Source organism: Malania oleifera, chromosome 2, assembly GCF_029873635.1.
Source record: "Malania oleifera isolate guangnan ecotype guangnan chromosome 2, ASM2987363v1, whole genome shotgun sequence".
In the NCBI taxonomy this organism is placed as follows: domain Eukaryota; kingdom Viridiplantae; phylum Streptophyta; class Magnoliopsida; order Santalales; family Ximeniaceae; genus Malania; species Malania oleifera.
This window is the reverse complement of record NC_080418.1, coordinates 147,041,678-147,113,766: the sequence shown is the minus strand read 5'-3', so window position 1 is coordinate 147,113,766 and position 72,089 is coordinate 147,041,678. Positions and strand designations below refer to the sequence as shown.

The 72,089-nt window shown below is 34.6% G+C and overlaps 4 protein-coding genes and 2 non-coding genes across 7 annotated transcripts; 3 read left to right on the top strand and 3 right to left on the bottom strand.

Moving 5' to 3' along the window:
- Positions 1 to 9,297: 9,297 nt before the first annotated feature.
- LOC131147678 (enoyl-[acyl-carrier-protein] reductase [NADH], chloroplastic-like) lies at positions 9,298 to 20,636 on the top strand. Of its 2 annotated transcripts, none has more exons than XM_058097194.1 (13): positions 9,298 to 9,698; positions 10,752 to 11,065; positions 12,596 to 12,705; positions 12,786 to 12,841; positions 12,927 to 13,011; positions 13,100 to 13,147; positions 14,168 to 14,242; positions 14,320 to 14,431; positions 14,515 to 14,566; positions 14,676 to 14,727; positions 14,846 to 14,903; positions 19,854 to 19,952; positions 20,047 to 20,636. In XM_058097194.1, exons 1-13 carry the CDS (start codon positions 9,505 to 9,507, stop codon positions 20,199 to 20,201), a joined length of 1,410 nt encoding a protein of 469 aa, XP_057953177.1. In that variant the 5' UTR covers positions 9,298 to 9,504; the 3' UTR covers positions 20,202 to 20,636. The 2 variants fall into 2 exon arrangements, with proteins under 2 accessions (XP_057953177.1, XP_057953178.1); XM_058097195.1 differs by having other exon boundaries at positions 9,443 to 9,698; positions 10,773 to 11,065.
- Positions 20,637 to 24,165: 3,529 nt separating this feature from the next.
- On the bottom strand, positions 24,166 to 24,237 carry TRNAD-GUC (transfer RNA aspartic acid (anticodon GUC)). The gene has a single exon. It is a non-coding gene; the product is annotated as a tRNA-Asp (tRNA).
- A 10,142-nt stretch (positions 24,238 to 34,379) lies between these two features.
- On the top strand, positions 34,380 to 35,939 carry LOC131148450 (60 kDa jasmonate-induced protein-like). The gene has a single exon (XM_058098148.1). The coding sequence runs from the start codon at positions 34,380 to 34,382 to the stop codon at positions 35,937 to 35,939; it is 1,560 nt and encodes a 519-aa protein (XP_057954131.1).
- Positions 35,940 to 38,990: 3,051 nt separating this feature from the next.
- On the bottom strand, positions 38,991 to 39,062 carry TRNAD-GUC (transfer RNA aspartic acid (anticodon GUC)). Its single transcript has one exon. It is a non-coding gene; the product is annotated as a tRNA-Asp (tRNA).
- A 2,690-nt stretch (positions 39,063 to 41,752) lies between these two features.
- LOC131147677 (60 kDa jasmonate-induced protein-like) lies at positions 41,753 to 45,420 on the top strand. Its single transcript, XM_058097193.1, has 2 exons — positions 41,753 to 41,821; positions 43,605 to 45,420. Exon 2 carries the CDS (start codon positions 43,655 to 43,657, stop codon positions 45,212 to 45,214), a length of 1,560 nt encoding a protein of 519 aa, XP_057953176.1. The 5' UTR covers positions 41,753 to 41,821; positions 43,605 to 43,654; the 3' UTR covers positions 45,215 to 45,420.
- A 7,397-nt stretch (positions 45,421 to 52,817) lies between these two features.
- On the bottom strand, positions 52,818 to 56,409 carry LOC131148647 (non-structural maintenance of chromosomes element 4 homolog A-like). Its single transcript, XM_058098497.1, has 7 exons — positions 55,816 to 56,409; positions 55,609 to 55,689; positions 55,042 to 55,291; positions 54,837 to 54,927; positions 53,986 to 54,199; positions 53,810 to 53,901; positions 52,818 to 53,390 (listed from the first exon to the last, which is right to left on the bottom strand). Exons 1-7 carry the CDS (start codon positions 56,024 to 56,026, stop codon positions 53,130 to 53,132), a joined length of 1,200 nt encoding a protein of 399 aa, XP_057954480.1. The 5' UTR covers positions 56,027 to 56,409; the 3' UTR covers positions 52,818 to 53,129.
- Between the last annotated feature and the right edge of the window lie 15,680 nt (positions 56,410 to 72,089).

The following is a 72,089-nucleotide window of genomic DNA, read 5'->3' as shown; positions in this document are numbered from 1 at the left end:
ATTAATAATATTAATATATGATATATGTTAAATCTTAAATGTCTAATCTTAAAATATTCCTTTGATAAATAAAGCCTTTTATTAATTAAACTGAAATTGGTAAATTAGAAATAAAATTTGCAATCATATTTTATTTTTATAATTATTTTTAAATTTATTCAGTCAAATTTGGTAAATCAAATTACCCGAAAAGTTGGTTCGGTGGTTCGAGTATAACAACTAATTAGGTCAATTTGATTAGGGATTAGTCTATGTCTACTAACTTTGAACACTGTATTGCATTATAGGATCTTCAACAAACTGTATGAACCATAATTAAGTAAGAATAAGGAAAACAATTTAAGATATACCTTACGACATTTCTCATTGAGACAATTAAATTTCAATATGATTAACCATTCCTTCAATTCCTGTTGATCAAGTCTCTACTTCTCTCCTCTTACTTTTATGTTTGGTTTGGTGATAAAAAATTTATCTAACTTAATTGAGTGGCGAGAGTAACCAAGAGCCTTTTAGATAAAATTTCATAATTGACTCAATTTATCATAATGTCAAAGGTATATGCATGACATTTTCCTTATTCCAAGATGAATGTACCTTTATTAATGTGATAGATTCCTTAATAATATATTATTTAGTGAGATTCATGACTTTGATCAATGCATCTCCGATATGACAATGTATTTTGGGAAACTCTTCCTTATATTAAGGATACATGAATTTGTTAGTAAGAAATTCATGGGTGATCATGATATACATGAGTGAATGTTAACTTGACCCAAAAGCTTAAGTCTGTTGAGTTTTGAGCCCAATTATATATATAAATACTCATCGTCCACTCAATTTTTTTAAGGTAGATAAACTCACAAGTGAAATTCTTAAAAGAATTTGATTATTTTGTCTTTCATAAATATGATACTTGATTTTGATAAGTATACCTTTGTATACTCATAAACTAAGACGTTATTAATTTATTAATTAATTATTTTATGTAAACATACACACATTACCCTTTATGTGAAACCACACATTAAAGGCTCTGGTTCTTTTTCTCGTTTGTTTTTCCCCTTGTTGGCTTATCACTTAAAATATCATTTTTACTAAAAAAAAAAGTGATGTTTGACTTGCACTATAGCTAATACTTATTGCAATAAATACTTTTTCAGAATAATTTTTATGATAACTATTTAAATAAATTTTGATAAACAATCAAAAATGACATTTTAGTCATTTATAAGTGACACTGTTTATAAGTAAGGTCAATTTTATAAATATAAGAAAATTTAGTTATGATTTTTATGATTTTAAAATTGCATTAGAAGATAATCATATATTATTTTTTTTCATGTATTATAATATATATTAATTATTAATAAAACATAATTCAATTTTGAAATGAAGAAGAAAAATCAAAAATTATTTTAAACTAATATTAAAAATTAAAAATACTAATTTAATTAATAATATTATTTAATGTAAATTAATATGATAATCATATGCTATAAGTATAAATTAAGAGTAAGTTTATTTTTAATCAAAAAATAATATTATATTATTTTTACTTGACAAAAATATTTAAATTCTAATTAGAAATAACATTTAGCATAACTATTAATTAAATTTTTAATCAAAAATTAAAAATATATTATTTTACTATGCATTATAACTTATTAATTATTAATAAAATATAATTAAATTCTAGAATGAATAAAAAGAACCATCTACAAATGTATATTAAAATTAAATAAACTACAAATTTTAATTTACTTATTAATATTATATATAACATAAATCATGTGTTATAAATATATATTAATAACAAGATCATAGTTAATTAATAAATAATAATATATTATTTTAATTAATAAAATATTTAAATTTTAATTACAATATTACTATAATTATCATTTAAAATTTTAATTGTATAAATATCAATATTTGTATTTAAAATATACTTAAAATATATTTTAGTTATTATAATTCAATTCTGGATTGAACAAAAACTACTTATTAATTTAATTAACATTAAATAAATTATTATTTTAAATTTAATTAATATTATTTTTTATTATAATTTGATATGATAGTTATATGTTATAAATATACATTAATAATAAGATTATTATTAATTAAAAGTAATAATCTTATATAACTTTTTAACAATAAATATTTACATTTTAATTATAAATAATTAAAATAACAATTAATGAAATTCTTAATTAAAAATATTAATATTTGTAATTTAAAATATATTTTAAAATAATTATATAGTACCATATAATGAAAGTAAATATCCAAGTAACAGCAACAGCAGCAGCAGCAAAACCAAGCCTTAGTCCCACTTAGTGGGGTCGGTTATATGAATCATTTTCCGCCAATTTATGCGATCATGGATCATTTCTTTTGATAGATTCAAGGATATTAAATCCTTACTATTTCCTCTCAAGTTATTTTAGGTCTATCCCTACCCCTTCTACTACCCTCCACAATAATTAAGTCACTCTTCCTCACAGGTACACTATAAGGCCTACGTTACAAGTGTCCATACCATCAGAATCGTCTCTCCCTTATCTTATCTTCTATAAGAGCTACACCTAACTCTCCACGAATATGTTCATTCCTTATTATCTTTCAATGTTATATCGCTCATCCATCTAAGCATTCTCATCTCGACAATTTTTATTTTTTGGATATTATGTTTCTTCATCGTCTAACATTCCGATCTATATAACATAGCTGGTCTTATAACTAGTCTTATAGTTGTCCTATAAAACTTCTCTTTCAATTTTAAGGGTATTCTATGATCTCATAGCACACTTGAAGCACTTCTCCGTTTTAACCATCCTGCTTTAACTCTATGCATTACATCATCTTCAATTTCTCTTTCAGCTTGCATAACAGATCTAAGGTATTGAAATCTATAAGTGTTATTTATTTCTTTATCATCAAGTTTAACTTTGTCTCCAATATTCCCCCTATCATTACTAAAATTACATTTCATATATTCTATTTTATTTCTACTTATCCTAAAGCCTCTAGATTCCAAAGCTTCTCTCCATAATTATAACTCAGCCTCTACTTCGTCCCTAGTTTCGTCAATTAATACAATATCATTTGCAAACAACATACACCATGAAATCTCCTTTTGAATACTCTTAGTCAATTGGTCCATCATTAAGGCAAAAAGATAAGGACTCAAAGCAAATCCTTGATGTACACCTATGGCAATTGGAAATTCTCTAGTTTCTCCATCTATAGTCCTTACACTAGTCATTACTCCATCGTTCATATCCTTAATGACATCGGTATACCTACAACATGCACCCTTTTTTTCTAAAACCTACCATAGAACTTCCCTAGGTATCCTATCATATGCTTTCTCAAGGTCAATAAATATCATATGCAAGTCCCTCTTATTTTCCCTAAACTTTTCCATTAATCTTCTTAAAAGATAAATAGTTTCTGTGGTAGATCTCCCGGGCATAAAATCAAATTGATTTTCTGAGATCTTCGTTTCTAACCTTAATCTTTGTTCAACTACCCATTCCCATAGTTTCATCGTATGACTCATAAGTTTAATTCCACGATAGTTATTACAATTTTAAATATCTCTTTTATTTTTGTATATAGGTATTAAAGTACTTTTCCTCCATTCATCTGACATTTTCCTAGTTTTTACAATTGAATTAAATAAAATAGTTACCCATATAATTATTTTATCACCTAAGCATTTTCAAACTTCAATTGGGATGTTATCTGGTCCCATAGCTTTCTTATTTTTCATCTTTTTTTAGTGCAAACTTAACTTCGTTAACTCTAATTTTACGAATGGATCTTATATTTTTAGTATTTTCCTCATTTGACAATTCTAAGTTTAAGCCTTCTATTTGGTTTTCGTTAAACAACTTACTAAAGTAACTTTGTCATCTTTCTTTAATATCTTTGTCCTTAACCAAGACAATATCATCATCACTTTTTATATATTTTACATTTTCTAAGTCCTTACTCTTCCTTTCTCTAACTTTAACAAGTTTAAATATATATTTTTCCCCTTCTTTTGTACCTAATATATCATAAAAATGATTAAATGATCTATATTTAGCTTCACTAATGACATTTTTTGCATCTTTTCTTGTCTCCTTATATTTTTCAAAGTTATCTCTGTTTCCACATTCTTGCCACGTTTTATATGAAATTCTTTTTGTTTTTATGATTTTTTGTACATCTTTATCCCACACCAACTCTTTTTACTATCCAAGCAACACTTACTTTAAATATTACCAAACATGATTTATAATTTTAAACACTTTTCCAGTTCAATACTTATTATCAACACTTTTTCTGAAAAGTACTTCTACATAAGTGGTTCAAAATGATCTCTTTAAGTCCTCTTCGTTGTATTTTTCTTGCTAATAAATTCATCTTGCCCTCTTCCTATTCTTTTATTTATTTTTGTTTAAAATTTTATTTTAAGTAATAAAAGCTATTAGCAGTTTTTAACTGGTACCTATTATTGCGAACAAGTCAAACTTTACTATGCTCAAACTTATTTATTAAAATTTAATCAACCTTTAGCGCAGCTTGTGTTCAAATACAACTTGAATTTGTTCAAGTTTATTTGTCACAACCCAAAAATTATACTAAAAATAAGCTCTAATACCAATAATAATATCAACAATATCGACTCGAACCCAAGGTGGGGTACCGGGGATTCGCCTGTAACACCCCGACCCCGAGGGGCCTGGGATATTAACTTTTTACTACTAATTTACAGCGAAAGCAAAATAAACTCAATTCTTTTTACACCAGAGCGCTAATTATCCATATTACAATCATTTATTTCAAAAGAAAAAAATTACACAAACATAAATATCTGAAATCATACTAATATTTCTAATCAATCTTTATTTTTCTAATCCCCACCGGCATGCTTGCTAAGCCTGTTTTCCGACATGCCCTTCAGAGTCTGAAATAAAAATATGATTGAAGTGAGACGACGCTCAGTAAGTAAATAAGATTATTATTAATGTGTGGCCAAAATGAGTTTTTTTTTAAAAATTTAGTAAAACAATATTTAATACTAAAACTTCAAATTTTCTTTTAGAATAAATATAAATTTAAAAATTTCTGCATAAAACTTTTGTCATCAATTTCAACAGTAAAATTTTATAATCATATACTATAACTGTTAAATTAAACTTTTAATTTTAAAACTGTAAAAATATTTAATGATAAACATATATATATTTTTCCTTATACGTTTTCCTTAAATCGTCAATTAAGTATCAGAATGATTCTTTTCACGTAAATTTATACTTTTCCTTCAAATCATCAGTAACTTTGTATATGTAATTAAATATGTATGAACATATATTATAAAAACCATCCTTAAGCTCATTTGCCGTAAGTCATGTTTACCCCTATGACTGGGTTGTGCGGTCCGAAAACTGGACTTAACTGGCAGGCCGACCAAACTAAATCAACGTACGTAAACTTTAAGTGAGATTTTCCTTATTAAGTCATAGTTCGAAACCAAGTGTGCACTCAGGAGAAATCCACTAACATAAATAACCACTTTGTAAACAGTGTGGGTACACTCTCATCCGTATAAATTTTAAGCTGCGGTACCGAACATCTGTAACTTTGAACTTTCGTTGCCATAAGGGGTTTTAAAATCATCTTATTATAATTTATGCAATTTAAAATAATATCGTGAAAATCTCATCTTTACTCATATTTTCATAAAAAATGTAACATAAAAATAAACTCATGCCACACAATTTTTGTATTAAAAATATATATCATTTTATTTTTGGATAGAAAGAAATATTGAAAATTTATCCGAGGGGATTAGAACATTTCTTAACCCAAAAATAGATGCAAGTATATTAAAGATAGAACTGATATAATTAAATATGCGTAAAAATAAACTCATGGAAATTTTGTGAAACTAATTAACATAATTGAAATTTACTTATAAAATAAACTCGGGTATGAATTTTAATAAATAAAAAAAAAAACTAACATAATCAAAATTTACTTACCTTCTTCCTTACGAACACTGTAACTATCTCTAAGAAATGAGATCGGAAAGAGTGGGTGATTGAGAACTTACTCAAAAATTCTCTCTCAACCACAATTTCTTTCACTCACTAATTCTTCTCTTCCTTAGAAAATTGATATGAAAAATGAAGGTTGAGAGCTCCCTATTTATAGGAAAATTTTGGGGAAGAAATGAAATTTATAAAAGTGTGAGGAGATGGGTGAAATTATAATTTTTAAAAATTAAAGAATGGGCAAGGTATGGGTTAAGTATGGGATAGGGATGGAGGTCATGTGGGAGTGCTTGCCACCATTCCCATTAAATAAATTTTTAATTAACTACTTACCTAATTAATTAATCAATTAGTTAATTAATTATTTTATTACTTTATTATTTTTCTTAATCATTATTATCATTGTTATTACTTTTAAACTATTTTTAGTATTTATTTATTTTATTATTTATTTTTGAATAAGAATTAAATTTAAATTTTAAAAACTCATGTGGGCCCCACACAATTTCGAGACCCGAATGGATCCTACGTAAGTCAAATAATTCTTATATGATTTTTATGCATTCTACATAACTTTGAGACTCGTGTAAACCTCCATACGGCTTCGAGACTCATGTGGGGCCCACACAGTCTTGTGGGCTCTGCATAGGATACCTATATTATTATTATTTTATCATATATTTCTACAAATTATATCAGTCAAAACATTATTTTATGTACTTATTTACGTATATAAACAATGTCTTGTGGCTCCAGGACTCATGTGGACCCCACATAGTCTTGTGGGCCCCACATATGATAGTTATATTATTATCATCTTATTATATATTTTTACAAATTATGTCTGTCAAAACACCATTTTATGTATATATACTTATTTACGTGTACAAACAGTATCTATCCTGTTTATCTTATGAAATTCCATTTTGACCAGGCCGACCTCCAGGGAGCGATTGAACCGCAATGGTCTCTGAGCACTCGCTTAGACAAGGTCTTTCTTAGGCATCAAATATGGAATTAATGATCCTACAGAAAAATACTTCTGTATTGATATTAACTCAATGATCATTTTTATTATTTTATTATTATTGTGCTTTAATCATGTATATATTTTTGGGTCATCACATCGCCTATCAATAAATACATACTAACAGTGCAACGGAAAATATAATGTACTTGATCCTTATATACAATACCATAATTCTAATGTCTCCATAAATATACATATACCCCCAAAAATCCATAAAATCCCAAGGATTATACAAAACATATCCCTATTTAAAAGCACTTATCCTAACTTTCAGTACCTAAGCCTCCTCTGCCTCGGAGTTCGCTTTACTCAGTTGCCTGAATTTCCTGAAATATTTAAAATTATAAGAGTGAGACACCTCTTAGTAAGAAGGGGTAGATTTTTATCAGTGTGTGACAACATGAGTTTTAGTATTCCAAAACACATATATTAAATAATTAGCCTTAATTGGCAAAATATGTAAATATGAACTCACACTTATGTATATACATATAGTTTAAAACACATATTTCCTTATTTAAAACATGTCGTATCATAACACTTAATTCTCTGCAATAATTAAATCATCAAATATATATATATAAGGAAATTTCCTCTGAATGGACGTTCATACATCATCATGTAATAACCCCACATGATCGGGTTGTATAATCTGAAGGTGCGACTTAGTCATAGCTGGCCCACAACCAGGTAATGTCAAATCTAACACGTCTGTAGTACGATTGGCCCACCGTAGCCTGGTCTGGACCGAGGGGCGATCAACATCTCTTCGCCGGCCCAATCGACTTTCGTTACCAATATTCTCCCCGAGTAGTATGGTTGCGCTAACTATTATCATCATAACTATCGTACCATGCTCTCAATCTGAACCAGTCCATCAGGGTTCTTCTGCCATATAATACATTTTAGATAATATAACTGTAACATAATTTCATTTTCATGATACTGTGTCAAATTTGTCATATTCACAATTTATTTTGTGTAAAATCATATCATATCATATCTTGGCACACAGTCATATGTAATTGACACATGACCATTTGTGTTCGGCACATAACCATCTGTACTCAGCACACAACCATTTATATTCGGCACACAGCCATTTATACTCATGTCATAATTCAAAATTTTAAAAATATTTTCTACAATCAATATATATGTAGACTCATGCCACACAATTTGAGTAATAAATCATAATTTAATAACTGCCTGGAAAATACATATATTTCACTGAAAAATTAAATGGATCATCATCTTATAGGGTTTAATCAATTCAATATAGCCATTTTCTCAAAAATATACTTATAATAATTATAATCCAGAATCCACATTTCCATATACTAGAATATCCAAAAAAGCATATACATTATTTTTGTAACCACATTTTATAATTTAATCGGTTAAATTTATGAAAATATCTAACATGATCTAATCCCCTTACCTTAAGCTTTGAGTGGTGTCTACGACGTCTTAGCGACGAATCCACTCTGATTAAAATGCTCAAGAGCGAAAATAAAACTCAGATATGGTGTTCGTTTTTCAATTCAGTTGAGAAATGAAGAGAAATTGAAGAGAGAGAAAGAGAGACGGTGAGGAGATTGAGAGAGTTTGATAAGAAGAGGGGCTCTCAGGAATTTGTTTCTAGGAACTTACTTATATATGTATAATATATTATATTATAATATAATATAATATTATATTAATTAATAATTATTATTTAAATTAATTAATTAAATTATTATCATTATTATTTTTTATAATCACTACATTATTCATTTATGCTACTAAATGAAATAGAATGGGACTAAGTTATCAAATTGCACTAAGACACTTTTGGAATCTTTTATTATGAGAGGCGAGTGATTATTGTTGGGCAAAAGATAGGAAGGAACTCGTATCAATACCATTTTAGGAGTCCATTTTCCTGAACTTATTAACCTTGGACTTGATCCCATTATTGAATTTAGGGTGTCGAGCTTGAATTGAACAAGCTAATGTCCAAATAGCTTCTACTTATAAACTCAATAGACTCACTATAATATATTGAACTAAATTTTGATATTATTAAATGAGTATAATTCAAGTAGGTCCAACAAAACTTATAACTGAGTTTTTGACAAATTGATATGATTCAAATTCAACTCTATTATTAAACGAACTTTGAATAACGAGTCTTACTCTATCCAAAGCCTTGCAACTTGAAGGCACACTTTTGCAAAGCATTGAGCCTTTCTCTTTTATTTTTATTTTTGTTTTTTATTTTTTTATTTTTTATTTTAACTAAGCAAGTGAACCTTTTCTTTGGAGAATTCTCAATTTCTCAAGTACAGGACTCAGGAGACTAGGTTAACGCTGTTACCCAACAAACGGAACGTCTCTCTCTCTCTCACACACACAAATGACATGAGCTGAAAACGGATGTTGGAGGGTTGGAGTAACGCGCGTACTGGATCTGGTTTTCGACACTTCCAAAGCCTCAAACAACTACTACGGCTGCGAATTCTTTGCTTAGAGCCTCGATTTGATCGAAACCTTCCCCCCAAAACCACTTTCCTCTGCTCTCACAGCGTCGCCATTCATCTCTCCGCATTGGCGTTCTCTCTCCCCCAAAGGTCTCTCTCTCTCTCTCTCTAGAAGTACTTATCATTTTTTTTTCTTTTTTTTCTGCTTTTTTCCTTCTGGGTTCTTGGGAATTTTGTAATATGTGGTTCTGATTATTGATTAGTTTCTTTGAGATGCTTTCTGGGCGTTCATTTTTCTAGATTTCGGTGCACGTTGGATATTTTTAAGTTGCATTTCTAGCTTTTGCAAGCCCGTGCAAGTCCATTTCACATGTTCGTAGTGTGCAAAGTAAAATCACTAGTTACTGATGTGTTCTACTGAATTTTTGTTGCCTTATAGATTGATAATGAGTTTTCAATCATTTTATGAATCGAGACTTGACACTGCAAAGCGGGTGGGGTGTCGTTTGCAAAGTCACAAAGGGTGTTTTGAAAATTTTAGTTGTTCTGCATTTTTTTGGAGGGGGGTGTTGGGTGGGTTTGTGGGGATCAGATGCCTCACAGAGTTGCCTAGCCATTAGAACTCAGATTGGACTCGTATTAAAATGGGCACTTGTAATGAGTAGGTGTTGCTGGGCTATTCTGTTATTCAAAAGGGTATTGTGGGGTGGAAGGGGTATTGTGTTGGACAGATTTTAGTAATTTGGCCTTATGGGTTGACTGAAAAAATTATTATTTGGGAATTGTTCAGAGGACAAATTAGAGTATAAGAAAAGCAAGCCATGTTATGAGAGTGAAGTTGGTGTCATGAACCCCCAGAAGGCATTTTTGACTGCCTTGCAGAAATTAAATGGCTGCACAGTGTTTTTTTGATATTTTTTGCTTAAAAAGATGCCATCATAAATTGTTTTGAGACATTGAAACAATCCTATTTGAGAAATCATTCAGTGATTACAATTTATCAGCCATAGACCAGGCTGCCATTTCATTTAGGCCCATATTCAAATGAAGGAATTATGCCATCTAGTGTTATTGAGCTTCCTGTCGCTGAGTATGCCATCATCCAGTGTGCCTCTCATTGAACTATCAGCTTTCTTGTTGCTGAGGCAGTTTTCTAGAAATTAGTTTAATCTCCTATTTCTTTTTCTTCTTCTTCTTCAACAGATCTTTGTTTTCTTCTGCCAGAGTCCACTTACTAAAAATGGCAGCAACCGCAGCCTCTGGCCTGCAAATGGCAACTGCTAGACCCTGCATTTCTTCTTCTTGCAGAATTTTTCAAGCGAGGACTGCAATTCTTGGTGTCAATACAAAACGAGCATCATGGGCTGAGCTCACAAGTACTTCTCATATATCATGTGTACAGCCTTTCCGTGCGAGTCTTATGCCATATTCTACGAATTCTGGTAAGAGCATCACAAAAGCAATGTCTGAAGCTAGTGGAAACAAGTCCATGGCTGGGTTGCCTATTGATTTAAAAGGTTAGATTCTCAATTTGTGTATGTTTTCTTACTGTTTATGAAAGTTTTAACATCTTATGTTTATGTATGCCTGATATCCCCCACATTATGTGAAAAAAAAAAAAAAAAACAGAAGAAGCAACTTTGTAAATTCTATCTTCTTGGCTTTGAAGCATGGGAATGTATATGAACTAGTTGTGATAGGGGACACAGACAAGTAATAAGACACAGTGAATACTAAAAATATGGGAGACTATATGGCAAGACCGTGGTCAACCTATTTTGCATGATATATATTTAAGTTTTTAAAATTTATATTACATGATATTATGAAAGGAATCCAGTATAAATGCATATGTTTCTTCCTCTTTCTTCTTAATTCGAGAGCAATTTATATATCACATCTTCAGTTGTAAATGTAAAAAAAATTATTTTACTCTGATAAACAGCAACAATAACAAGTTAACAACAACAAAACATGCTTATTCTATATTTATAATTATGATCTTTCATGAATAAATCAAATGACCTTTTGTGTCTACACTCTAAAGCATGTTGAAGAAATGCTGGAAAAATGTCCACAAAGTGTCTGAGGAGTGTTGTAGTGGTATCTAATTTAAATATATTTTAAATTTTGATCTCATTATGAAATTTAGATATGTGTATGAGGAGTCATCTCATTGTCTAACACAAATGTTACACAACCATAGCTATCATATAGAAGTGTCGATGCTGTATAGATCCCTGGGCCTTCCTCCACTTTGGGTGCTTACTAGCGGAGGGTAAGTATTAACAATTAAGTTCAAGAAAGGATCATATATCTTAGGCAAGTATTCTTTTTCAGTTTCATCATTATATAATCTAGTTCTCTTATCAAGTATATCTTGAAAAGGAGATTCTTTGTCTAGAGTCTCAATTCTATTTATAATCTCATTGCTTTATTTGTTCCTTTTCTGTTCATTGGTATAAACCCAATAATTATACAGTTAATTAGAGGAGAAGTTTTCTATTGTGGACAAAGCAAGATATCTTTGTATCATTTCCAAAAATAGTTGACAAACTAGGTGAATGCGTAAAAGATATTTTTTGTTTTCCATCACTAAAACTTGGTTTTACCCCTTGCACTTAATGTATCCTTCTTCAAACTTGTCTGGAAACCCCAAAATTTGATCGATCAACCTCATGAGCAATCTATTCTTGGATGTTTGTTCCTTTGATTTGGATGTTCATTAGAGGCAGGTTTCTAGAACCAATTCTTCTAGCTGTAGTAAATGCTTATCAATGGAGGATTAATGTATCTCCCAAACTGACATTTCCATAGCGCTAGTGGGAGTTATTATATTTTAAATGTGTACAATAATGAGTAATTACTTCTATTAGTTTCACACCATGTCATGCTCAGTGTGATGGTTAGTCTTCTGGGTTTGCAATTTCAATTGTATGATATGAGATTACAAGTTAATGGCTTCTGTCAGTTACTTGGTACCTGGTAACATAGTATATGTAGAAGATTACCCCCGTTTTGACTAAAACTTGGAGTATTACATGTAGGTAAGAGGGCTTTTATTGCTGGTGTAGCTGATGACAATGGCTATGGTTGGGCAATTGCAAAATCTCTTGCTGCCGCTGGTGCTGAAATTCTTGTTGGCACATGGGTTCCTGTAAGTAAAATTGCCCTGATCTTCATGGTTGCATGGTTGTTTTACTCTTGATGAGTTATTACTCAGTGCTTCTTGTTCAGGCTTTAAACATTTTTGAAACCAGTTTACGCCGTGGGAAGTTTGATGAATCACGCACGTGAGATGCTAAACTTTCATCTCTGCAATGTTTGAATCAGTAGTGCCAGATGTGGCCTTTGCTAATAGAAAATATAATGTTACAGGCTGCCAGATGGTTCACTGATGGAGATTACCAAAATATATCCCCTAGATGCAGTTTATGACAAACTTGAGGATGTACCTGAAGATGTAATTGGAGTGTATAACTGTCATTGTAAAATATTTAATGTTCTCCTATGTTGTCAATCACACACCATTTTGATGCGGCTTTATGCAGGTAAAAGCAAATAAGCGCTATGCTGGATCCTCTAATTGGACCGTTCAGGTATATAGCATCATTCATCTATTTCCATGATTCATTTTGAAATATTTTTTGAAGGATTCTTAAAACATATTTTTCTTTTATGAATTTTAAAGTAAGTTTCAAGGGCATATTTGGATAGCCAAATTGAATTCAGTTCTACAAATGTAAATGCCAAAAAATGCAAGTGGTACAAGACATTTAATGCGATGGTGTGATTTAGGAATTAGGGCAGTGTTATTAAGCTTATTGGAGATTTGTCCAATCTCTTCTGGATGGCATCTTTCTGGTCTTTCAAGAAGCATAGGTCTTCTATGTCAAGGAACAACATTTTTATCTTTGGGCAAATCTGATCAAGTTAGTCATTAGTTATGTATTTGTTATATGATTTAACAGTGAGATGTTGGATGTTTAGCTTCATGCCATAAAAAATGTTAAAGCTTGATATACATTGTTGGCCCACAACCTAATGGCTTTAGCTTTTTAGTTAGGGGGCCTCTGCTCTCTTTATGCACAATTGTTGCCCCTCATGGCAGTAGCTCACATTATTTCATGTCATCAAAGCAATAAAACAATTGCTTTTACGTAATCTAATTTTTCAATGACGTAGCTTTTAAGAATCAGTGACTTTATGTTGTTCACATCATTATAGTTTGCACTTGTCTCAGGGTTTCAGTTATGTTGTTTTTCATCTGATTCACCATCCAGCCTGAAAATTTGAAGCCTTACGACAGCATCATTAGTTTTTACCTAAATTAACTCAAAGATAATCTAGCATCAACTACTTAAAATTTTGTTTTTATTTTAAACTTCGTTTTTCCTTTTGTCCTCTCCTTTACACAACAACTTCTCTCATTTGGATTTTAGAAGAGATCTTGGCATTTGGATTGTATTGAACTTTGAAATGATCAAATCGAACCAGCTTGAGGGCATCTAATATTACAAATTAAGTTTCCAGAATACTTACCATGATGGTAATGTAGATACTCATGTTGTCAAGAATCATGCTTTAGATTTCATCATTCTTTCTCAAATTTCTTGTAGGAGGTTGCTGAATCTGTAAAGCAGGACTTTGGTAGCATTGACATTCTTGTACACTCACTTGCTAATGGCCCTGAGGTACAATTTTTTTTTATTGCCGAAATATTTGGACAATATTTTATCTCAGTACTTATGATAAATGCTCTATCAAACAGGTGACTAAACCTCTGTTGGAGACATCTAGAAAAGGATACCTGGCAGCTATATCTGCATCTAGTTATTCTTATGTTTCTTTACTCAAGCATTTCCTTCCCATAATGAATCCAGGTAAATCTTTTCTTTAATATTTTGTTCTGCTTTGTTTTCATATCTTCTTGTTACATGAACATTATTCACTTTGCCTATTACAGGTGGTGCATCGATATCTCTTACATACATTGCTTCTGAGAGAATCATTCCAGGGTACATCTATATCTCACCCTGTTTACTCCTTTATTTCTTTCATAAAGTAATCCTTCATCATGCAGAGACACAATCTTTAATCTCAGATTATCAATTCTATATCACACAGGTATGGTGGGGGCATGAGCTCTGCGAAAGCTGCATTAGAGAGTGACACACGAGTGAGTTTTAGTTTTTGTTCTCCCATGCTATTTATCCTTCTTTTTTTTTTCCAATGTCTAGCTTTTGCCCTTGTTTAAAATGATTGTCGTGTACTTTGTTATTTATTAATTGATTCAGGTGCTTGCTTTTGAAGCTGGAAGGAAGCACAGGATTAGAGTCAACACCATATCTGCTGGTACAACACTTGCCCTTTTCTCCCCTTTTAATTTATCATTTTTTTTTTTTTTTTTGAAAAATGTAAGATACTCATTTTGTTAACCTCAAGTCATCCTTGAACCAGAGGATGTGCTGCCAAGGCTCTGGAATGTGACCATGTGCAAACATCCATCTGTGGGATCTATAAAGATATAACCATCTGCCACACTCAACCATTCTAGAGATGTAATCTTATGCGACATTCTTAATATAGATTATTCCTTATTAAGGTGTTAAAAGTCCTTAGTGTTGAAAATAGGCTGATGCTTATGTAAGATGGTAGATCAAGTACAAAGCCATTAGGGCCTAGTCAATGGATAATGCGAAAAGGACCAGGTGCACGGGCATGCAATTTCAAAAAAAAAGAAAAGGTTGTAGTAGCTTTTAGGATGGATACATATCATCAGTCACCCTCATTAAATATTACATGCCTACATGAGCATTAATAACTATCTAATATTTATGATATATAGTAATATTTCATCTAATACTAGCACGTGCCATGAATGTATTGGGGGCAAAAATTGTTTGAAATATATGGGTGACACAGGACCTTACATCCTTAGTTCCTCAAACAAGGGATAAACCCTAATAACCCAAATTTAAGCATCCTGATGAGCAGAAGAATGCTTTGTTTTGACAATTGGGATGTGTTTTGCTAGTCTAGGGTTGATTGGGGCTTGGGTTTTGACAAATTTCTGTCTAAAAATATTACTATAGTGGATAAGTGGTTATGGCTGTTTTCTTCCAAGTTTATTTCTGTTTGGCATTGGGTGATTGAGAGTAGATTTGGTTTGTAAGAGAATGGCAGGATGCTGATATTGTTATTGGAGAGACCTTGGTGGTTCTTTTCTTTGGCTTTTTCTTTCATCAAATATGAAGTGGTTGATGTTTCTATTATTGGCTTGTGGGAGGGTGCTTGGATGTCAAGAGCCAAGCGTGTTCAAGGAATAATGCTTGCCCGTGACTGCATGCCTTATGCATATTAGGTGGGTAGCATGTAAATACTAGTTTAGGGTTTATTCATTGTGTAGAGTGATGCATTAGGGAAAATGGGGGGTATGACTCCTCAATCATATTGATGTTTCCTTGTGCTAGAGTAGTAATTGCATAAAAAGCTTTTTAGGGGAGGGTGGGTGGTCATCAATCTTGTAAAAGTCAGCTATGCCTCTTTGCTAAACACACACTGGCCACAAAGGTATGATAATATAAAGTGCGTCACTTTATGGTTTACCACTTGAGTCTACTTTACTTTCAAGGTTGCTTATTGTGTCAGCTTTATTTGTATTCGATGCTTGTGAACTTGTTCATGTGGTGAAATTACAATTTGTTCTTGGCAGACTAGTTGCATGCTACAACTAGTGCCGCACGACCCTTCATGAAGTGTGAAATGTGTCACTTGTGACAATTGGTATGAGAGTTTAGTTAATTGCTTCATGATTTGGTTGCCTTTGGATTATGGGATTTTCTGAAGCATCAGTGGGAAAACCATGATGCGCATTAATACTGAAAAAATTGATGCGTTAAAGATGTAGGTTGAGATTGTCAACCATGTGGCTATAGAGGTGGCCCAACGATGTATTGGAGGGATCTGAAAAGTAACAACAAGGTTCCATGATGAATTGGTTGAAAGATTTTGTGGTAAGGTGGAAGTGCTACAACACCAGATGGGTGAGCTTATTGCCAATTTAAACCTTATGGTTCTTGCAGAATGCCATTTCCACAAGGGTAGAATATGGGAGAGCAAGGGCATCGAAACCAAGAGCATACAATGGTGCATGTGATGCCAAGGAATTAGAGAACTTCCTACTTGACATGGAGCAATACTTTCATGTAGTTAGGGCCTGAGGATGTGAAAGTATACATGGCTACTATGTACTTGAGTGGGGATTCTAAGTGTCACGGAGCAGCAGATTTCTAAGGGCACAAGGATTTACCTTTGCCTTAATCTACCTAAAATGTGACGGAGTTACATCCATGCAGTGAGAAGACTACACCAAGTCTTGTCCAACCCTACTCATTCTCATCCATGGAAACACTCCAATATCCAATTCAGTGCTCACATCTCACGACACGAAAACTTTGATTCCAAATGAAATTGCTGCTAAGGAACCATGATTTGAACAATAAGGGTGTTAAAAACTCACATTCCACTAGCATTGAGGGCAACCCTAATCCCCATAGCACAATTTTTGTGTAAGAGCACCCACTTACCACCACCCACTAGAGCTAAGGGAAGTGACACCATACTCTACTTCAGTCTAACATGTGAGAAGACATCGATCGAGGTCAACATCCTTGATCATCCAATTAGGTATGAGAAGACATCGCCTAAGAGTATATCCAAGGGCCAATACGAAGTCTTAACCTTTGGTCCGAGAGTGACATGCGACTTCACTCTTAAGGGTCATCCATGGGGCTCTCATTCTCACATGGAAGCCCAAAACACCCCTCGAGGATATCAAGAGCTTGCCTCGATCCTCTCCTTAGGGTGCTCACTTAGTACTCTGAGGATATTGAGGGAGGTAAGCCACTCACTTGGTGTTTCCCCCAAAAGTAAGTTCCCTGATGCGTTCTTGCTCAAGTATGAGTAATGAACCGTGGGTCTAATGATCATACATGACAACCTGAGAATGACACCATGATGGCTGTCCGAATCCACCATAACGTCATAGTGATGTTTAGAAGGAGTCCAATGACTTCTCCATAATTCAATCCATGTTAACTGTAGTTCTATCAACAACCCAACTAATATGCACATCATAACTATCCAAGGTTGTCGAACAAACCATTTGACATGTGTCATAAATGCAAGAATATAGTACCTTGACATCTTCCCTGCCCATCTATTTTCTGCTGAATTCCCATAAATCCCAAGCCAGAATTCTTGGAACATCCAAGCTCTTGTATTTCATCTCCTTATGGCACATCGAGCTGTCTCCATTACCCATAGTAGATCTGAACCTAGTTCTCATACAAAGACTTTTGTAGAACACGTTCCTAAACCCCACATACTCTTCCCAAATCATATTCAAATTGATATTCAACTTCCTTTGAAAACCACACTTTGATCTCTAATTCCTCAATGAAATCACCATGTCCAATAACATTGCTCAAACCCATTAGTCATCAAGCAGCCTTATTACTACAAGTTCCCAAAGGTAAAAATTAGTCCTTTGAGAACACTGCATCTCTAATCCTTGATATGGATCCATACGTCGTCCTAGTCCTTCAAAACCCAAATTCCCTCACAAGAGTGTTGAAGATGTGCGATTTGTTTTGTCGAAATGAAATCCTTCCCCAAAGTCAACCTCAACTATAGAGTTCAGTCGAGGCCCACATCAATTTTGCCCAAGGAGCTTCATGCCCAAAGTTCCATTCTGGTTGCGAATCGCTCATGACCCACGTCTAACACTCTGATTTGATATCATCTTTGAGTGGTTGATGTAACTTCTTTACAATTATAAGGAGGTCCATTCTGTGATCCTCATTTCCCAGAGTATATTGAGAGCTCCAATTTTTTCCCCTCCCCCTTTTACATCACTTGTAGAGAAGGTTCCTGTTGCAAATACACCATCTAGGCTTATTTCCAACATTTCGTTGTAAGGATGAACCCACTTCTTGATGGCTCTTTATAACAGCCTCATAGATCTGACTACTACCACTCCAAGTACGAAGTCAAGGATCATTTCCATCCTTCCAACTCCAAAGATGAATCCACACTTTGGACTTTGGAGTGTCTTAAAATATGCCCAATCTTACAAATCAAGGGTCCACATCCCCAAACTTCTCAAAGTGTACACAATATTATCATGAACCACATGAAGTTGATCATTCAATCTATTTAACCTCGAGAGATCTACTTGAATTTCACCAGATCCTCAACGACTAAAAGTTCTGCTCCCACCTTGGGTGCCAATGCTTATTGACGTTTTTGGTATTTCATGACCTCAACATTCAAGCCCTAACCCAAGTAAGCGCTCAAGATTATTGTTTCAATTGTCCTCTAAAAATCTAGTCCCCACCACAATCCAGTATGGCTAACTTTGTAATACCATGCCCTCTAGCGTTTCAACTTTCAATGCTTAAACTTAAATTTTCCATCTAAATGAACTGCCCCTTTTGCCAAGTTGCATTGGAAGTAACCAGTGCAACAATAGACACAAAAGGCCCTTGGCCAAAATGGCTTATGTGCCCCCAACTGACATGGCTCAAATACTTTATGGCACAAGATAAGCCCCACAAGCCATTGGCGCACAAGTGCTCAACTGTTAGTTCCACAATTGTGGTCTTTAGTTGCATTCCATCCGGAACTCGAATTGTAGGAACATTTTAGTTGCATTCTTCATTTAGGGAGAAGAAATTTCAATTAATTCTTTTATTTTCATTTTCTTAATTGTTATTTTTGTGTTATTTTATTTTAGGGAGATACCTATAGAGATAGATTTGTTTTGTGGTGGATATAAGATTATCGATTCTTTTTACAAGCAATTGGTGGTTTTTGAAGATTGAATTGATTTTGGATTTAATTTTTTTTTAATAGAAGATTTTGAATTTGGCTTTTGATTCCTCTGGGTGTGAGGATGTTAGTCCTGCATTACATGCCTTTTGATTGGATGATAGGATTCTGCTGCTATATCAGGATTTGCTTTGATTAAGAAAATGACCCTCTTTTGTCATTGTATTAAAGTTTCCATCATCTTTTAACCACTACATTCCTATATAATTTCGAATTATCATCACTATCCATGAACTCTTCTTTGATCCCCACTCTAGTGAACATTTTCTCGGCAGTGGCATTTGGTTCAGCACGACACTAATGTATCATGCTCATTTGATTTAACTTAATTAAGATGTTCAGTTTTAATTATACATTAATATAACCTCAACTTTCTCTTTTAATCTGGTAAAAAATAAAAATAAAAATCAGGTCCCTTGAGAAGCCGTGCTGCAAAAGCAATTGGGTTCATCGACACCATGATTGAATATTCATTAGCAAATGCGCCATTACAGAAGGAATTATCCGCAGGTAAAGTATTCATGTCTTCATAATCTATATACCTGTTTCTCATTATGTCTTTTATTTATCCATCATCACTGAACTCGTAAGACAAATGGAACAGATGAGGTGGGAAATGCAGCTGCATTCCTGGCATCGCCTTTGGCTTCAGCCATCACGGGTGCCGTTCTATATGTCGACAATGGTCTAAATGCAATGGGCGTCGGAGTCGACAGTCCAATATTTAGCGACCTTGACATTCCGAAGGACAAGCACTAGAGGCAGTAGTGGGCATTTTCACGTCAAGCTGAGGTTCAGAACCTTTGGTTCAGCATGAATGCTTCTTTTTTTGTTATTTTTTATTTATTTTTTCTCCTGTTGTAGTCATCACCTGAGGATGGATTGGCCTGTTGCCCCTGTTTTGTCATGAGCTGCTTCCCTTCTGTAGTGAGAATTTGTTTACTGTTTTTTCTTTTTCTTGGGTAGCAATGTCTCCTTATGATAACAATGGAAAGAAAAACAGAGAGCCAAAAGAGAGAGAGAGAGAGAGAGAGAGGAGGGTTCTTTGGTAAGTATGAAATGTTTCATGGGCTTGCTTTTTGTTGGCTGTATTATTGAGAAATGAAGCTTATGGAGGAAACAGTGAATGATTTTTACCTGTTTACATTAAAAACAGTACTTTATGTGATAATGATTAATTAGAGATGCTAATTATGTGATTGTGCAGCTCATTTGAAAATTTTAATTTATTTTGCTGCAATGATTTCATTTTGGGGAATTTATAGTACAGAGTTTAAATATAATTTTGTATGAATTTTAATGAGATGTAATATGAAATTGATTCCTGTTTTGTTTTATTTCATGCAAATTGAAAGTTAAAGACTAAAAATTAGGGTTTCCACGCATTATTACTTCCATCTAGTGACCTCTAGCGTGGAGGTTAAAATATTTTGCTGGATGCCAAAAAGATCAGCCCAATCCAATTGGAAATCAGATTAATCCACTTGGATCAATTTTTTATTTTTCCTTGAGAAGAATTTGAAAAAAATAATCTTATCTTATGTTTGGAGGTGTCTTAAATTTGAAGTTGTATTAAAATTTATACAAATTCATCTAAATTTAAATTTAAGATTTGAAGCTATAGCTTTCAAATACTATTTAAAATTTTTTTCACTAGGAATTGCGTTATGAGTTTCGTGATTTAAATGATCATGGTAGCCTCTCTCTTGCATTCTATACAATGGCAACTCTACAATTGTGAAGAACATAAAATTAAATTGTTATTAGACATGAAATCTAAAAATATTTTTTTTAGATATATATATTTTTTCATTAATCCTATAGAAATCTTGAATTTTAATTTATATTGAATTTGAATAAGATATGATAAAATTATATTGAAATTTGTTTAAAGTGGTGAAATTTAAATTTAAAACTCGTAATTCATGCTCTCAAATGCAGTGTGAAAGTATTATAAAAAATTGAGAGCAAGTTAGAGAGGATCAGGCCAACCTAATAATAAATATTGGTTGGTTTTGATCTTAAAATTAATGCCAATACAAAACTTTAAAGAAACAGAAAAAGAGAATGAAAAAATTGAAATTGGGAACTTTAGGGTTTTGATCTACGAAAAAAGTCCTATAAAATTACCGGTGTTTTTGGGTTTTAATTTGATATATATATATACCTATATTACATTAAAAAATATATTATGTACTATTTTCTATATTTTATGTTTTTATATTAAAATATTAATAAATAAAATAAAAAAAGTTTTTTTTTTTAAAATTATATCACTTTATATGAAATATTTAAAAAAATTTTAAAAATAAATTATATTTTTAAACGGGTTATTAATGGGTATCCGCTTATTAAATAAACGAATTTAAATTTATATGTTAGTCACCTATTAATAAATGAGTCAATCTAAAGTCAAACCCGTTTAATCTTAACCCATTTATGATTCGCCTAAACCAGCTCACGCGTTAAATAGCCGAGAGCTAATTTATGCCCGTAAAGGGCCAAATTTTACATTCGTTTTGCTCGTGTCATACAATCCCTTCGCTACTCCTTTTTAAAATTCAAAGTAACATTTATATATTAAGGACAATAAAAAAGAATTCCTTTTAGTTCAAATCATGCAGATTGCTTTCCTTTTATTTTTTGGTTAGAAAATCATAAAAGATAATTTTGGAAAGATATAAATAGTATTACACAAAGCATATTAGGGATTGAGAAAATATTCATAGGAGTAAATCTGAATGAACATGTCGGAAGAGATAATAAAAATTGTGAGAGGATCCATGAAGGATATTGATATGAAGACAAAAATGAGCTTGGGGAGATGATTTTAGACTTTGCTATATCATACGATTTTATTACAATGAATACTTACTTTAAGATGAGGGAACACTTAATAATCTTAAAAAATGGACAAAATAAAAGTCAAATAGATTTTTTCTTAATTAGGAGGATAGATGGTTTATCATGTAGGTATTGTAAAGTAATTTTAAGTGAAAGATTAACCACACAACGTAGAATTTTGGTGTTAGATATATGTATTAAAAAATTGAAGATAAATGATAAAATAAATTAATATAAGAGAACTGGGTGGTGGAACCTAAAGAGAGAAAATATAATAAATTTAAAAATAAAATAATCAAAGATGGTGATTGGATTATAAAGGATGGTATAGATACAAATACGCTTTCGAGTAGGATAGTTAATTCTATTTAAAAGATTAAAAAAAAAAAAAAGGAGATTTGAGGTTAATTAAGAGAAAAATTATTAAATAGTAATGATGTTGGTGGTGAGATTAAGATGTTAAAAAAAGCCGTAAAGATAACAAGAATTTGGTATAAACTATAATGAAAATAAAGAAACATGGATAACTTGGAAAAGTATAAAAAATGAGAAAAGATGCAAAAAGAAAAAGAAGCTATTATTGAAATTAAATATAAATCATTTAATAATTTGTATTATTGATTAGATATAAAAGAAGTGGAAAAAGATATATTTAAACCTTTTAAAGCTAGAGAAAGAAAGAGTAAAGACTTAGGTAATGTAAAATATAAAAAAATTGAGGATGATATTGCCTTAATTATGGAAGAAGAAATTAAAGAAGAATGATGAAATTACTTTAGTAATCTATTTAATGAAAATCAAATAGAAAGTTTAAACTTATAATTGACAAATGAGGAAAAGACTAAAAATATAAAATTTATTCATAAGATTAGGATTAACGAAGTTAAGTTTGCACTAAAAAAAAAATAAAAATAAAAAAACTATAGGACCAAATAACATTCCAATTAAAGTTTGAAAATGTTTAGATGATAATAGAATTATATAATTAACTAATTTATTTAATACAATTATAAAAACAAAGAAAATTTCAAATGAATGAATGGGGAGAAATATTTTAATACATGTATAAAAAAATATAGGAGATATTCAAAATTGTAATAACTATAATGGAATTAAACTTATGAGTATTCAAAATTGTAATGACTATAATTGAATTAAACTTACAAGTCATATGATGAAACCATGATAAAAGATAGTTGAATAAAGATTAAAACTACAAATGAAGGTCTTAGAAAATTAATTTGATTTTATGTCTGAGAGATCCGTTATAGAAATTATATATCTTTTAAGAAAATTAATGCAAAAGTTTAGAAAAGAGAAGAGGGACTTGCATATATTATTTATTGACTTAAAAAAAAACATATAGTAGAGTACCTAGGTAAATTCTGTGGTAGGTTTTAAGGAAGAAAAAAAAAATGTATGTAACAGGTATACTGATGTCATGAAGAATACATATAATAGAGTAATGATTAGTATAATGACTATAGGTAGAGACTATAAGACCTTTAAAATTAAAAGGAAAATTTTATAAGATTAACTATAAGACCAATTATACTATATTGATCAGAATATTGGATAAGTTGTCGAGATAAGAATACTTAGATAGATGAGTGATATAATATTAAAAGATGGATGAACGATATGACCTGACTATTTAAATTTTAAATTATATAAATTTAGACAAAATATAATATAAATATATATCAATTATTATTATTATTTTTTTTAAATTAACTTCAAAAATTGTCACCATACACCACTTTGAAAAATATCACCCTACATAAAAGTAAAAGCCTCTTTGAAGCCGGTATCTTGAAGACTTGGGAGTTGGAAGTCAAAACAAATTTTGGCGGAAAAAGGCAAAAAATAATAAGAGATACGCCGTTGCCGGGGATCGAACCCGGGTCACCCGCGTGACAGGCGGGAATACTCACCACTATACTACAACGACTTGGACGATGGTTGAATGAAATTAATTATATTATCTATATATGATAAGAGATCATTCTTCACTGAAAGGGCGACGGCGTACCGGATACATCGAAATTCATACCTTCACAGGAATCACAACGCATACTCTTTTCTTTTGTCTTTTTTTTTTTCACCCTTTTTTCTCTTGCCTGTAAACACATTCTTTTAGGCTCTCAGAAAATATTAAAAGAAGAAGAAGAATATCAAAAAATTCATATTCTTATATTTGATTATGAAAAAAAGTGAAAAATATATATATAAAAATATACCAAATTCATTGACAAAATTTCAATATTATACATCATTAATATTTAATTTTTTTAATTCTTAATCGTATTAAAATAAAATTTCAATTCCATAACATTTAAAAGAAAAAAAATGTAATGAAAATTAGTTTACTCCTTATTTTCTTTTCCTCCAAGTAAAATTCTTAATCCAAATATTCTTCTTTGCCTTTTATATTTCTTGAATAGAATATGAGTAATATATTATTCATGTCAGGTTTAAACTTCCTATTGTTAGTCATTATCAATAGTTAGGTAGAGAACATTGGAAGCTTAAGAGAAATTTTAAAGTTTATCAAATTATATATTTTATAATTTTGTTAGTTTATCATTTATTTATTTATTTTTTAAAAATACATATTTATAATAGAAATCATTTTGAGTAAAAGGGTTTAGTCCCTAACCCTAAATCCTAAAAACCTTCGTGATGTAGACATCCTATTTTGTCTAAGGCCAACTATAATAAAAAAAAAAATCTTTTTGTTATTATTATTATTATTATTATTATTACAAGGTTTATATAGGATAATAGTATGAATACAACAGAGGAAAATATTAAAAAAAAAAAAAAGGAATACATTTACATAAGAAAAATATATTTGAAAAAATGAAATACCGCGGAAATGATTGGAGTCTTGGACCACCACTTGCACACCTGCACAGAAAAAATGGATGGATTAAATTGACAGGTAACCAAATTGCAATTAATAGAATTGGATGAGGGCTAAAATTAAATGTCTCCCTGAACTATAAATTGAGGTTCAGGGAGAGCAGTGGAGGCAGAGAAAAATAATGGGAGCAAGACTAAGATAATCAGAAAATCAGTGAGCAAATCAGAGAGCAATCGAGGTGTAATAGTTAGAGGAATTCCATAGCAGATTCAGAAGCAATCGTGAAGACGGGAGGAGTGTGAAGACTAAGGTTGGTTTTTTTTTTAAAAAAAAAAAAATTAAAATCCCAATAGCTTGAAATGAAAATTCGTGTTTAGATTGAAATTTTCAGTCCAACCAAGTAAATAAAATCAATTCGAGCCCAAAATTTAAATTTTCGAGTTATTTGGTTAACAATAAAATTTGAGAAAATTTCCCGAGAAAATATAAACCAACCAGGAAATGAAAAAAAAATTAATAAAAATAATGATAGGAGAAACTGTCATGAATAAGGTCGGAGATACCGACCATAAGGGAATCTGAGCAGATCGAAGGGCTCGGATGAGGTGGTTAGCTACAGGGGAGCTCGAACAGAAAGGGTCTGAGCTAATCGTCAGATTGAAGATGCAGAGTAGGTTGAAGGGCTCGGAAGAGGCGGTTCGTTACAGGGGAGCTCGAACAGAGGGCTTGAGGAGTTCGGACGAAATGACTGGGTGCAGGGGAGCTTGGACCGAGGGTTCAGAGCTGAGGTTGGCAGAAGTGGGCGCAGGGGAGCTCGGACTGAGAGTCCGGAGCTGAGGTTGGCAGAAGAAGGCGCAAGGGAGCTCGACTGAGGTTGGCAGAAGGGGGCGCAGGGGAGCTCGGACTGAGGGTTTGGAGCTGAGGTTGGTAGAAGAAGCCGAACCGAGTGGGGAGCTTGGGCGGGTCGGCCACTTGCGGGTCAGCTCTTCGCAAGCCGAGTCGTCCTGGGCCGAGGCATGGCAGGGCTGGGTGCTGGGCCGAACTGCAATAGAGCACATGGGGTATTTCCAGAATAGTAGTTAGAGTTTGTTATGTATAAAGCTAGGTGTCAGCGGGAATACAGGGGAGTAGAAAATTGGGAATCAATTTGTTTTTCTGTTTCTGGAGAGTGGCTCTCTCGAACCAGCCAACCTGTTCTTTCTTATTTCCATTTCTTTGTATGCATTGAGGTATTCAATTCAGTTTATCTCTGTAATTTCGTTCCCTTGCAAGTAATTCATTCAATCAAGGAATTATCACTCATGTGGGTTCATTACAAATTGTGTTGAGTTGATTCCATTTCAAGTGGGTTCATTACAATTGGTATTAGAGCCAAGCTCCTACCACCATGGGAGAGGGAACTCGCATGAACCAGATGTTGGAGTCCATCACTGCCCTGAGGAGATCACAAGAAGAGCAGAAAATCACTCAAGCTGAACAGCAAAAGCTACTCAACACCGTGACTCAACAGTTGGGAGCTCTCTCCGATGCTGTGAAGAATCTCGGCAAGCAGAAAATCGACCAGGAAGGGCCAGGAGAGACATCGAGCCACAACTCTCGATACCAACACCATGAGAGCTTCAATGGGGAGCAACACAGAGCTGGTATTCAAACTAAAACGGTGAGAGTTGATTTCCCTATATTCAATGGTTCGAATCCAGCAGGTTGGCTCTATAGGGTCAATCATTTTTTCCTGTTTCATGAAACTCCACCCCATCAAAGGGTTCTGTTGGCCTCCTTCCACATGGAGGACAAGGTTTTAATTTGGTTCCAGGACCTGGAGAGGTCTGGTCTATTAACGAGCTGGGAGGCATTCGAACGAGCCTTGCACACCCGGTTTGGAGTCGATCCTTATAACAACCCGTTGGAGCAGTTATCAAACCTAAAACAAACCTCTACTGTAACCTCATTTAAGGAACAGTTCGAGGAATTGTCTAATAGAGTTAGAGACCTTGATGAAGGCCACCGGCTCAGTTTGTTCATGGGGGGATTGAAGGAGGAGATCAGGTGGGCAGTGAAACTCTTGAACCCGATCAATGTTCACATGGCTTATGGCAAAGCACGGATACAAGAAGAAAACCTCCTAGCAACTAGGAAGTATATCATACCCAAGCACTCTGCCCCATGTCATCACCTAGTTGTGACCAAACCAGCAGCCAAAACGAACACTCAGGTCCACAAATACTCCCCGGAGCAGATAAGAGAAAAGAAAAGCAAGGGGTTATGTTTTAATTGTGATGCCAAATGGCATCTAGGGCATAAATGTGGGGCTGCTAAACTTTTCTTGTTGGAAGGAAATGAGCTCAACTGTTTTAACGAGGAGGAGGAATCCCCTGAGTTCGTAGGGCATGATTTGTCGGGAGAGGCTGGGGTGGAGCAATAACCGGGAGAGGACAAAGTGGAAATTACCCTACACGCCCTGACGGGATCCCCTCACTCTAAAACAATGAGAGTGGTTGGTTGTGTTTGGGGACAATCCTTTGTGATATTGGTAGATACAGGAAGCACTCACAATTTTATTGATCCAGCTCTGGTCAGGAGACTTAAGTTGACCTTGGATAGTGGGGAGAAGGTGAAGGTGAAAGTAGCTAATGGAGAAGAGATCCAGTGTGAGGGAAGATGCCCAGCAGTAAGCTTTGTGGTGCAAGGGACTAGATTTGAAGCTGATATGTACTCCCTGGTTTTAGGGGGCTGTGATATTGTATTGGGAATTCAGTGGCTCAGTATGCTAGGCGAAATCATGTGGAATTTTGTAGAACTTACTATGAAGTTCCACCATAATGGCCAAACTATTTGTTTGAAAGGACTCACTTCCCAGGCATTAGTGGAAGAAGGAGTGGAGGGAAAACTCTCTTATTTGGAGAGAAAGGGAATCCTGCTACAACCATTGGAAGGGATAAAAGAAGAGGCAATGGACAGCATCTCCCCGCCTCTAACCTCCCTATTGGAGGAATTTCAGCAAGTCTTTGCAGAGCCTAGGGGATTACCGCCCATTAGGTCATGTGACCATGGGATCACCCTTAAGGAGGGAACTTCTCCCATCAGTGTAAGACCCTACAGATATCCTTATTTTCAAAAAGAGGAGATAGAAAGGATTGTTCGGGAGCTATTGGAGTTAGGAACCATATGACCAAGCCATAGTCCTTACTCCTCTCCTGTTTTGTTGGTAAGAAAGGCCGATGGCACCTAGAGAATGTGTGTGGACTATCGTGCTCTGAACTAGGTTACCATTAAGGATAAATGTCCTATGCCTGTGATTGAAGAGCTGCTGGATGAGCTACATGGGGCTGAGGTCTTCTCAAAACTGGATCTGAGATCCAGGTATCATCAGATAAGGGTAAGGGCAGAGGACATCCCTAAGACCGCTTTCCGGACACACGAAGGACACTACGAGTTTCTCGTAATGCCTTTTGGACTGACCAATGCACCATCAACCTTCCAAGGTTTGATGAATGAGGTATTCCAACCACATCTTAGAAAATTCATTCTGGTTTTCTTTGATGACATTCTAGTGTACAGCAAATCTATGGAAGAACGCCTCAACCACCTAAGAACGACCTTACAAATTCTACTTGATCAACAACTGTTTGCCAAAAGAAGTGAATGTAAATTTGGCTGTCGAGAGGTGGAGTATCTAGGACATTTGGTATTGGGTAGGGGGGTGAGAGCAGATCCCTACAAATTACAAGCTATGATTGACTGGCCTTCACCTAAGACTCTCAAGGCTCTAAGAGGGTTCCTAGGTCTGACCGGGTATAACAGGAGATTCATTAAGGGGTATGGAGCCATAGCCGCACCTCTGACCAATTTACTTAAGAAAAATGGGTTCCAATGGAACGAGGAAGCTGAGAAGGCTTTTAGGGAGTTAAAGGAGGCCATGTCTACTCCCCCTGTTCTAGCCCTACCAGACTTCACGAAGAAATTCACAATTGAATGTGATGCATCAGACAAGGGGATTGGGGCCGTACTCATGCAACAAGGGCAGCCCATAGCATACTTCAGTCAAGCCCTGAAGGGCAGAACTCTTCTCATGTCAACCTATGAGAAAGAATTGGTAGCTTTAGTGACAGTAATTAAGAAATGTAGACCATATATCTTAAGGCTGCCATTCATTGTCAAAACAGATCAACAGAGTTTAAAATTCATGTTGGAACAAAGAATGGGTACTCCTGTGCAACAGAAGTGGATCACTAAACTACTAGGATATGATTTCATAGTACAGTACAAAAGGGTGCAAGAAAATCGAGTAGCAGATGCTCTGTCTAGAAAAGATTCAGAAGGTGACACCCTCAACCCAACAGACGATCACGCAACAAACAATGAGGCGAGTATAATGGTTATTTCTATCCCCACGCTTGGGTGGATCGAAGATTTAAAAGCCTCATATGCTGATGACGCTGAAATACAAAATGTCCAGCAACAAATCCATTCGAGCACACCAGTAGAAGGGTTCACTCTGAGGGATGGATTATTATTTTATAAGGGTAAGCTGTTTATAGGCCGAAACGAACAGATCAAGCAACAAGTGTTACAAACAGTTCATGGCAATGCAGTAGCAGGACATGAGGGATATGAAAAGACAATCCAAAGAGCCAGAAGAGATTTCTATTGATGTGGCATGAAGAGAGAAGTTAAGCAGTTCATCAAGGAATGCCCCATTTGTCAGAAAATGAAAGGAGAAAATACTTACCCGACAGGCTTACTACAGCCACTTCCTATTCCAGGAGAGGTGTGGACAGATCTCAGCATGGATTTCATAGAAGGTTTACCCCCTTCACATGGAAAAGATGTCATTTTAGTCGTGGTAGACCGGCTCTCTAAGTATGCTAATTTCCTACCTCTAAGTCATCCATACACGGCAAGTCAAGTAGCACAGAGTTTCATTCAGAACATTTTCAAGTTACATGGCATGCCAAGATCAATTATCTCCGACAGGGGAACCACATTTTTAAGTAAAGTCTGGAAAAAACTCTTTAGTCTACAAGGAGTCCAACTGAAATTTAGTACGGCTTATCATCCACAGACGGACGGCCAAACAGAGGTGGTGAACAAGTGCTTGGAAGGATACCTTAGGTGTTTTGTGGGAGATATGCCAAAAAATTGGGTGAAGCACTTACCATTAGCTGAATATTGGTACAATACATCTTACCACACCTCGGCGAAAACTACCCCCTTCCAGATTGTGTATGGTGTACCACCACCATCCCTGATCAGCTATATCCCGGGGACCACCAAGGTGGCAATGGTAGATGAGTACCTCAGGGATAGGGAGGTCACCCTAGATCTCCTTAAACATAATTTGCAACAAGCGCAGCAGCGAATGAAAAAGTATGCTGACCTAAAGAGAAGGGAACGAAAGTTTTCAGTAGGCGACTGGGTGTACCTTCGACTCCAACCTTACCGACAAACAACCGTAGCAGTTCGGCGGAGCTTGAAATTGTCACCAAGATTCTACGGACCCTTTCGGGTGGTACAAAAAATTGGAGAAGTAGCCCACCGACTGGAACTCCTAGAGGAAACCCAAATCCATCTGGTTTTTCATGTATCTCAGCTCAAGCCACATCTTGGGGCATCTGCTCGGGTAAACCCACGGCTTCCCCCCACAGATTCCCATGGAACCCTCAGCCCAGAGTCGAAAGAGATCTTAGAATGGCGTATGAAAAAAAGGGGGAACCTTCCAGCAACAGAGATACTAGTTCGGTGGGAGGGACAGGAGAAGGAAGAGGCGACATGGGAATGGTACCACATGATGAAGGAGAAATTCCCTCACCTTGTGGGCAAGGTGCTCTGAAGGGGAGGGTATTGTCATGAATAAGGTCGGAGATACCGACCATAAGGGGATCTGAGCAGATCGAAGGGCTCGGATGAGGTGGTTAGCTACAGGGGAGCTCGAACAGAAAGGGTCCGAGCTAATCATCAGATTGAAGATGCAGAGTAGGTTGAAGGGCTCGGAAGAGGCGGTTCGTTACAGGGGAGCTCGAACAGAGGGCTTGAGGAGTTCGGACGAACTGACTGGGTGCAGGGGAGCTCGGACTGAGGGTTCAGAGCTGAGGTTGGCAGAAGTGGGCGTAGGGGAGCTCGAACTGAGAGTCCGGAGCTGAGGTTGGCAGAAGAAGGCGCAAGGGAGCTCGGCTGAGGTTGGTAGAAGAAGCTAAACCGAGTGGGGAGCTTGGGCGGGTCGGCCACTTGCGGGTCAGCTCTTCGCAGCCCGAGTCGTCCTGGGCCGAGGCATGGCAGGGCTGGGTGCTGGGCCGAACTGCAGTAGAGCACATGGGGTATTTCCAGAATAGTAGTTAGAGTTTGTTATGTATAAAGCTAGGGGTCAGCGGGAATACAGGGGAGTAGAAAATTGGGAATCAATTTGTTTTTCTGTTTCTAGAGAGTGGCTCTCTCGAACCAGCCAACCTGTTCTTTCTTATTTCCATTTCTTTGTATGCATTGAGGTATTCAATTCAGTTTATCTCTGTAATTTCGTTCCCTTACAAGTAATTCATTCAATCAAGGAATTATCACTCATGTGGGTTCATTACAAATTGTGTTGAGTTGATTCCATTTCAAGTGGGTTCATTACAGAAACTTATCGTTAGAGAAGTTTAGTCCGTTCTTAAAATTCCCCTTAGGATTTGGAGAAGGAGAAAAAAGAAAAGAAAGGAAAAAGAAGAGAGAGAGAGAAATAGGAGAAACAGAGTTGGTGCATGTAGGAGGGGAAGGAGAGAAGAAAGAATGGAAAAGAAAGGGAGCCTGCGGGAGAGGAGAGAGAGAGGGGAAAAAGAGAAGAGAAAGAGAAAGATAAAGAGAGGAAAAAAAAAACAATATGTTAGTTTTATATATTTATTTATTTTTTTGAACACGTGGTGCACCCTCAGCCATTAGATTTATATTTCTTTGAATAATCTAAATTGTGTCACACTAGTGATTCCGTCCTTCTTTTTTTTTTTTTTCATCAATTGTCAAAATATGATGTGATTGTTTAGCCTATCTTAATAATTTCATGATTTTATATAAAAAAAAATTGAATTACAATATAAAGAGATTATAATTCTTTGTACAATTAACAACAACATCACCTCCTCTTTCTATCATACCTTCTTTTTCTTCTTTATTTTTAAAATTATTTTTCGGTTGTTGAGTTCGTGCCAAAAAAGAAAAGAGAATAAAAGAAAAAAAAACATGTGCACATGCAATTATCTATAAATCTTTTAATTTAGCAAACTGTCACCATGTAGAATGTTGTTTTAATTATAAATATGTGAATGAAGATAAAACATTTTAATATGTGTGTGCACATATAATATTAAGGTGATTCGACCATTTCGACATCTATTTTTATTTTTTAAAAAAGTAACTCTGTAAAAATTTTAGTCGAATAAAGAAGATAAATAATATATATTGCACACATCTTGTATGTTCAATGATCAGTACATGTATAAAGAGGATTCACCTTCTTGCTTTAAAGCTCATTTGGATCAAGGATTTTGGTTGAGAAAAGAAAAGGATTCGAAAATAAGAATGAAATGTATTTTTTATTATATTTTCTCTCTATACCTTACTAAAAATGAAAATTTATTTTAAAATAATTTTAAAAATTAAGAAAAATTAAATGTAAATGATGTGTAAATCATAATTTTGTTCATTGATTTGATATATTTTTTGTTTCTTTCTTACTTTTCTTAATAACCAAACTTGAAAAAATGAATTTTTTCATACTTTTCTTTTCCTTACCAAACATTTTCTAAGTTCCAAATAGGGTCCTAATATATCTTTTTGAGCATTTTTATTCTTCTAAATATCCTCTTTAAACAAAACATTAAACTAAAAAAAGTAAAAGTGAACTAGGGCATTATTGTGCAAAACAATAAAAACTTTGATGCAACAAAAATTCAATACACAAATAAATAACCTTGGTTTTTGTTCTTTTTTTTTTTGTTTTTTATTATTTTTATCAATTATAGACTTATAATGAACTGAATTACATGACAAAAAATAAAACATTTCCATCCCATGGTTTTGGTGTCGCATCGGGAAGTCCAAAGAACTTGTCGGGGGCTAGAGTTCCGACATTATCAAAAAAAAAAAAAAAAGGTACTATTTATGATGTAGGCATATTTTGATTACATGAGCCAAAAAATATATTTTCAAAATATATTTTTGTTTTAAGTTATTTTTAAAGTGAAATTCAAGATAGGAAATATATAGAATTTGCTATATCATATATTAAATTAATTCTATATCATTATATTCATATTATCTATTGTATATTTAGAAATAATAAATGCTACAATGTTGTAGAATATAATTAACAAATTATACTATCTACAATTTTATATATATATATATATATATATATATATATATATATCTGTGTGTGTGTAGGCGTGTATGTATGTACTATTCCCTTTGACATCATGCATGATTTGGTTTCGTAAAAGGTGTCTCATCAAGTTTATATTTAGGGTCATGACCTTCAAAAAAAATGTTGAATGTTTGGTGTGACTAACTTTCTGTTCTGCTACTAAATGTAACCATTTTGCCCAACTCTATTGAATTATTATTTGTTTTTGTCCATTAAATCTCATAATTTCATGATATAAAAAAATATGTGCTTCATAAGATAGATGCCTAATTCATTCTTATAGAAGAAAAATTTCCCTATTATAAGTACGATGTGGGGAAAAAAAAGGTCTTGAGAACGTGAAATGATTTGAAGCTCTATGGCTGCAGTGTCTTATCCTATCAAGCTTTCAATTCGAGCATATGCAAGAGAGAGTTCGATGGCACAAAGACGGATTAGGTCTCAAGTCTTTTGAGATGTTTTTCATGTGACAAAAACTGTAAAAACTAATATGTCAAAACAAGCAACACTTCATTAAAGGTGGGCTAAATTAAACTATTACATTTGATATCGGAGACCATTTACTACCATGCATGTGGATAGGGCATATATAAACATGTGGACTACATTGGGCATAAGAAATCAAACAAGAAGCTTATCAAGTCCTATATTGGTATGCATTAAGGAGATTTTCGTCCTATAAGGACATAGCGAGTCTCCACTTTTTGAGACGTCTTTTATGTACTTTTACACAATAGATTTTCTTATTCTTTACCTTTTGTACAAGTTCTTCTCTTCTCATCATAGGAGCTAAATACTCAAAAAGTTTATCAATCAACAGCTTGCAGCTAAGAGAATGGTAGATCCAGAGTTCACAGTGGAGCTCGACCTTTCAAACCGGCCCACCAGACATTGGCCAACGTATAAAAGTTTCATTAAAGACTTGCGCAGACGATTGGGAGTGAGATTTTCGCACAATCGTCCCGTGCTCCCCCCTGAAACACGAACCCCAAGTAGATGGTTTGAAGTCATACTGCGAACTGGAGAAGATTACGCTGTTAGGTTTTTTATGCGAGGAGACAACCTATACTTGGTTGGCTATAGGATGGAGAATGGTCAAGAATGGTACGAGTTCACAGAAACTGATGACGAGGGAAACATTCAACGTCTCATTCCTGGATCCACACTTCTAGGCTTCAGCGGCAACTACAAAGCCCTGCTGAGCGCTGCTAACCGAAGTTGGGAAGACGTAAGAGTAAGTTGGAATGACCTCCGAATGGCCGTGGGCAATCTTAACACCGACGAAGGGCGGCAAAGAGCGCGGTCGCTACTGAATGTAATTATCATGATCAATGAAGCAATAAGATTTGAACATCTTAGTGATTACTTCTCTGCAAATTGTGACGAGTCATTACCATTCTCTTCCTCGTTTCAGAGCTTGGTGCGGAAATGGGGAAACCTTTCTGGGAGACTACTGCGCGCTGACATGGACCCTGATTTGTATTATTTTCGACTTCCAGACCCTAATTATCTTGAAATACATACAGCTGAGCAAGCAGCTGCTGCACTTGGCATCTTAAAGGATTGTGTCTCAAGGGTTCAATCACTTAGAAGGGTTCCTCGTATGGCTATGAATGACGGAGATGAACTTTATGGAGTACCGCTAGTGGAAGTGTTCTCTGTGCGCATCAACACTGGCTATGGAGATCAAGTCGGCCTCTGCGGCATGGTCACAGTGACTGATGGACTGAGTTGTCAATACATTTATAACAAAACAAGGGAGGATCCTGAATCCATTTATACAGGCGATACTATTTTATTGACGGGACCAGCTCGACCCATCTCAGCCTACGACAGCTTCATAATCGATTTCAATCTTATCGACGTATGCAGAGGTCCCTCATATGATGAAATCAGCAATGGGCAAATCTCATGGAATGTTTTCGTTACAACAAATGCGTATGACAAGCCCTTGTTGAAGGATGTTGAAGGTAAGAATGGTTCAGTGACGGTGAACTATGTAGTGTTACGCAATGCAGTGGAAGCCACAGTGGAGATTACACTCATAAACGGAGATCAGAAAGATCCTACTGAAGTTTATGGATTGATTACTGCTCGTAGTGACAAGTTTCCTAATGAAAGTACGTTATTTCGGAAGACTTCGGAGGATGAGGACATTGAACTAAGACCAGGGAATGATATTCCCTTGTTGAGATCCGCAGTAGCAGTGCCATTGAACTCCTCCCAGCTCACAGTTCGAGCAGAACTATTTAATCGTGACAGAGAGGCAATTTCTAGTAAGGAGATTGCCAATGGCACTGCTGTATTTCCTACTTCTCTCTCTGGTACATCCGCAAAGAGTATTTTCGGAAAGTATGGTGAGATCCAAGTGAAGGTCACTTGGATAGACAATTAAGTCATCTAAAACTTCAAATAGTGTGATTACTTTATGTATTGGGTATGGGTGTGTATTTTATTATGTTACTAGCTAGTTGGTACACATGCGTTGTCAATGGAATAATTAATTTGTGCGTTCATAAACTAATATTGGATATAAAAGTATTATAGATTTTATAAATTATTTAGCATGTGAAACATTAATACTTAGGTATCTATATAAAAATAAAATCTTATTGTTTGGATATGTAATCTTACATATTCATCTAAAAATTTTATAAGTGCGAAATATGTCAAATAATAGTAGAGTGGCGATATGGGTATGTTAGTTCATAGAAATCAATAATTTTGAATAGATTTTACATTTTTAGTTCACTAAAATGATTATTAAACTCAAGATATTTTTTGTCATGAGTGGTGAGCATTTGGGTCATACTAGTATTGATATTAAATGTGATTCGAATATTGTTGTAAATTGGATAAGATCGAGTAGGTGCTCCTTGTGGTATTTGTGGGATTTTTGGGAGCAGCTGATTGGTCTACTGGAGGGAGTAGACTTTTCGATAAAGTATTGGTATAGGGAAGGGAACAAAGTGGTAGATGTCTTGGCTCATCAAGGTGATATAGGGAGGAATAGTTTGTTTACAAATAATAGTCAACTTTTTAGAGTTATCAATGGGTTGTATAAACCGGAGAAGATGGGTACGGCTTATATAAGGTATGTTTAGCTGATTTCCTGTTAGTTTCAGTTTATACTTTATGTTGTTTATCTTTTGTTTGTTTTATTGCATGAGATTTGTTTTGTAGGTCCTTGTTTTGTTTTATTTTGCTTTGACTTGTAATTTTGTTTTGACTGGTTGTTGGTGTTATTTTTTTGGAGGTCTTTATAGTTTTGTCTTTTGTTTCTCCCATCGATTGTCTTGTAATCACGGTATTTTTCTCCCAAACGTGAGGGTTTATCAATAAATAAATGGAGGTGTCGCCCTTCTTTTTAAAAAAAATAAAAAAAGTGTGGTGAGCATATCCAACAATTTAAAGACGACTTGTGTGTTACACCTGTGCTTTCAAACCAACATAAATGACTAACAATTACAAAATTATAGGTATCAAAATTCTATTACGCTATGCTCAGATATTTATTGGATTGGAATTATTTTGAATTTGAATAAGATGTAGAATAAAATTGTATTAAAATTTGTCAAAATCTAATCAAATCCAAATTTAAGGTTTGAAATTCATTTTTTCAAACACTACCTTAAAAAAATTCACACGTGTTTTAGAAAAATCAAAGGGCTCAAATCACCATATTCTTCCACTATCATTTTTCTTGTCCTAGGTGTCCTACTTTCTTGACTTCTTTACCAACCAAATGAATATATTTAGAATTTAAGGGTTACTGTTGTGTAATGGTTCTTCATGATGGATCTAACATCATTCGGTAAGAGGCTACATACAAATACACACAAGATAAAAAAGAAAAGTATGCCTTCATAAGAAGCTCAATTAGAACTCTTGCTGTGGGAGATCTAAATTTTACTTCAGCATCAAACGTACTCTCCAATGAATGGACTTAAGTACAACAACTCCAAATCCAATAATATCTTTTTTTGGGATTAACCAACCACATCAAGCAAAACATTAAGGAAGAACTAGACATTCGTGAAAGTCGACTTCCCATTTAAATACTTCTTTGGGTTATCACTTATTGCTAAGAAGATTAGCAAGCTAGAATGTGAACTACTAATTGAAAAAATATCGGTTAAAACCTACTCTTGATCTCGTAAATACTTATACCATGCTAATAGACTCCAGTTGATAAAAATATATGTAACGAACTCCTTATCTAATCATGTAATAAAACATATCTGATAGCATAGTCAACTCGAACCGGTGGGTAACGGGGACACACCTATCATACACAGCGGAACCTAGGTAGCAGTAAGTGTAAATTACAATCTCATAACCACAAAATATATAATACCAGAGTCAAATATAATCCAAAACACGGTGTCTTCAGGCGACTAAGGTTGAGTTCAGGCTACTGAAGTGGTCATTTCCTAAATTTTTTCTTTCTAGTTAAAATTATGCTTTGCTTTCCTTCTTGGGTCTTTTATAAAAATACTTTCCAGGATTTTAAAAATATTTCTAAGTTTATGAATGTCCCTTAATGATGTTCATGAAATGCATGAGTCCTAAAGTCATTCTAGGATATATGTTGAACCTCAAATTAAATCATATGAAAATGTAAATACATGAGTTCTAAGTACCCATTCTCATGACGTTCTTGAATTTTACCGCTTGCATCTTGATTCTCGTACTCTTTGAGTTCTATGGATTGTGCCAAGATATGTAAACTTTAATCTTCATGGCTTCCATTACTTGTTATCCTTCCGTGCATGTTTAATATAATTTTTGTTCACAAACTCAATGCACATATCAAATATCAAGTGATTTGTTATTATCAAATTTGAATTAGACTCATAGAGTCAACAGAGGTTTTAGGATAAATAGAAATAAGACGGATTATATAAAATGTAATTTTAGTAATAGCAAGAGGAATATAAGAGACAAAACTAAACTTGATAATGAAGAAATAAATATAATTTATAAATTTTGATACATTAAATCTATTATGCAAATTAAAGAAAAAATTGAAAAAGATCTAACTTATAGAGTTATAGCAAGTTAGGTAAAATTAAGAAATCCCTTTAAAATTAAAAGAAAAATTGTATAGAATAACTATAAGACCAATTACACTATATTGATCAGAATGTTGGATAAGTTGTTAAAATAAGAATGCTTAGATGAATGAGTGATATAACATTGAAAGATTGATGAACTATATGACTTGACTATTTAAACTTTAAATTATATAAATTTAAACAAAATATAATATAAATATATATCAATTATTTTTTTAAAAAAAAATTAACTTCAATAATTGTCACCATACACTACTTTGAAAAATATCACCCTACATAAAAGTGAAAGCCTCTTTGAAGCCGGTATCTTGAAGACTCGGAAGTTAATTCAAATTTTCGCGGAAAAGGGCAAAAAATAATAAGAAATACGCCGTTGCCGGGGATCGAACCCGGGTCACCCGCGTGACAGGCGGGAATACTCACCACTATACTACAACGACTTGAACGATGGTTGAATGAAGTTAATTATATTATTCACAGACGTCAAGAGATCATTTTTCCCCTGGATGGGTGGCAGTGCAGCAGATGCTTTGAAATTCATACCTTCACAAGAATCACAACGCATACTCTTTTCTTTTGCTTTTGTATTTTCTTTTTCTTTTCCTCTCTATTGGGGCCGAGAGAAGTACATATTTTGTATATAATTATGATTTATTGAGCTATGAGCTATCCATGTCGTAACATAGGACCCAATTCCCTTTAATTTCTTCACAATAAATTTTATGATGAAATTTCCAAAATTGCCCACATGTTTCACATTATGTTCTTTTCTTCTTTATGCCTGTTTGTTTGTAAATCTCTTTCTTTCTTGGGACAGCACATTCTGTTCTGTTGTCTTCTTTTTTAAAAAATAAAAACCCCTCTCTTACTTCACAATATATTCTTTACTTTTATCTTTCAAATAAATAAATTAAAAGAAGAAGTTCTTCATGTTTTGTCCTTTTTTTCTCGCCTTTTCTCTTGCTTGGAGAACACATTTTTCATGTTTAGTTACTGAGAAAAGTGAGAAAAAAAAAAATACCGAATTCATCAAAAAAATTTCGATTTTATACATCATTAATATTTAATTTTTTTTAATTTTTAATCGTATTTAAAATTATTCTTTGGTCATTGAGTCGGTGCGAAAAAAGAAAAGGGAAGAAAAGAAAAAGGAAATGTAATTATCTACAAATATGTTAATTTAGTAAATTGAAGATAAAACATTTTAATATGTGTGTATATATATATATATATATATAATATTAAGGTGTTTCGAACTGTTTGACATCTATTTTATTTTTTAAAAAAGTAACTCTGCAAAAGTTTTAATAGAATAAATAAGTTAATGGAAAAATTAAAAAAAATACTTTGTATAATTAATTATATCTAATAAATAATTAATCCACAACTCTCCATAACTTTTTATTTGGTGTTTACTTTATAACATGTCAAAAAAAAAAAAGAACAATTAGATCACAACTACTATAATTTTATTTTATTTTTTGTCTTTACTTCTTAACATCTCAAAATAACAATTAATTCAAATTAAAAAACAAATAAAATAATGTTATAAATAAATAAAATAAATTGCACACGTCTTGTATGTTCAATGATCAGTACATGTATAAAGAGGATTCATCTTCTCGCTTTAAATCCTGTTTGGATCTTGGTTGAAAAAAGAAAAGGAAAGGAAAATAAGTAGGAAACATATTTTTCATTATATTTTCTCTCAATACCAAATATTACTAAAAATAAAAATTTGTTTTAAAATAATTTTGACAATAAATAAAAATTAAAAGTAAATGATGTGTAAATCATAATTTTGTTAATTGATTTAGTTTTTTTTTTCTTTCTTACTTTCCTTAATAATTAAACCTGAAAAAATGAATTCTTTCATATTTTTCTTTTTTTTACCTAGCATTTTCCAAGTTCCAAACAGGGTCTTAATATTTATTTTTTTAGTTTTTTTTTCTAAATATCATCTTAAAACAAAAGCATTCAACTAAAAAAAGTAAAAGTGAACTAGGGCATTATTGTAGAAACAATAAAAACTTTGATGTAACAAAAATTCAATACACAAATAAAAAACCTTGTTGTTTTTTTTTTTTTATCAACTATAGACTTATAATGAACTGAATTACATAACAAAAAATAACACATTTCCCATCCAAAACTAAGATCGTAAATATAAAAATTCAAAACTTTAAATTTTTAGTGATCAGATCTCACCTAGAAAAACATAAATGACCTTTTCCGGTATAACATATATTACACAACATTAATTATGGCCATTATATTATGCACCATGTATTTTTACATTAAAAAATAACTCTTCTGAAAAATTGTAAATTTCATATTACTCAATCATATTTTCATTAAATCCATAGTAATTTACCTCAAAATAAAGGGTAAATATTAAAACATAAAAATATTTAATTACTTTATAAAATAAATATAAATAATTAAATAAAATAGCTAAAAAGATATAATTAGTTTGTGTGTGTGTGTGTGTGTGTGTTTTTGGCACACACACACAAAAATCATTTGTATAGAGAAGGGAATAAAGTGGCAGATGTATTAGCTCGACAAGGTGCTATGAGGAGGAATAGTTTGTCTACAAATAATAGCCAACTTCCTAAAGTTATCAATGGTTTGTATAAACTGGATAAGATGGGTACGGTTTATATGAGATATATTTAGCTGGTTTCTTTTGATATATGTTTGTTTTTTTTCTTTTATTTGGTTTGACGCATGAGATGTTTTATTAGTTAGTAGGTCATTGTTTTGATTTGTTTAGATTTGTAATCCTATTTTGATTGCATGTTGGTGTTGTTTTTGGGAGACTTTAAGGTTTTTTCTATATGTTATCTCTCATTGCTTGTCTTATAATCACGGTATTCTTCCGCCAAAAGTGAGGGTATATTAATAAATAAATGGAGGTGCCGCCCTTCTTTAAAAAAAAAAAAATAATAATGTGTGTGTGTGTGTGTGTGAGAGAGAGAGAGAGAGAGAGAGAGAGAGAGAGAGAGAGAGGAGGAGCATCTAAACTCTAAAGTAAGAAGAGAAGAATTTGGGTGCCCCCCGGACTAAGTAAAGAATTTGGGAAATTTGTATAAATATATGACCCTTCTCAGAATGGGCCTTTATCCCCCTCCCTCCCTATTTCTTAAACTCCAGAGCTCAATTAAGGCACAACCATCAGCAGATAATTGGCAATTTGGTACGTCCTTGTCTCATTATCAAAACCCAAATTCAGGTTCGGGTTCTCTATTTCGAATAATTTTGAATTTTGATAGTTTTATATTGCATTTTATTTGTACTTGTACGGTGAAAATTCACATAAATTTGAATTCAAAAATTCAAATTTATGCTTCCGAACACATAATATATATTTGCATTTAAATAGTATAGCGGCTGAGATTTTTATTTTGCATTTATTTGACCTTAAGTTCACGATTTTGTGCTGTTATATTAGAAAATTTTAAATATTGCTATTTTTTTCTTACATTAAATTAATTTAAACCTTAAACGAGAATATACATCTCTATATATATATAAATAGAGTGATAAATTTGATTCTATTTTGCTTAATTTTATATCTTCCTATGTATTAGCTAAAGTGTGTGACCAAAATTTTTTTTAGCAAATCAGGTATATAAGATAATTTGAATTTGAATTTTAAAAATAGACACGAAGGGAAGAAATTATGCGGAGGTGGACTACGCATTTCACAGCCTAGGTTACCGCCAAAGAAAAAAAAAGGAAAAAAGAAGACATAAGTACTATTTATGAGATAATGCTTGTGTTAAAATAAAATATGGATGTAGGTGTATTTTGATTACATGGGCCAAAAAATATTTTTTTAAACAATTATTTTTAAAGTGAAATTCAAGATAGGAAACATATAGAATTTGCTATATCATATATTAAATTAATTCTATATTATTATTGTTGCCGTTCAAAAATCGAACGGTTTTTGTGGATCGTCCTTTGACTGCAACCACCTAAAAGGAATCAAATAATAATAACTTGGAGGACCCGAAATGTACTCCGGATGATCACTCCAATGCCTAAGTTAGAAACTATGGGAGGTTCTAGATTGCAACAAATGTGAATGAGTGAGAATGAGATTTACTTCTTCGTGTGACCTCCTTTTTATAGTAGTGAAGGCTAACCTTTCTCCAATTTGGCATTCATGAGGTACCATTATGCCTAGGGGGTTACGAGCAACTTATGGGTTGCAAGTAACTCGTGTAAGTAATTTGCGGGCAATTATATAAGCCATCAATTCCTACTTTCATAACCGTACTGGGGATTATTAATAGTTTAGTAATGTTGGCTGTAACTAACTTTCCATTCTAGTACTAAATGTAACAATCTTAGTTCGACTCTATTGAAATATTATTTATTTTTGCCCATTAAACCTATGTTCTAAAAAAATTTGTGCCTCTTTAAGACAAATGCCTAATTCATTCTTATAGGAGAAAAATTTCCCTATTATATGTATGATGTGGGATCAAAAAAGTTCTTGAGAACGTGAAATGATTCGAAGCTCTATTGGGCTGCACATTCTTATCCTGTCAAGATCTCACTTCAAGCATATGCTATGGAGAGTTCGATGGTACAAAGACGAATTAGGTCTCAAGCCTTTTGAGATGTTTTTCATGTGACAAAAACTGTAAAAACTAATATGTTAAAACAAACCACACTTCACTAAAGGTGGACCAAATTAAACTATCACATTTGATATCCGAGATCACCACCCTGGATTTACTACCATGCATGTGGATAGGGTTCATATAGACATGTGGACTGTGAAAGCATGAGAAATCAAACAAGAAGCTTATCAGGTCCTATATTAAGGAGATTTTGGTCCTATAAGATAGATTAAGTCTCAACTTTGTGAGATCTCTTCTATGTGTCAAATTGACGATACATACTTTTACACAATAGATTTTCTTATTCTTGACCTTATGTACCAAGTTCTTCTCTTCTCATCATAGGAGCTACATACTCAAAAAAGTTTATCAATCAACAGCTTGCAGCTAGGAGAATGGTAGATCCTGAGTTCACAGTGGAGCTCGACCTTTCAGACTACCCCACCAGCCATTGGCCAAAGTATAAAAGTTTAATCGAAGACTTGCGCAGGCGATTGAGAGTGAGATTTTCGCACAATCGTCCCGTGCTCACCCTTGAAACACGAACCCCAAGTAGATGGTTTGAAGTCATACTGCGAACTGCAGAAGATTACGCTGTTAGGTTTTTGATGCGAGGAGACAACCTATACTTGGTTGGCTATAGGATGGAGAATGGTCAAGAATGGTTCGAGTTCACAGAAACTGATGACGAGGGAAACATTCAACGTCTCATTCCTGGATCCACACTTCTAGGCTTCAGCGGCAACTACAACGCCCTGCTGAACGCTGCTAACCGAAGTTGGGAAGACGTAAGACTAAGTTGGAATGACCTCCGAATGGCCGTAGACAATCTTAACACCGACGAAGGGTGGCAAAGAGCGCGGTCGCTACTAAATGTGATTCTCATGATCAATGAAGCAATCAGATTTGAAGATCTCAGTGATTACTTCTCTGCAAATTATGACCAGTCATTACCATTCTCTTCCTCGTTTCAGAACTTGGTGCGGAGTTGGGGAAACCTTTCTGGGAGACTACTGCGCGCTGACATTGACCCTGATTTGTATTATTTTCGACTTCCAGACCCTAATGATCTTGAAATACAAACAGCTGAGCAGGCAGCTGCTGCACTTGGCATCTTAAAGGATTGTGTCTCAAGGTTTCAATCACTTAGAAGGGTTCCTCGTATGGCTATGAATGACGGAGATGAACTTTATGGAGTACCGCTAGTGGAAGTGTTCTCTGTGCGCATCAACACTGGCTATGGAGATCGAGTCGGCCTCTGCGGCATGGTCACAGTGACTGATGGACTGAGTTGTCAATACATTTATAACAAAACAAGGGATGATCCTGAATCCATTCATACAGGCGATACTATTTTATTGACGGGACCAGCTCGACCCATCTCAGCCTACGACACCTTCACAATCGATGTTGATCTTATCGACAAAAACAAAGATCCCCCCAATGATGAAATCAGCTATGGGCAAATCTCATGGAATGTTTTCGTTACAACAAATGAGTATGACAAGCCCTTGTTGAAGGATGTTGAAGGTAAGAATGGTTCAGTGACAGTGAACTATGTAGTGTTACGCAATGCAGTGGAAGCCGCAGTGGAGATTACACTCATAAACGGAGATAAGAAGGATCCTGCTGAAGTTTATGGATTGATTACTGCTCGGAGTGACAAGTTTACTAATGAAAGTATGTTATTTTGGAAGACTTCGGAGGATAAGGACATTGAAGTGAGACCAGGGAATGATATTCCCTTGTTGAAATCCGCAGTAGCAGTGCCATTGAACTCCTCCCAGCTCATAGTCCGAGCAGAACTATTTAATCGTGATAGAGAGGCAATTTCTAGTTATGAGATTGCCAATGGCACTGCAGTATTTCCTACTTCTCTCTCTGGTACATCCACAAAGAGTATTTTTGCAAAGTATGGTGAGATCCAAGTGAAGGTCACTTGGACAGACAATTAAGTCATCTAAAACTTTAAATAGTGTGAGGATATGGGTGTGTATTTATTATGTTAAAAGCGAGTTGGTGCACATGCATTGTGCATGGAATAATTAATTTGTTCGTTCTTTTTTTCCTTTTTTTTTTTTTATAAGAGTCAGAAGTCACTCATATAGCGATCTTGTCTCAAATTTAGTAATAAACCTCTCCTAAATGAACTTGAAAAGAAGATTTAAAGCATTTGTCTGAAAAAACAATAACTGAAATATGTATAACTCTTCTTTTTTTTTTCGGTAAAAGAGGGCGACACCTTTTTTTTTTTAAATTTATTAATAACCTTCACTTATGACGAAAGAATATCGTGAAAACAAAAGAACACTTGTGGTTACATAATAACCAATAAAACATCTCATACATCAAACCAAACCAAAGAATAAAACAAACCTATACCAATAAAAAGGTTTGCAAGCCCAAAAATAAAGAAATTAAAAATTATTTGAATACAAATACACTTGTCCATAAAACTATTGTGGCATCTTTGTACATCAAAAAACTTCCTGTGGGTTATTTGGGCATGTATCCTCAGGACAACACCTTATGCCTTCACTTTCATAAAGCACGAAAATGAAAATGGTAAATCAAATTTCATAATCTCATAATTGACATAAGCTTACACCCTATCACTTTGGATCACATCTTACGGTGCAACTTCACTGCCCTTGAATGCCAAGGGCAAAATAGATGTCATACACTCTGTGCCTTCATTTCCATAAAAGAATCTCAAATAAAACAATAAATCCCAAGAAGCAAAAGAATGAATTGTGCCTTTAGGTTAGCACATCCTAATAATTAAAGTGCAATATTTTTATATTGAAGGTTTCATTTTCAAGGGATAATTTACTATACATAATGATCAGCTACCGTGCATTATATAGCTCATGTCTAGTATGAGCTTTTTCGATCTAATAATTGTAATCACTTTTTCCATCTAATGTTTGTAATTTATTATGCATTGACTTTATTGCACAAAATTGATTCCTTTATTTGGTCAACTGATAATTAATGGGTTTTGTGCACCAAAATTACTGACAGATAATTTGGCCTCTACGAAATGGTTATAACCACGAATGTGTTGCATGTGAATACATTAATACAAGTGGCATGTTTTATTAACATGCCCAACTCAATACATCTCAAATTACAACAACTTCACCATTAATGTGAATCTAACAACAAAGTCAATTATGTAAATCTCATGAAAAGAAATTTTGATGAAAAGTGTGTAAAAGTCTATTAAAAGATATTCAAAGCAAAAATAGTTGGGTAACAGCGTATTATATATGTAGTGTTAAGTAACGTGTTGAAAGTAGAGTAGATATTACACATATAAATGTAGATTTTGGATTGTTTAGTATTTGTAGTAACTAGTTTTATAATGAAAATTTGCTCCTTAAAATATAACAATAATAAGAATATATATAAAAGCGAGAAGATCAATGTAACTTATTCTCATTCAATTCCACTTGACTGTCAAACTTGTTAATTGACTTCGGCCGTGGGCCTTTTGTCGACAATAGGCCCACAGTTAACTTGCATCGTACTGGTTCGAATTGGCAAAAGCTAACACAAGGAACGGCAGATTTCAGACTGAAATTCAGAGTGGCACAAGTTTCCTTTGGTTACTCAACAAACATGATTTTTCGCATTCTATAGTTCCACATTCCAGCCAACCAATCCCATTTATTGTTCCAGAAGAATTCTTTAGTGGCATTTGGATGCCTAGAATCCATCTCAAGAATTAAAACTAATATGGATGATTCCTATTTTTGATGTTTGGACCGCAAGAATTCCATTCTAATTTCAATTCGACTAGAATCAAATTTGATGCATAATATGAAAAAATAAAAATAAAAATAGATGTTTGACTTAATTCTTTCCCATAATTAATTTTTCCCGAAAATCTTTTAAAAGTTGGCAATATACAAGTTTTAAAAGTTTTAGATTGATGCACTCAAAATTGGTACAACCAAAGTAGACAAATATGTCCATAGAAGCGGACAGTTGTAAGGTCAACATTGAATAACATTTTATATTTCACATAATCGCTTTCAGGTTATTCATAACCTCTGATGCAGTTACAAGAGCTACTATTGATGTCTTATATTGCCTTGAGTCGCCCATAACCTCCCCTAAGCATAATAGCGAGTCACTCATAACCCCTCTAAGCATAATGGCATGCTCATAAATGTCAAACTGAGCGGGAGTCTGTTTTCACCACTATTAAAAGGGGATCTCAGGACATGGTAAGCATCTCATTCTCACTCACTCTTCATTTACTGCTACAACCTTTCATTTCCTAACTTAGGCTCTACACTTCGTTTATGCTTTTTCAACTGACATTCCATCATTTAAAACAATTATGTATTTTGTTGGGTTACAACTTTAGCTAAATACTACTCATATTTTAAAATATTTTTTTCCTCAAAAAGGTGGGGACAAGGGGCACATTTTTTGTATCAGCGTGAATCAATTTATTTTTAAAAGTTCCTTTGTGGTTTATAAGAGGCCAAAATATGCTTAATTTATCCCTAACACCAAAAAAAAATCCTGCAATTAGACTAAGGAATTATATATTAAATATTTGAGGTTCTAATTTTAAGAAATGAATGAATAAAAAATATGAGATACAGAGATAATTTCTTTGCAAGATTAGAAATTAAGAAATTCAAATACAAAGAAAATAATATATACTTTTCATTTAAGAAAAAAATATACTTTCCAATTTTTAATTCTCTCATATATATATATATATATATATATATCATGTGCATAAGATTTTATCTCTTTCCTCCAAATTTAACATGGTATCAGAGACCAGGTTTCTTAACCTATTTTTTATTTGCCGCTGCCGCCGCTGTCTGCTCAAGTTCTCCCTCTCAATTATCGTCGCTTCCGGCAATATCCCTCGGCTTCGTTTCCGGTATCTCTCTTGGCTCTCAGTATCTCAGTCACTGGCCGTCATTTAGCCCTCTGAAGGATTCCCATCTCTCTTAGTTTACGGCGCTCACTATCTCTCAGTCGCGGCCCTCATAGATCCGGCTCATCAGTTCATCTTCTCCGACCGTCTCTCCCAACTCTCCGATCGTCTCCGGCGCTCTCTGTTTTTCAGTCTCTATTTTTCGGTCATCTTTTTCGGCTTCTCTGGCTCATCCCATTCTAGCGTCGCTCCCTGCTCCCACTGTCCCTACCTTGCTGCCGCCGCATACCCAACAGTCGCGGCTCATCAGCGTCTTATCAGCTCTCAGTTTTTTTCTCCGACGTTCTCTACTTTTTCCGTCATTTCCATCATCATCCTTGGCTGTTCAATTCTCCGGTCATCATCGTCTCTCAGATCTCTACTTTCTTGCCATTTCAATTTCCGGCACTCGCTGTAGTTTTCTCTGACTTCGAGCTGCTCCTTCTCTCTTAGTCAGCGTTCTCTCTCAAGTCGGCGATCTCTTTTCGACTTCGGGCTACTCCGACTCGCATGTATGTAGTCCCGACCGACTGGTCATTCTCCGTTCTGGCATCATCCTCCGCACCAGCCATCTTGCAGCGCTCCATTTTCAATCGCGTCTTGCAGCTCTCAGTGCAGTTCCGGTGCTTGCAATTTTGGTCGTCTTGTAGGCGCACTGGCATCATTATTTGGATTTCTTGATTATCAGCTTCCTTCACTAGTCGTTTCTCACAAGCCTTAGCTGTCTCAAAGTCATCACACAGCTCCTCAAGCCTCCGGTCGTCTTCTCCGGCATCTATTCAGTTTTCTCAGTCCTCAGCGGCATTTCTTGTATCAATTTCGGCTCGCCTTAGTGGTCTCAACATTCCGACGGCACCTTTGGCTTATCTGATTAAAGTCGAAGATTACCAAATCGAAGGTTTATAATTTTTGGTCGTTGCAAAGCTCTGAGTTGCCCCGATTTAGCGTTTTTTTTATCTAATCTATCTGACGTTACGGAAACATCTGATTCTTCAATAATTGAAAATAATGCCACAAGTACTTCAACCTCTTCTAAGATTGTTATCCCTGATTTCACCAGCGAACAATACTGTCAACTCTTGAATCTCTTATCGCCCTTGAACACCAACTCTGCCAATTTTGCTGGTAATCTCGTCTCTTGTCATTCTGTTTCTCTTTCTAACACTGAATGGATTGTTGATTCAGGTGCCTCCGATCACATGACTTCCAATTTGTCTTCTCTTGATAATATTCAATTTCTCAATCAGTCATGCCCCATTAAGCTTCCAAATGATGACATTATTCCTATAACTCATACGAGCACTATGCGATTTTCTCCTAATTTCTCTCTTTCTAATGTTCTTTATGTGTCTTCATTTAAATTTAACTTATTATCCATCAGCAAACTTACCACTGATCTCAATTGTGTTACTATATTTTTTCCCACTTTTTGTGTATTTCAGAACCTATCAATGAGGAGACTGATTGGAACGTGTGAAGTATGGGATGGGCTTTATCACTATAAACCTCCCTTAGCCTCAGTTTTTCACTTTCAACGTGTTTCTAACACTACTCTTTGGCATCAACATCTCGGTCACCTTTCCATTTCATGTATTCCAAAAACTTTAAATATTTCTTCTCTTCATTTGCCTTGTGATGTTTGTACTAGAGCAAAGCACACTCGTTTACCATTTTCCTTGAATACACATAAGAGCACATTTTGTTTTAATCGGATTTATTGTGATATATGGGGTGGTTATCCTACAGCTTCACTCTCTGGTACACATTATTTTTTAACAATTGTGAATGATTACTCACATGCAACATGGATCTATCTTATGCGCATGAAATCTGATACTTTCACTTACCTTACAAATTTTTGCGTCATGGTCAAAAATCATTTCAATTGCACTGTCAAGCATGTACGCACTGATAATGGTCAAGAATTTCTATCCACCCCGCTTCAAACCTTTTTCCATGATCAAGGCATTTTTCATGAATGCACATGTGTGGATACACCTCAGCAAAATGGTGTTGCCAAGCGTAAACATCGCCACCTTCTTAATGTGGCTCGGTGTTTACGTTTTCAAGTCAATCTTCCCATTTCTTTTTGGGGCAAATGCATTCTAGCAACCACCTATTTAATTAATCGCACTCCTTTACCCAGCCTCAATCATAAGTCCCCTTATGAACTTCTTTTTCAGACACCACTATTGTATACACACTTGCGAGTGTTTGGGTGCTTGTATTATGCCCAAACCACTCGCCAACATCGCGATAAATTCTCTCCTCGTGCTCTTCGATGTGTTTTCTTGGGTTATCCTATTCATCATAAGGCTTATCATGTATACGATCTGGAAAACAAAAAAATTATCATCTATCGTGATGTCACTTTTCAAGAAAATATTTTTCCCTATCATCTCATACCTCCAACTCCTACATCCTCTCCCGTCCTTCCCCTTCCTATTCCTAATATACACCCTTCCTACACACCTACCCATAGCCCCCTACCTCTCTCCCCTTCTCCCTTGGAATCCTCCCCAACACCCTCACCCCCGCCCCCTCCACCCACCTCTTCTCGGCCCAAACGCGCTATGACACATCCCTCTTACTTGGCTAATTGTATCTGCCCTACTTTACCAAAGTCCTCCACGGCTTCACAAGTTTCACGATGTCCCTCGGGTACAGTTCATTGTCTCTCCTCTTTTTTATCTTATCATCATTTCTTTAATCCACATTTGACTTTTCTTTCTGTCATGTCCCAACATCCCGAACATCCCGAACCCACCTCATACTCTCAGGCTGTGTTGCACCCACATTGGCGTGATGTCATGGCTTCTGAAATCCAAACCTTAGAAACTAATCATACATGGGTTCTTCAACATCTTCCACCTGGCAAAAAATCAATTGGCTATAAATGAGTGTTTAAAACAAAACTTTGAGCCGATAGACCCATAGAGCAACACAAAGCTCGTTTGGTGGCTAAGGGCTACACTCAGGTAGAAGGTTTGAATTATCATGACACTTTTGCTCCTGTTGCTAAACTCGTTATTGTTAGGTGTGTTCTTACAGTAGCTGCAACTCGGAATTGGCATCCCCTTCAATTGGACGTCAACAACGCTTTTCTCCATGGTGACCTCAATGAGGAGGTCTATATGCTCCCTCCACCGAGTTATTGCAAGCAGGGGGAGACTCGTGTTTGTCATCTTCGAAAATCCCTTTATAGCCTTAAGCAAGCCTCTCGCAATTGGTTCTCTAAATTATTTTTTGTTTTACTTGCTAAGGGGTTTTCCCAATCTCAGGCCGATCACTTTCTCTTCACCCGCTTTCGGGGTCAATCTTTTACTTTCATACTTGTTTATATTGATGACATTCTCATGGCGGGCAATGATATTTCCAATATTAGCATTTTTAAAGTCCTGCTTACTCAAAAGTTCAAACTCAAGGATCTTGACAAACTGAAATAATTTCTTAGCCTCGAAGTTGCTCATTCTCCCACTGACATCTTTCTTAGTTAACAGAAATATGCTCTTGACATCCTTACTGATAGCAGTCATCTTGGCGCTCATCCTGCACACTTTCCCAAGGAACAAAATCTCAAACTCAATAATATTGAAGGTGATCTTCTCTCCGATCCAAGCTCGTTTTGGCGACTCGTTGGCGGTTTGCTCTATCTCATCATCACTCGTCCCGACATTGTATTTCCCATCAACGTTCTCAATCAATTTATGCATCAGCCTAGACAACCATATTATGATGCTGTTGTTCGTGTTCTTCGCTATATTAAGGCATCTCCAGGCCAAGGCTTACTTTTTCTTACTGCCAATACTTTTCAAGTCTCGGTCTATTCTGATTCAGATTGGTCTAGTTGTCCCCTCACCCGCCGCTCCACCACTAGTTTTTTCATTCAACTAAGCTCTAGTCCAATTTCTTAACATACTAAGAAGCAAACTACAATCTCTCGCTCCTCCGCCAAAGCTGAGTACCGGGCACTTATTTCCACTACCTGTGAACTTACATGACTCAAAACTCTTTTACATGATTTTAGCATACTGCATTCCCAACCTATGCTCTTATATTGTGACAACCAAGCGACTCTTCACATTGCCCAGAATCCTGTTTTCCACGGACATACCAAACATATAGAAATCAATTGTCATATTGTTTGTAAAAAGTTACAAACTGACCTATTCTCCACAAAGCATATTCCTTCCCTCGATCAACTTGCCGATATCTTTCACCAAAACTTTGGATCGTGAACATTTCCAAGACTTATCACGCAAGTTGGGCATTACGAATCTTCATGCTCCAACTTAAAGGGGAGTATTAGAATAATATATACTTTCCATTTAAGAACAATATATACTTTTCAATTTTAAATTCTCTCATGTATATATATCCTTACAATCCTTGTAATATATGTGCATCAATAAAGATTTTATCTTTCTCCAAATTTAACAAATTCCATGCCAAAATCAAATTTCACCGAAGCCCCTTTTTTTTTAATTACAACCCCTGCACTAAAATCAAAAGCTCATTCTACCCAAAATTAAGGCAAACATTAAAATTATCCACACACGAGATTCCAATCACAAACCAAATTACCAAACACCATCAATGTTCAACCATTATCCACCAAACAAACAATGCTAAAACTCCCATTTCTTTACAAAAGGAATACAAAGCATAAGTTACTTGATTTATAGTTAGTAAGAACTATAACTAGTGAGCAATCAACTTCCATAAATTACATTCTGAAACCCATAAAAATAACCTTGAACATTACATTGAAAAAGAAATGAAACAAAAGATCCACGCCCTATAAAACCCAAAATGAAGAGCTACTCACAAAACAAGTCAACTTACAGAAATTTTGCAGAGAGCTTCTGGACAAAAAGGGAACTTGAATCTGCACATGATGACACTCTAATAAACGAATTTTCTCATTGGGAGAGCTTACGCTTGCACCCGTGGATGGCATCGTCTCCTGCAGCAGCAACATTGCCAATTTCAGAAAGGTTTTGTACTACCAATTTTTCTTGCACAACCCGGCCACGGTTTCTAGAGAATGTTATGATTGGTGTTGCGGGTAATGTTGCTTGGGAATGATTTGGGACAGAATCAGCCTGAGAAGCACCTGAAATGTTTGACCCACACCTGTGTGGCATCAATTCCTCTCCAACCGGCACCAAGTCCATCATCAACTGCAAACACCACATAACTACATCAGCACAAAGGACTTTGGAGAACAGGAAATTTTAGGCAGGCACGGTAGAAAAACAATCAAATTGAATTATAAGGAATCACAAAGTTTAAAAAAGTCCATGTTTGTGCCATAATGACCTAAAAAATGGGGAATGGAGTGCTAGATTTTTAGTTATGAATCAAAAAGACCATCTTGAGTTACAGTTTCTTCTTCATTTTTTATTTTTATTTTTCCAAATCAAGTCTACAAATGGTCAAATACATTGTATAGCTATCTTTTGAAAAAACAGGTATAAGAAAAGGTGTTCGGAGGATACTGCTATGCATTTTTTAGTTTCGGATGCAGTTAGATGTAACAAAAATTACTCATTGAAAGTTATTATAAATGCTAATTTTTGGTCAAATTCCTGTCTTGTACCTTCCAGTCGTTGAAATCAAATCTGAACATGAAATGAGAATAAGAAACCTCCCTCGACAATATGGAATTGGCAGCAGGGGCATTCCTTGGAGCTGGAGAAATGGAAGCAAATCATAAATAAAGCAAAAACATAAACAAGTTGACATTCAAATTAACCATGAAATAATTTGACTTACAAACAAAATGGGAGCCCTTATCATCCAAACTTACTTCAACCCGGCCATCTTTAACTAGGAAAGAAAGAGCAAACAGATTTTCCACTGTCTGGGCAAATGATTTTCTATTCAACATTAAACTTTCAAGTCTAACAATCTTCTTCTTCCTTAATATGTCAAACATGGTTGACATATTCTTGTCAGTGTCTGTTCTCTCTTCTGCCACATTATCAACCTGTTGCACGAGAAACTCAAATGAATTGGAGGAAGCTAGCAAACAAAGTCTAAATTGTTACCTTTCTGCATGTTTCATTACCATAAACTTTAAAAATCATATGCTTAATTCATCACTTGCTAAGCACTCAATTTCAAGTAGTTCACAGAAACTGAATTTCAAATAACTACATCAATTTAAAACAAGAAAGTAAAACAGAACAGAAAAGAAATCAAGAGATGAAGGGAAAATTTTTTGCCATGTGTCATGGGAACAAATTCCCAAAGAACCTATATGGAATGAGAAGTTGACATGTAAAACCAACAAATGATTGATCGAAAAATAGAATAATCATAATAACCAAGTTTTCTAAAACATGCCCCTAAAATATGTCAAAGAGAATGCCAAGCAAATGAAATTGAGACTAAGCCATAACCAAGATGCCCTGCTAACACGAAAGGCTATCCTGAGAACTTAAGAACACCATCTCCACCCATTTGTGAATTAAGTTGCAAATCACTATTCACAACGGTCCCAAAAAACATTTTCTTTTCATTCTTAAAACAGGAAAATTTTCATGGGAAAACGTCAAATATTGATAATAACACAAAACCTCTCAAATAACACGATTTAAATATATGCTAAGAATCGATTATACCTCTTCAGGCCGAACGCTGCTAGTTGGCATTGCACATCTTCTGGAAACTGCAACCTTCCGCTTCTTAACCTCAGTATTCAAGGGTCCAAGCCTTTAAAGAAAATCAGAAATTTAAGGAAATGACAAACCCATCATAAAATGCCACACCAAGGTGTACAATCTTCGGTCTGTTTAGCACAAACTTAAATTCCTGAAAAGCCCTTACATTGTGGAACACCCTCGGTATTTGCTAAACATTGGTGAAACAGCAAGCCCAATATCTTTCCATAGAATTGAATCCTGAGCATTCTCAGTGATAGATCTCCTTCCTTGTTGCCCAAATTCTCTGAGCAAACAAGACACAAAATCTGATGGGCTAAACCCTTCACTGCTCTGAGATTTAACTGAGCAAACCAATGTGTTAGCAATGTCCAGCAAAGCCTCTGCATCTGCAACTTGCTCCCTTGGCTTCTGAACTGAATTCCCAATTTGGTAGACAAATAAATGAACACAGAGCCTTTTATTAGAAGAACAAATTACCCGGAGAATCACTAGGGATAAAGGAATAGAAGCCGTAGTGCTGAAGGCTTCAACTATCACATTTAACGTACATAATGTATAAGCAATTTACGAATGTTCTGTATACAAGTGCATATGCTAAAAAAATTCTCATATAAATAGCCACTATACCAAACACAGCCTTCAGGCAAAAACAGCAAAAACCCAAAATTATCATTTTCCATAATTTAGGGAAAAAAACATCTATAACTAATTGTATAATTAATAGAAGTACCTAGATGATGCAAATTCTCAACTTCGCTGATGATGTTCCTGAACTTATCTGAATCCAAGCTTGATAAATCATCCCTTTCGTCTGCAGAAAACATAGTAGGGAAAAGAATAAACACAGACACACACACACACGAATAATCGAAGACTGTAGTGAGAGTCAGATGATGAACATAAAAAAGGCGACAGGAAAAAGGAAATAAAAAGAAACCATTAATGCGGCTCTTGAGGGCAACGTAGCGAGACCGAATGATTCTGGGATCATTGGTAACGGGCTGAGTCGAATCGTCCTGGTCAGGATCCGCATTCAGATCCAACCGCTCACGCTTCGCGACCTTCAGTTCTTGGACGGAAGCATCTATGCTTCTCTCAGCTCTGCTACAGCTGCTGGTGGCCGGTTCGCGCTTGACGATTTCACTCATGGCTTTGCGTGACGAACAAGAAACGGTACAAATTAAGAAACCCTAACAAATTAAAACCGGAGAGCGAGAGATGCAGATGATTAAGACACTTAAAGATGGAAGGTAGTTCGACTGCAGAGAAGGAAAGCAATGAATGTAGTTTCGATTTTGGAGCGTTTTCTTTTCGACGGATGCAAGAAGAGCTGTTGCGCGTTTATTCAAAATCAAACGGAGATTTTTTTTAGTTCTTTTTTTTTTTCCGGCTTTGGATTTTGACAGCGGAGGTAATTTTCCCGCTTCACCTTCAACGAAAATTTTAATTTTCCAGGAAAATTCCCACTGGCTTGAACTTCTGCGCCTCTTTTTATCTCCTTTTTTCTCTCGCGGGAAAATATCTCCCTCTCGTTACAAGCTGACAGTTGGATAAATCGCAGTTATAATTATTTATAGAAAGATCTGCAGTGTACTTTGTGAAGCGTGCGTCGCAAGGTGACGATCCATATATTTTCTTCACTTTTTTTTCTTTTTTATTTTTTATTTTCAAAAAGATGACAATTATTTAAAGTGAATAATAACTATTTTTTCAAAGAAAGATTCTGTCTTTTTTTTGTCACCAAAACGACATTAAATTTAATTTTATTTAATTTTAAAATTTTAAAATAGCATAAAAGGTGTAGAATTGATCTTTAACTTAATAGAGAAAAATATTTTCAATCGGATAAATTGACGAAAAATTATTCAAGTACCCGATGTCATGGCGTAACACAAATCTCTCATCCACCTCCATCTCAAGTCGAGGCATCGTATCCCCACCGATCTACACAATAAGCCTAATAAATTTAAATTGAATCGAAAAATGGAATTAGTTATAATTGTCTTTTATATTTTAGAAAAATACTATTGAACAGGACAAAATTTTAGAAAAAAAAAATGAATTGGTAAGAATAAATAATTAGTAGACTTGTAAGAAAATTATCGAGACTCTCGTATTATCCTATGAAAAAAATAATAATAATTTTGGAACATGCATATATTGCACCAATTGGTATACAAATATGAATAAATTATTGAAAATAAATATAATCGATTAACATTTAATTAGGAACAAACGATATATATATATATATATATATATATTTTTGCACTCTCTTCTTTTCACATTTAAAAATTTATTTATAATTATATTCAATAGTTACGTTCGCATGCATTGCTAATTGCTTATCGTTCATGTCACCACTTTTTGATTAAATGTTGTGGCCGAATGTGGAAATTGGAACTTTGTGGGCCGTCTTTTAATTTCCTGATGCCATATGCTGCTTCTTGGGATAATTGAGGTGGGGAAGGTTGCTCAATTTTTGTAATTTATAAATTGACCCCTCTAATTATTGGTAATTAGGAATGCACCCCAAACATTCCCATGCAGCTGGAGAATCACAATCCATCTATTGCGGTGAATTGATTCATGGATTGGTACAATTGGAATAGTTTGACTCGCCAAACTTGAACCAAAATGATAAGTGGCATTGGACCGCGTTTGGGAAGTGGAAATTTTCTAACGAACATGTGAACGAAACAAAAAACAAAAACAAAAGTCATTTGGATTCTAGTTAGGAAAAAATCCTTGTTGATTCTGAGTATATATGAATTTGATGCTCGAATTGATGTAATAGAAAATGGAGGATCTCGTGTTACATTACAAAAAAAATACTAATTTATTTATTAGGGCTCATGAAAATATTGATATTTTTGTATTGAAATTTTCGATAGAATAGAAAAATGATACAAAACACTAACCTCCATAAGATTTGACAAAAAGATAATTATCTCTATTGATATTTTAAAATTTTCATTGACATCTTTCGAAATTTCATAATGTTTAAAAATGATACAAATGTTCCTTGAAATTTGCCAAAAAAAAAAAAAATACCAAACTCCTCTCAAAAGACTTGTCTTTTTTAAGAGAAGTTCGTGTCCTTTTACAAATTTAAGGAAAAGGCTCTAAGATTTTTCGAGTCCCAGACATAGTGTAACGACCTACCTATTTTACTACATTTTTTTTTTAAAACATAATCCACCTGAACTCAAGGGTACCAAGGATATACCTGAAATACAACATTGATACCTAAGTAGCGGGAAATGTAAAATCATATACATATCAAATTATCAATCTAACACAATACCAAAGTTTTACTACAACTGTCATATACATACACATATTCCAAAATATCCAAAAAGTGCCCTAAGGTCGCCACCCAAAAATCCATTAGACCCTATAAATGACTTACCCTTCAGATAGGGTAGAATAGTCAAACTCTAACGCTACGGAACTCTATCTGCTCTTCTATATGAGGCTACTGAGATGTTTATATAGTTGGGGTGAAACACCTCTCGGTAAGGGAAATAAACTAATATCAGTATGTGACAACATGAGTATTTTCGTATTATACGTATAACAGTACATAAATCATACTTCAAAAATTGTCTATATCATATCTGAAAAAAACATAATTTATCATAACATGGTATAGCATACTGAATTTCTATACATACAAATCATCTCATATAATTGTACATGAAAATAACCCTAGATGGATAGTTTTCTGGTATCATGTCTTACCTCCACATGACTGTGTTGTGTGGCCCGAAAGCGGGATCCAGTAATGGCTGGCCGACCACGCTAGATCAACATAAATCTGTAAGTATGATGGGTCTACCCCTCCTGGTCCGGACACTAGAGGGACGCCTGCACTACCATAAAACCACATCGATTGCTGATCTCCCACTACCCCTTACGGCAAGTGGTAGTACTAACATAAACATGATCATGATCATATAGTTATGGTACCGTGCTTCGTGAAAGCCTGAATCAAGTCAACCAGGTTCTGATAACATATAGCATATTTCCAAATAATGATACATGGTTATTTAATAATAATATCTATTATGTTAATATTTTCATAAAACCTTACATAACATATCATATAAAATTCACGGTCCTTACGCCGGCATAACATATCATATAAAAGTATAGCACTTACGCCAGCATATCATATAAAATCCTCGGCCCTTACACCGGTATATCATATAAAATCCTTAGTTTGCAAATCCTTGTATCATTTTATTATTTCCCTAAAAGGAATAATAACATACTTATTTTGTAAACATAATATTTCATCATTATAATTTCCATGGTACATAATACTCACGCCACACAAAATGGGTAATATTCAGAACATAAAATATGTTCTAAAATCATATTTCTAATATTATACATGAAAACCATATTTCTAATCAACAGCATTATTTCCAACATAATCCTACAATTTGCACATTTATCTGAAATAAAATATTGTAAAATAGTAAATACATTTTCATAAAAACCTGACTTAGTTTATCTCCAAACTTGACTTAGTTTATCTCCTTACCTAACTTATGAAAAAGCTTACGAATTACTCCAAAATCACACCCGTGTGGTCCCCAGCTCAACACCCTAAAATTGATATTTTCCCAACAAAATCTCACTATTATCTTACCTAACATATTATTCTCAGTCCAAAAACACCAAAAACCTAATAAAACTAAAATTAACTAACTTATCCAAATTTTATGATGGTCCCTAGTAGACCTAATCAATGATCCACTCCTGCAGAAGTGAAGAGAAACTTTCCAAAAGTAGCGTGGCAACTTTGGATCGTTGAACCAACGAAAAATTGGCCCAAAAACTTAGAGAGAAGGGGTGTAGGACGAAGAGATAAAAAGAGGAGGGTTTGCATGCAGGTTTTCTCGCTGAAAACCTGAGTTTGAGCTATTTATACACCTACCTTCGTCGACAGGACACGTCACTTCGTCTACGAGGCCAAGTAAAGAGTTCGTCGATGAACAGTTATTCATCGTCGATGAATTTAAGGTCCTAAAATAGCCCTCTCGATAATTCATCGTCAACGAGACACGTGTCCCCGTCGATGATCCGAATAAGCTGTTTCGTCGATAAGTGCGAACCCTTTAAAATTTCCTTTTCCTCTCATTCCTTTTATTATTTAATTGCTATAACTCACTAGGCCTCTACATTCTCCTTTCCTTATAAAAATTTCATCCTTGAAATTTATTATATGTATTGACAATATCCTTTAATGAAAATTGGCTACTTATTTTATTACTCACCCTCATTTATGGCGGAAGAATACCGTGGTTACATTAGGGTTCTAGGAGATTACAATATACATAAAATAAAATTCTCCCACAACCAAAATACTATCTACTACCAAAAAATTATTACATCTAACTAACTTGCACAAAAGAAATTTTACATATTCATTAGTAACTTTCCCTGATTATTACTGATCTTTGTTGAAGAGATGCGAGTACTTTTGTCGTATTTGCTCCTCGAGTTCCCATGAAACTTCCTCTATCACATGATATCTCCACAAGACTTTTACTAAAGGAATCATTTTATTGCGCAATTCCTATTATTTCCTATCGAAAATCTGCACTGGTACCTCCCCATACGCCAGAGTATCCCCGAGTTTTATCTCACCATAACTGATCACATAGGAGGGATCTGGGACGTATTTTTTCAACATGGAGACATGGAATTTGTCGTGTATTCTGGACAAAACGGGTGGTAAGGCTAGTCTATAGGCAACTAACCCCACTTTATCAAGGATCTCAAATGGGCCAATAAACCTAGGGCTAAGCTTACCCTTCATTGCAAATCTCATTCCCTTTAATAGAGCTATTTTCAAGAATACGTGATCTCCAACTTCAAAGTCCAGTTTCCTGCGACGGGTAATAGCGTAATTCTTATGCCGGCTTTGTGCTACACTGATTCTGTCTATGATGAGCTGAACTTTATCATATGCCTACTACACTAACTCTGGCCTCACAACTCGCCGCCCCCCTAACTCATCTCAGTACAGAGGAGAACGACATCTCCCACCATAAAGCATCTCATAAGGTGTCATTCCAATACTAGCCTGATAGTTGTTATTATATGTGAACTCTACCAGTGACATATACTGAGTCTAACTACCCCTAAAATCCAACACGCACGCCCGCAGCATATCTTCTAATATCTGAATCACCCTCTCAGACTGGTCGTCCTTTCTGAGGATGAAACGTTGTGCTGAAAGATAACTGAGACCCTAGAGCCTCCTACAAGCTCTTCCAAAATTGTGACATGAAATGTGGATCTCGGTCTGACACTATAGACACTAGCACACCATGAAAATGGACTATCTCCTTAACATAAATCTCTGCCAGTCTGTCAATGGAGTAGTTGACTTTAATAGAAATAAAGTGAGCGATCTTCGTTAATCTATCAACGACCATCCAAATAGCATTCTAACCATGCAGTGCCGATGGCAAACCCGTCACCAAGTCTATAGGTACATGATTCCACTTCCACTCTGGGATGTAAAGCGGTTGCAATTGGTTCGCTAGTCTCTGGTGCTCAATTTTTACCTACTAGCACGTCAGACACTGCTACACAAACTCGGTAATTTCCCTCTTTATGTCGCTCCACCAATAAGACTCTCGTAGATCCTTATACATTTTAGTACTACCTGGATAAACAATGTACAATGACCTGTGAGCCTCCTCTAAGATCGTCCTCTTGATGTCCATATCTACAGGCACGCACAACCTGGAATGGAACTTCTAGGCCCCGTCATCAGAAATACTGAATTTTTCTCCCTGTCCGTCCTGCATCTTTGCTATCAGTTCTACTAATTTTGCGTCATCTCTCTGAGTGGTCTTAATCCTTTCTTGTAGAGTAGGCTGCACTACTAGGTTGGCAATAAATACCTAAGGATCACTCTCCACCAACTCTACACCGAACCTCTCCAAATCCATCTGGATCGGATGCTGAACCTCCATAGCTGCCAGGGGTGGTCCCACTAATTTCCTACTCAAAGCATCAGCTACCACATTTGCTTTCCCTGAGTGGAAACAGAAGGAGGCAGCAGACTTCGTTGACGAACGCTTTGCATTCGTCGACGACATTGCACTTTGGATATAATAACCCAAAGAATTTTCTTATGGTCTCGTCGACGAACACAGGGGATTCGTTAACGAGGGTACAAGAGGGTCTGGTCGACGAGGGCATGTGTTTGTCAACGAGAAGATAGAGAATGTTTTCGTCGATGAAAAAGAGAGTTCGTCTATGAATTGCCTATTAGACTCGTCAACGAGATGACGTGGCTCGTCGACGAAAGCCGCAGTATAAATAGTGTAAACCTCGGATTTTTATGCAGAAAATTCAGCAAAAATTCTCCCTTCTCTCTCTCTTACGGTCCTTCCCCCTTCTCTCTTCGATTCCAGCCCCGTTAGTCACCAGATCGACGATCTGAGGTCACCACGACGCTCCTGGTGAAGTTCTCACCAAGTTTACAGAGGCGGATCGTCGATGGGATCGAGTTAAATTTCTTCCCAAAATCAAGGTAAGACCTTTTATTTGATTTTTGGCCTTCTGACAGTTGTAGGAAATGATGGAGACAAATAAATAATGATATTCTGTTCTGGAAAATGTTGTTTTCAGGGAGTTGAGTGGGAAACCCTGTGGGTGTAAGATCGATATCTAGTAGGAGCTTTCCAGTAGTTAGGTAAGAGAAATATGCTATGCTAGAAAACTCTTTTATGATTTCAGTAGGAATTATATATTTTTATCAAATTATTATTCAGATTAAATATATATATATATATATATTTACAGTTTCCAGAACTTGATAATATTAATATGTATTTGTGTGGCTTGAGTTGATAACTAAACAATACTATATTTATAGAATTAGTGAATACCATGTCTATAGTTATTAATAGAAATACCATGTTATTTGCATGTTATAGAATGATGAATTTTCCATTGTACAGTATACTCAAAAATATGTATTTTTAGTAATCTCAGAATAACATATTTATCAATACCATTGTAGACACCCTATTTTTGCCCTAACCAAATAGAACAAGGGGTTCCTTTTTTGTTATTATTTTTATTATTACTTTCTTATAATTATTTTTATTATTTATTATTATTATTAATTTACTATAATTATTTTGGATTATTACTATTGCCACTACTATTTTTACCATTACCTTATTATTATTATTATTATTATTATTATTATTATCTTCAAAATTAATACTTTATTATTATTATTTTATTATTATTATTATTATATTTTATTATTTTCCTATATTACTAGCATATCTATTATCATTATTATTATTTTTCATTTTTATTTATTATTACTAGTACGTTTATTTTATTTTTACTTTACTATAATTACTTGTATTTTTTTTTTTGTATTATTTATTATTTTTTATTATTATTATTTTTATGTTATCATTATTATTATTATTACTTTTAATAATAGTATTATTATTTTATTTTTATTAGTATTAATATTATTATTATTATTTTATCTTTATTATTTTTCTTACTATAATTATTTATTACTATTTACTATTTAGTAGTATTATTATTACCTTATTGATATTTGTATTATTATGATTATTATTATTAATATTGTTTCCCTCTTTATTATTACCAAAAGCATAGAAAAATAAAATAAAATCAAATCAAAAGGGGAAGGTTTGTTTTAGGGTTGCCAATTTTTTTTATTTTTATTTTATTTTTTATTTTTTATTTTATATATGGGAGCGCAACCGGGAAGCAAAGAGAAAGGGAAAAGAAAAAAGCCCGGATCTCCTTCTCCATCTCTCTCCGTCCATCCTTCCATTCTCTCACGCCTATCTCTTCCCTAGTCCCTCTCCATCTTTGCATCACCTCACGACCACCATAGCCGAGAGCTCCTTCGGCAACACTGCCATCATCTCGGGCGTTCTCTCCGGCCACACACACAGCACAGCCACCTCTGCAACTTCAACTTCTCCCACAGCTGGAGCAACAGACCACCGGCCACCCGGCCATCATCCCTGCCAACCCCGTCAATTTCGGCCACGTGATTCTCCAGCCATCACAGCAGCAGGCTCTCCATACCAGCATCCAACTACGCTGCAACTAAGCACCATCTCCTGTTCTTCACTCTTTTCCCGGCATAAGAGCAGTTGTCACTCGTCGTTGCCTGCACGAACAGTCCTCAGTTGTCTAGCACGGTCCACTGCCTGTGTCCTCCGCAACTACGCGATCCCTCCTGTGCGGTTCACGGCCACGACACGAGTAGCTCCAGCGACCTCCCCCTGTAAGTCTCCGCACACACGCACGCAAACGCACAGGCATGCAATTTCTGATTTATTTATTTTTATCTCTTTTTATTTTTCTTTTCTGGTCTTTTCTTGCATTGAAAACTAACATTTTTTTTGGTTTCTGTTTATGCAGGCATGTGTAATATTTAAGGATTTTTTTTTATTTTTTTATTTGTAATATGTAGGTTTCAGGTTTAGGCTTTTATTATATATATATATATATATATGTATAAATATTAATATTATTGTTATAAGTGTTGGATTACTACTTCATACCTTATTACACGTCCTTATTTATTGTTTGAATATTGATTTAACGTGTTCATGTTATCATTGTATTTTCAGTTATTGTAATATACTCATTTATTATTTAGGGTGTCTGTGTTGTTTTTGTATATTATCCTGAGGGTTTTTTATTATTATTATTTATTTTAGTATATATTGTGTATTTAGGGATTAGATTATTACATGTATATATATATTTTAGGGTTTTGATTAGTTTACATGGTTTTAGGTATATTTAGGGTTTTGTTCATCGTATGTTTTATTTAGGTTTGATTGGTCTCTCACATTGTTATTGTATATTAATGGTAAGACTTCAATTGTTTCCATAACTATTGTTGTATATATCCTATATTTATTCTAGGGATTAATTGTTTCCATACTGACTATTGTATATATCGTTATTTATCTTAGGAATTAATTGTTTCCATATGTGCATATATTGAGGGTTTTGATTATTCATAAGTGAGTATCATTATATTTATAGGATGTTAATATCTTACCATATGCTTGTGTATTATTATTATTATTATTGCGTGTGATATATCATTATTATTATTATTATTATTATTATTATTATTATTATAAGTTTAGTATTATATTATATTATTATTATTATTATTATTATTATCATTATTGTTATAATTTTAGTATTACATTATCATTCTTATTATTGTGTGTATATCATTACTATCTATTAGGTGGGTTTATTATTAGGATATGTCATTAGATATTATAGCAATTTATTATTATATTGTATATATAGCATATATGTATCCCTATTATTATTACATGTATTATGATAACTTAATTTCTTAGTTTATCATCTTATTAATATATATTAAAACCTCCCATACTAAGTATTTTCCTATAAAAATTCTCTATACAATTTCAAAATTTTGGGAGTATATTTTCTTACTCATTATCCCTATGATTTTATTGCGGGGGTATGAGCCTTCGGGCTTCACGTACCTTAAGCTCTGAGGGAATATATGTATATAGTTATTTATTTATTCATTTTTCATGTGTGTTTATTAATTCATAAAAGGAGTAGTTTAAAGAATTATTAGATTAATTTAGGGATAATTTCAAATTAATTAGGTACCGTTCGTAAGAATGGCCGCGTAGGGGGTGCTTGTACCTTCCCCTCGCGTAACCGAACTCCCGACCCCAACTCTGGTAATGTAGATCGATTCTACCCCTAACGGGGTAGTAATCATGTGTTCTAACCGCACTAAAGGTTAGTGGCGACTCCGATATCCATGTTTTTCCTTAAAAATATTAAAATGATTTTTAATTTCGCCGCCTGGGGCACACGCGCTCCCGGAACGTCGCGACAACCATAACGCCCAGATATACAGATATTCGGATAGCAGTTTAGTTATACTGAAATTAGATTTTCAGTCAGATTATTTAGAATTTTAGATAAATTTTATGGGGTTATGGTTATTTTAGAAATCACAGTAAAAACAGTATATTACAGATATCAATTACCTATATAGTATCAGACCCTGATGGATCAGACAGCAGAGCACGGTACCGTAACTACATATATTCAGTTCAGAGTGCAACCACTTTACTCATATAGTAAGTGGTATGAGGTCGATTGTGCCCACGTCGGGACAGGCTCTCCATCAAATATGGATTGAGGGGGCCGATCAGATTGTCGGAGTTCAGTTGACTTACCTTGGTCAGCCAGCCAGGATAAGTCCCACCTTCGGACTGCACAACCCTTGCATGAGGGGTTAAATCATAACATACAACCATCTAGGGAAATTTTTCAGATATTATGAGTACTATCAAACTTCCAGAAATAGTAGTATTACTATAAAAAGTAATTTCATATAGATTAGCATGTTAAATTATGTAGTTAATGGTTTTATTATACTTTATGTAATTTCAGCATTTTTTGTTTCAATTATTCATACTATTCTTTAATAAGATTATTTTTACCAAACTATAGCTCAGTGACCGCACACTAGTAATAGTATGTTTCATCTTACTGAGCGTTGGCTCATCCCAATGTTAAATTGATTTTCAGGTGAACCAGTTAGGCGAGCGGAGCAGGCTCGCAAGCAGAGGGGCTGTTGTATTGCCCTTTTGAGAGTGAGTATTTTTGGGTGGCATGTTTTTTGTAAACCCTTAGTCAGTAGGGAGTAGTTATTAAGGAGAACAATGATATATGTATAATTTATGGGATATTTAGACGCTCTGGTATTGTAATTTATGTGGTTGTGTTTATGATTGTGGCTTTTCGCTGTTTAGATTAATATTTGGTATTAAAATAGGAGGTAAAATTTTATTTTTATTAGCAGGTCATTTCACCTACTATATTTCATACAACCCGACCCGCATTGGGTACCGGGTAAAAAATCATTTTATTTATACAACCTAACAGCGGAAGATAATACATGTTTAACAACCAAAATACAATACCCAAAGTATCAACATACACATACAAATACATCACTATCCCATACTCAAAAACAACTAAACTCTAGGGAAATTACCCCTCCCCTAGTCCAGAACTCACCTTATATGTCGGGGTCTCAGCTCCCTAAGGTCTCGGAGCTCTATCGCCTGACCTATCTTTGTTCCTTGAAAAATTTAGATAATTTAGGTGAGACATATCTCAGTAAGAATGAATAAATTATTTACAATGTGTGACCATAAGAGTTCAGTTATAATACACTTTACTTTTCAAATCATTATTTCATCTGAGAAAATACACTGATATACACATTCTCATAATTATATAGATGAACAACACAAACTTTTATAAGCTTTAAAACCATTTTTCAAATTTAATGATTTCCAACACATAATTATTCGCAAAATTCTTGAGAATAGGGAAGATTACCCGCTCATACGGGTAGCTTCCCTCTGCCCTAAAATGTTATGCAGCCAGGTATGACCACATTTAATATCTATCAGGGCACTCACCTTACTCAGTAAGCTCTCAGGCGTAGAGTTTGACTTCGCCTCCAATATTTATATTATTAACTCACACGGTTCCATTTCTTAATTTTATCATTCTTTATTTCTCAATTTCCATTCTTCCTTTCATTTCTCATTTTAACCAATTTTATCATTCTTTCACTTTCCGTTTCCATTTTACTTTCCGACTTATGGGTATCCTCGGTATCAAATATCAACATTGCGTCTGTAACTCATGGCCACCTTGAGGATTTTTCTATTCACGCCATGCTTCCCCCAATGGTGAAGGTTGTGCGGCCCGAAGGCTGGATCTAACTGCGATTGACCAACTTATTTAGATGAAAATATCATATCGTGTCTGTAGTAATAATGGCCGGTCTATAACCCTGATCCAAACTCAGGGTCCCAACAACCCTACAAAATGGCTCGGTCGACTATCACGCCACACGCTCCAAGAGTCTGCGTGGTTGCACTACAGTACTAGCAACAGTACGGTGCTCATTATCATAACCATCCATCAGGGTTCACTACCATATACCCGCAATCATTATGCGGTATTGGCATTTCATCAATCATATTTCAGTATATCTCAATTCAGTTCAATATAAATATTCTCACCATTTTTTGTGCACTTTCCATCATCTCATAATAGTACATATCATATTTTATATATTTCTATATTTCCCAAAATACTCATATCAGTAATTTGTATAATCTCATTTTTCATACAAATAATTTCTACTCACGTATAAATATCACATTTCATCATTTTTAACTAATCACATCAATCATTCTCATTTCAATATTTTCTCATAAAATACACATCGTTATATTTCACATTTTTTAACATATGTCATGTGCCACAAAATTTTCATCTAATATTCATAATATATTAATTTCACACTGCAAAGCATCGCAATTTAATATTACTCAAATGTCACATAATTTATTTAATATTTATATCATAATAACTTTCAGGCGAAATACCATATGCTCATTTTCACATATTAATTTAAACAATAATTTTAAAAATGCTGCTATAATTTATTCCCCTTACCTGGCTTACTGTGAGTCTCGTTAGAACCCAAATCTTACGCCTTTGGCTCCTGAAACTCAAATCCTACAATTTGCATTTTTTCCAGATTAATTAACCTATTTTCCTAAAATAATACTCATCTAACCTTCTCTAGGCTCCATATACCTCAAATTAACATTTAAACTAACACTTAACAGTTCCACTTAATTTCCTAAATTATGCCTGCGGGTCTCGAAATTACACCTGCGAAGCTCACCCGGACCCTAAATTTCAGAAATCTTACTTCAACCCCAGACGCTCAATATTTTAACATTTCTAAATTAATACTAATTAATTAAAAATAAGCCCCTTGATAACCCCCATATCCCAAATTTGGGGTTTTGCCCACGACGACCCCACGAGAAATCCGTCCCGCTAAACTTGTAGAGAATAATCCGTAAATTCTCGTGGTGGTGTCTGATCGTCAATTGGGCTTATAATTTGTAAGAAATTGAAAAAAAAAAAAAATTGGCTTACCCCAAGATATACGCCTACGTCGCTCCTACCACCAATCCGCTTTAGTAAAAATGACGGCAGCGAAAAATGGAGTTTAGCGGTATCTTCAAATTTTCGATCGGGCGAAAATTCGTCACGAAATTAAGGAAAGAGGGAGAAAAAATGAGAGGAGAGAGAGAGAGTTTAGAGAGAACCTTGGCGGCCTACCTAAATTTGCCTGAAGCTTCAAAGCTTTAGGTGAATTTTTTTATGTATAATAATAATAATATTATTATTTAATTAATATTAATAATATATTTAATTAATAAAAATAAAAATAATTTTTTTAATTATTTTTATAAATTTAATTAAATAATTATTATTTTTTTGAATCACCCCACTAATCTTATATAGTCATTTCCTCACTTATGGCGGAGGAACACCGTGGTTACAAAGAGGGTTTCGGGAGATTACAACTATTTAAAATTCCCCCAAAACCATTCACGTTCCAAAACTAGAAACTCTATCTATCATACGTTACACTATACAAATAAAAACACACATTATTATTCCCTTCACTCTGACTGACTCAACTCTAAATTCCACTGAATAAATGTGGATATCTCTGGCATATCTGATCCTCCAGTTCTCAGGAAGCCTCCTCAACAGTATGATTGCACCACAAAACCTTTACCAGTGGAATCTTCTTCGTGCGTAGCTCCTGTTCCTTCCAATCAAGAATCTGCACTAGCACTTCCTCATAAGCTAAAGTATCTTCCAACTCCAGCGCTTCATAGCTAATCACATGGGAGGGGTGTGGGATGTATTTGCTCAGCATAGAAACGTGGAATACATCATGGATCCTGGATAGGACCGGTGGTAATGCCAACCGATAGGCAACTGGACCCACTCTTTCAAAAATCTCGAATGGTCCAATATACTTAGGGCTTAGCTTACCCTTCCTCCCAAACCTCATAACTCCCTTCATCGACGCCACCTTTAGGAATACGTGATCTCTTGCGTCAAACTCCAATTCTCGCCGGCGAGTATCTGCATAACTCCTCTGTCGGCTCTGTGCTGTTCTGATCCTATCTCTGATGAGTCTGACTTTATCTTGAGTCTATTGTATCAGCTCTAGCACCAATATTTGTCTCTCCCCAATCTCATCCCAATATAATGGGGATCAACACCTCCTTCTATACAGCGCCTACGATGCCATCCCAATGCTGATCTGGTAGCTGTTGTTATAAGCAAACTCGACTAGTGGCAAATACTGCATCCAACGACCTCCAAAGTCCAACACACATGCTCGCAGCATATCCTGCAAAATCTGTATCATCCTTTCCGTCTGCCCATCTATCTAAGGATGAAAAGTTGTGCTGAACAACAATTGAGAACCCATGGCCCCTTGCAGACTCCTCCAAAAACGAGATGTGAACCGTGGGTCTCTATCTAAAACCATGGACACTGGGACGCCATGGAGCCTAACTATGTAGTGACCCGAAGAATAATAGCTTTTTAATAATAAGAGGGAGAGAAAATAGAAATAGAAACAGAAGGAGGCTGTAGAGCGTTCGTCGACGACATTGCATTTTGGAGATAATATTAAATAATCAAAATTTCAGAATTCTGCCAGGCTTCATCGACGAACACAGGGTCTCGTCGACGAAGGTCTTCAGAATTTCGTCGACGAACACAGGGCTTCGTCGACAAGAAAATACCGAGAGACGGTTCGGGTATCTCTGAATTTCATCAATGAACACAGGGCTTTGTTGACGAATTTTATAAAGGGCTCGTCGACGAAGTGACGTGTCTCGTCGACGAACCCAGTACTATAAATAGTGAAAACCCGGGATTTTTGTCATTCACTCGCCTCTCTCTCTCTCTCTCTCCTACGACTCCCTCTCCCTTCTCTCTTCATTTTCAACCCCATTGGTCGCCGGATTGACGATCTGAGGCTACCACAACGCTCTTGGCGGAGTTCTCCATTCATCTACTAGAGCGGATCGTCAGGAAATTAGAGTTGAAAATTATCCCAAATTCAGGGTAAGACCTTTCAGTCTCCTTTTGGCCTTGTGATAATTATAGGAAATGATACAGGCGGAAAAATACTAATGTTTAGTTCTTGCAAATATTGGTTTTAGGGTGTTTTGTAGGAGGCCCTGCGGGTATCAGACTATAGTATAGTAGGGGCTTTTCAGAGATAAGGTAAAGGAAATATGCTATGCTAGGATATTTCTAAATATAATATAGTATATTTATTTACGAAAATTATGTATTTTAGTATGGTGTGGTTTGTGATTGTGTAAGTAGTACGGGGATATGTTTTACAAATGTTAGTTTCATGATTTTTATGAATATTAGTACCATGATTTTACGGATTTATGTACTATGATTTCGAGAACTTCAGTACCATGATTTTACAGATTTTAGTACCATGATTATACGAATTCCAGTATTACGAATATGCAGTTCCATGTTATGATTATTCAGATTATAGTACTTCAGAATCATGGTAAATCAGTTAGTTATGTATAGAAACATATTATACGATATCAGACCCTGTTGGACTTGCAGCTTCAGAGCACGGTACCATTGCTAGAGATACTATGTTACTTTATGAGTGCAACCACCTATTCAGATATACGTGGTATGGTTGACCACCTAGGCCCTAAAAGAGGTTAGGCTCCCCATCCAGATATGAGTTGAGGAGGGCAGGTCGACTGACGGAGTTCAGTGATTTATTCCTGATTGGCCAGCTAGGGTAAATCCAGCCTACGGGCCACACAACCTCGTCATGAGGGGCATGTCATGACACAGATAGTCATAGGGAACAGTTTCAGTTACTATTACTTATGTATTAATTTACAGAAACAGGGATCCTACTATATACATTAGAAGTATTTTGAATTATAACCATAACACTGATATGTTAAGCAATAGGAAAAGGGGAGGTGTGTTTTATTATTTGTACTGTACTTTTGTACCCAGTTATTCATGTTTATATGAAACAAATTTCATGATATGTAGTAGCTCATTTGCCACACACTAGTAATAGCATATTATCTCTTACTGAGCGTTGGCTCATCCCAGTGTTGATTTATTTTTCAGGTGATTCAGGTAGGCGAGCAGATCAGGCTCGCAAATAGAAGG

Bases quoted from the DNA above. Each gene is read 5' to 3' on its own strand.
- LOC131147678 (XM_058097194.1), top strand. From the start codon at position 9,505: ATGTTGGAGGGTTGGAGTAACGCGCGTACTGGATCTGGTTTTCGACAC. The intron at 13,148-14,167 runs GTATATAGCATC...AATTTCTTGTAG, and splicing joins CCTCTAATTGGACCGTTCAG to GAGGTTGCTGAATCTGTAAA. The intron at 19,953-20,046 runs GTAAAGTATTCA...CAAATGGAACAG, and splicing joins ACAGAAGGAATTATCCGCAG to ATGAGGTGGGAAATGCAGCT.
- LOC131148450 (XM_058098148.1), top strand. From the start codon at position 34,380: ATGGTAGATCCAGAGTTCACAGTGGAGCTCGACCTTTCAAACCGGCCC.
- LOC131147677 (XM_058097193.1), top strand. From the start codon at position 43,655: ATGGTAGATCCTGAGTTCACAGTGGAGCTCGACCTTTCAGACTACCCC.
- LOC131148647 (XM_058098497.1), bottom strand. From the start codon at position 56,026: ATGAGTGAAATCGTCAAGCGCGAACCGGCCACCAGCAGCTGTAGCAGA. The intron at 55,690-55,815 runs GTTTCTTTTTAT...TGTTTTCTGCAG, and splicing joins CCTCAAGAGCCGCATTAATG to ACGAAAGGGATGATTTATCA. The intron at 54,928-55,041 runs GTAAGGGCTTTT...TTTTCTTTAAAG, and splicing joins TACCGAGGGTGTTCCACAAT to GCTTGGACCCTTGAATACTG.